Consider the following 72,089-nt stretch of genomic DNA (forward strand, 5'->3'; position numbering starts at 1 on the left):
ATGGTTGAAGGAAACAGACGACCACCTCTGGGGTTCGCCCACGACACGAGTAAACGGTCAAAGGCCCGTCAGTGCCCGTCTTCACGCGGACACACAACAGCAGGGGGCGGTCTTCAGCAGAGCAGAGCGGCTTGCCTTTGTTTCTACCCCTCCCGGCCGCGGCGGGCTGGTGCCGGGGGCCGCAGCGAGGGCCCGCCGCGCTCCCCGCGCAGGCGAGGGCAGCGAACAAAGGGAAACCCCGCCGCCGTCCCGCCGCGGGTGCAGAGGGCGCCCGGCAGCCCTGCCTGCCCAGAGCAGGCTCCCCTGACGGGGACACTAAGCGATCGCTCCGAATCGGTTGCCGGCATGCATTGGGAGGGGAAACCGGGCGCATCCCTCGCAAGCAGCCCGCTCCTTCCCCCCTGGGCGCTGTCATCCTATTCCACCATGTGCGGATAGGTACGGGGACGCAACTCAGCCTTCAGGCCTGGGCGGGGTTCTCGCCGTTTAATCTTTTCTTTTCTCTTCCCCTCGCCGCCTTCCTCCCCCCCCCCCCCTTTCCGTCTCCCAGGCCCAGTGAGGTCAGCTCATGAATATTGCTTCATTTTCCTGAGAGGCTCTGGCAGCGCCGGGTACCTCGTGTGCGGGTGCCCGTCTCTCCGTGCATGCATTTCGCCAGCCCGGCGGCAGACAAAGTGGTGGTGAGTAATGCGGCTGCTTTAGAGCCAAGCCTGTTTTTTTCTCCAAAAAGGGGATGCTGCTCGGGATGCAGATGCAACAAACCCGCCAGGTGTGAAGGGGGACCGGCGAAAACCCTCCCGCGCCTTTAAAAGCCGGACAAAAGGCAGAAGCGGTCCCAAACCTTAAGCCGCGGCGGCGAATGGGGATCTCGGGGAGGGAGAGGCGGGCGCCCGGCGAGGGGAAGGGGGGCCGGTGCCGGGGGGAAGCCCTGCCTGGAGCCCCGGGCCGGGGAGATCCCCACGCCGGCGGGTGGAGCAGCCGGACTTCTCCCTTTTGTTGCTGCCGTTTATTCACGCATTTCTCCTCCTGGGCAGCTGTTCCCGGCAGGAAAACCCGCGGAGGCGCCGCGTCCTGGCGCCACGTGGGTTTGCCTCTGGGGAGGAGGCTGTGTCGCGGAGTTTTGTGAGGACAGAGATTTCGGACTTGGCTCAAACGGGGCTCTCGTTGTGCCGGTTAAAAGAAAAAAAAATAATAAAATCGGCCAGCTGAACGGTAGGCGGTAGCCGGTCCTGGAATCGGGGACACGCACGGTGCGGGTTGTGTTCCCGGCAGATCGCGGCTGAGCCTGATGACTTTGCTGCAGTGAAACTTCCCGAAAAGATCCAGGCGTAGTGTAGGGTTCCCGATTATTATTTTTAATTTAATTTTTAAACCGTAGGTAAAAGGCAGAGTAATGAGTAAGATACAGGATCTAAGCTTAGTCCTGGCTTTTTGCAATTTCTTTACGTTTGGATTTCAAGAGTGACATTTTGTACCTGTGTAGCTCTGAGCAACGGTGGTGTGGGAATTCTGTTTGTGATGGTTAATAGAGATGTAAAGCAAATCTTTTATAAAGTGTTGTGACACAAGTGTAAGTTTTGATAGGGTTACGCTCCCATGTTCCCTTTTTACTAATTAGCGCCTGGGAAGTTTCTGCCAAATTGCGTTCTTTTGAGCATTAATTTCCAGTATATTGATTAAAATCAGGATGATAATGACAGCACATTTGAGAGGAAACCCTGTGCCCCTGCCAGTGAGAGCAGAGCAAACACAGTCTCATTGTCTAGTATGTTCCAGGGAGTAAACCAATTGTCAGGGTACAGTATAATGTCTACATTGACTTTGCCCAGTCGTGTTTATCTATTCCCTGGTCTAGTAGGGAATGGTTAAGCGGTGCCCTAGGAGGGAATTGTTAGGCCATGTTAGGAATGCTGTTGTTTCTACTTTTGCCCACGTTTTCCCTTTAAGGACAGTTGAAAAAAGGCTATGTGAAAACAGCTTGTGTATCATAGCCATTATTTTCAGAATATACTAAGAAACGTTAGCAGCGTGATATGGCTTTTAACAGCCCTTTCTAGTCATCTGTTGTGGCCATGAAAACTCTAGTTTTGTCGCTATGGGGGAAAATTGCCTTCTGAGCACCCTTCGGCAAATACCACATAACATCTCGTACTGGGTGAGGGTGTATTCCTCGCTTCCTCTCTTTTGAAAATCTGCTGGAGTGCTTATGCCTCAGTCCTATGTCAGCATAACCAGTAACAAACCCGAACCAGTCCTAGGTCCTGACAATGCCTCTGGAAAACAAACGGTAATAAATCTGGGTTTAGAAGCTAATTGAAGGGCCCCTTTCCTTTATGGCCCTCGATTCCCGAGTTTCGAAGGCCTAATCTTGTCCTGGAAGAGTCCCTGTCAAAGCTGGAGGGAAATCTGTTGTTGCTTCCACGTGTGCAGCCCTTTGTACAGCAGCCTTTCCCCACCCGGCTGTGACAGACACCTGGAAGAGGCCTTTGAGGAGGCAGGCAGGTGCGGTAGCAGCCCAGAGCGGTACTCGGCTTGGTAGCGAGGACGATCGAGAGGGAAGGTTGTGTGTGGACGAAAATTTAACCGTCATGTGGCAGACGTAGGGGGAAGGGCTCGGCACCGGGGGGGAAAACCGCCCCCAGATGCGAGCGGAGTGGGAACTGAGCTCAGCCTCTGCCGGGCAGTGGGGACTCCCTCCCGAAAGCCGCTCACTCCGGACTGACGCCGGGCTTCAGCCTCGGCCGGCCTGTCCCCGGCCGCCGCTCTGCCCGCGGGTGTCCGCGGGCCGCGGGGCAGGGCTCGGCAGCAGGCGGGGCACTGCGGCGGCAGGGAGCGGGCACGCTGGCCGCCGGTGTTGCCAGCGAGCCCGTCTGCCCGCCGCCCCCGGGCTGCCCTCCCCGTCCCCACCCCGACCGTCTTCTCCGCTTCTCCTCCCCCAGCCCTCAGGGCGGCGGCGGCGGAGGAGGCGGAGGACGCCGCCGGTGATGGACGTCTCCCCGAGATAGCCGCCGCCATGAGCCAGCCGCCTGCAGGGGGCGCCGCCGCCGCCGAGCCTCGCCTCCATCCCGAGGGCAGCAGCGGCAGGAAGCAGCAGCGAGCATCCTCTCCGGCCAGGGCCCGCGACACCCCCCCGCGCCCGCCGCCCGCCGCCGCCGCCGCCGCCGCCGCCTCCCGCGCCTCGCCCGCCGCCGCCAAGGCCGCCTCGGCGCGGCCGCCGCCGGGCCAGGCCCCCAGAGCCGCCCGCAGCCGCGCCACCGACAAGCCGCCGCGCGGCGCGGGGCCGCCGGGAGCTGTCCAGCCCGGCGCCGGTGCTGAACCGCCGCCCGCCGCCGGCGGGAAAGCCGCCGCTGAGGAGCCGCCGCCGCGCGCCGCCGAGCCCGCCGCGCCGCGGGCCGCCGAGGAGGCGCCCCCTGCAGGAGGCGGCAGCGGCGGGGGGGAGCGGGAGGGGGCGGTGGCGCCGCTGCCGCCGCCGCCCAAGCACTGGCGGGGGAAAGCGGGGCGGTCTCCGCTGAAAGGCGCGGGGGAGGCGGCCCCGGCGCCTCCATCTTCCTCGGGCGCGGGGAAGGGCCGCGGGGCGGCGGGCGGCGGCGGGTACTGGAGGGAGGGATGCCTGCAAAGTGAGCTCATCCAGTTCCACCTCAGGAAGGGGCTGGCGGCGGCCGCCCAGATGCAAACCAAGGGCAGTAACCACAGCAGCAGCGCCGGCGCTTCCTCCGCCTCCTCCTCCTCCTCCCCCTCCGCGGCCGCAGCCCCGGCCGAGCCTCCCCCGGCCGCCTCCGCCTCCTCGCCCTCTGCTATGGCGGCGGCCGGGGCGGAGGGGCTGCGGCAGGGCGAGGCGGGCGGCGGCGGCGGCAGGAGCGGCGCCCCCGAGGGCGCCCTGAGCCCGCAGCTGCAGGAGGAGATGCAGGAAGAGATGGAGAAGCTGCGGGAGGAGAACGAGAGCCTCAAGGTGAGGGGCCGGGGCGGCGGTGGCAGCGGGAGGGCGGGGCGGGGCCGGGGCGGTGGCGGTGGGGGGGGAGGGGGGGCAACCGGGGCCGGGCGGGGGCCGGACGGCCTCGCCACCCCCGCGCCGGGAGGGGGCTTCCCCGACGCCCTCTCCCCCGGCACTAGCGCTGGAGGCAGTGTTAAGATGGCCTTGTGGTGGGACGAGCGGGCAGTGGCACTTCTCTGCTTCCTTGCTGTACATTTAATGAGCTGGGTTGTATTTAGCTGGTGTCCCTGCGGGCGGGAGCTCCGTCTTGGCCACCTTCCCCTATACGTGCTGACATTTGTGCTTTTGACCCACCTGTTGCGTCCCTGTCCCCTTTTCGCCCCGGTGCCAGAACGAGATAGATGAGCTGAGGACGGAGATGGACGAGATGAGGGACAGTTTCTTCGAGGAGGACGCTTGTCAGCTTCAAGAAATGCGCCATGAACTGGAGCGAGCCAACAAGAACTGCCGGATCCTTCAGTATCGGCTGCGCAAGGCTGAGCGCAAGAGGCTCCGCTACGCCCAGACCGGCGAGATCGACGGTGAGCTCTTGCGCAGCATGGAGCAGGACCTCAAGGTATGGACGTGAGCTGGTGTCAAGGGGAGGGAGCGCCTCAGACGGAGACACGAGCGTGCTCTCACTCCTCATGACTCAGGCATTTCCATCCATTCTGTCGTACGCTGTGCGCCCAGTGCAGCTCGTAGGATAGCTATGGCCAAACTTACCTTGGTAATAGAAGCCCTTCAGGATATTTTCAGCTGCAGTCTAACAATTTTTTGTAAAGTTAATGTGCAAAAAGTGACTCAAATACAAATTAGAATCTAGAGGTTTTGGATCTTTTATGATGAACACAGAACATACCCTACCGATGCAAAATTAAACCAACTTCACCGAATAGTCCCATTGACTTTGAGGGGATTACTGTACTATTTAGTAAAGATTTCAGAGGACTGGGAGATTGAATACTTGCAGAGTCACAACACAAAATCCCGACTCCGTTGGTGTCAATGGAAAAACTGCTGTTACCTTCAGTGAAGCCAGGATTTTCCACATCCACCTGAAATCATAGACACAGCCCATCAAATTTCGACGTGTAATCAACTGTTTTTCATCCGTAACATCTGAATGAACCACAGCACATTGTTGAGGAAAAGTTTCAATCCTTGTTTAAAGATTGCCATTGGTAAAATATCCATCATCTCCATTCTAGATTGGTCCAGTTTCAGCAAACAACCCCTTTCTTGCGCTAGTTGGAAGTTGTTTAATTTCTGCTTCCATCCACTAGGTTTTGTTAAGGCTCTTACTGAATCAGGACTTCTAAACTTTTTTCAGTTGACTGGTCTCCCGCCATTTTGCATGGAAATACAGACCTCTCTATAGCAAATGCGAGCTTATTGACCGCACTTCTGCCTCGGACTAGTTGCCTATGGCTCGCTGGATTCTGTGGGCAGGAGTTGAAAATGCTAATTTAATATGTGATCAGGAACAAGGTCATTCTTAAACTTCTTTCTGATAAGTATAACGGATTGAGAGTCTGTTATTCCCAGGCCTGGTTTACAGACTTGGATCATCTTTTCTGAAAATTTTCCAGCTTGTCATCATACTTATTAAAATGTAGGAACTAGTCCAAGACACATTCCAGTAATTTTCTCACTAATGCCATTTAAAATGCTAATATCCTTCTCTCTATTTCTAAATGATTTTCCTTTTCTGTGCATATTCAAAACCCATGTTTGCTGTTGTGGCCGTGACGGTTCTATAAGTACAGCTATCCATGTGGCTCTTGACAAAATAGTGTTTTCCTGGTCAGAAGCAAAATGACCCCTTTGTCAGGGGAATTTCTGATCGAAACAAGGGACATTTTGCACACTCAGAATGATGCTTAGGTGAATAGTTGAGACATGCACATTTGCAGGCAGAATTTGAAAATGAGCCTTCATGTCCCAAGTGAATATTGTGATTCCAGCTTGTAGAGTTGATTTCTTTGTTGGTTCGATGTTACTTTGTATTAGCAAGTAATACATGCGCAGGGCCTGGGAGGGAAATGGTGAGGGCACATCTGGTGAGGGGCTCGCCTGCAATACAGGAGATAGCAGCTAAGGCCTTAGGTTGAGCCGGACACTTGAATTAGAATTTCTCCCATGTCTTTCCCAATAACCATACAACTGACTATTTGGGAAGGAATAGTCCAGCATGTCCAGAGAAGGGCGACGAAGCTGGTGAGGGGTCTGGAGCACAAGTCTTATGAGGAGCAGCTGAGGGAACTGGGGTTGTTCAGTCTGCAGAAGAGGACGCCAAGGGGAGACTTCATCGCTCTCTACAATTACCTGAAAGGAGGTTGCAGAGAGGTGGGTGTTGGCCTCTTCTGCCAAGTGACAAGTGACAGGACAAGAGGAAATGGCGTCAAGTTGTGCCAGGGGAGGTTTAGACTGGATATTTGGAAAAATTTCTTTACTGAGAGAGTGGTCAAACATTGGGAGATGCTGCCCAGGGAGGTAGTGGAGTCACCATCACTGGAGGCATTCAAAAAACTTGTAGACGTGGCACTTCGGGACATGGTTTAGTGGGCGTGGTGGTGTTAGTTGGTGGTTGGACTTGACGATCTTACAGGTCTTTTCCAACCGTAGTGATTCTGTGAATAGTGTTTTTGCAAAGTGTTCCCACAGATCACGAATGTGTTCTGCTTTGGAGTAGGGATGAATGTCTAATGCCAAATTTCTGCCTAATTGAATTCTGGGTGCTGGCTAACCAGAATTGTAACTCATGTGCCATTCTCTGTAGTGTTCCCAAGTCCTCTTCTGAAGAATTTCTATCCAAAATAATGTCCATTTTGCATGGGTGATATGTTAGGGGACTTAATCCTTCAGAGAGACAGTCTTGCATATAGCTGTATTAAAATGCATCTTGCATAAGTGAATCCCATTTCCCATGTGATCTAGAATGCTCTGTAGGATTTCCCTGCATGAATTGCTACTCCACCTTATTTTGTGTCAAAAAATCACTACCAGTAATGATTTTATTATTTGGTTGTATTTACTAATACAGACTATATCTATGGACCGAAGACAGGTTCTGATAGGATGCTGTTAAAAATGTCCCCCGTGATTTTCCATTTACTTTGGTTGGACAACCAGATGAGCAGTTTAATACCTAGTGTAAGAAAAGACATCAAGATATAGCCCTGTGGTGTGATTCTCAGCTCATCCTGCAGTCTCTTTGGAGCATGGTTATAACTGAAATTCCTCTCCACTCTCTCTTTCTGTTGGGCATTATGTGCCTTGAGCGTGCATGCAGTGGGGGAGGTTACTGAATGATCTTGTGCTACACTGCAGTGTGGTATCTGTAATTCACACACACTGGGTTTCTTGTTGGGGGAGGCTGAGTCACTAGCTGCTGCTGTTTTCTGATAGATTGGGTTCTTCTAGACTGCTTGCTTGCAATTATTATTTTTTTCTTTAGAGTTTTAGTATGTCAAAGAGAGTTCTTTGACATACAAGCATAAAGATCATTCTAGTGAAAGCCATAAAGGACAGCTCTCTGAGCTCCCCTAGCTAATGCTAAGAAGGATTAATTACTTCCAAACTATGTTTCTAAATCACCATCATAACAGTGATTAGTGTATATTTAAATATTTTTGGTGCATGATTATAGTTTCTAGTGGTTTCACAAAACACAATGCAAGTGGCTTGAATGGCAAAATTCTCGTTACCTTACATGAGGAAGAGGAATTAGATCTTGACATGTGCCTTTTAACTCTATTCCTGCGAAAATGCATTAAAAAAAAAAAGAAAAAAGCAAAAACCTTAGTGTTCATTTTCATTTAAAATATTGGACATAATTTGTTCATATTTTACTCTTTAAATTAACTGATAGTCGTAAATGCCAGATATTTAGATTAACCATTCATGAAGGAGAGAGAAACTAGCAGGGTTGAAATAAAGGTGTGTCCGTTTGTGGTCCTATACCAGGCACAGGTCAGTAGGCCTGGAGAAGGTGGGCCCTGCTTTTAGATGCTTCTGCATGTCAAGTATTTGAAGGGCATATGCCTTAGTGCATTGGAAAACATAAGCTAGCAGTGGTTGAGAGAAAATAGATGCTGCACTGTCTCCAGCAATAATGAAGGTCCTGTTTCACTGTTGACATAACGGAACCTAAGAAGGAGTTGGGGTGTAGTGTCTAATGTGGTTTCCAGTGAAGTCCATAGGAAGACTGCCATTTTTAGAAGAAATCAGCTTGAATTTGGAATCGTTTAGAATTCTATCCGTGGATGTCCTTACCTATGTTTCCTTTCACATCACTTCCATCAAAACATCCAGAATTAACTGTAAATGGTTGCTTAGGTGCTAAGCACTGCAGCAGTAATTCTTTTTTTTAATCTTTCTTTTGAAATATCGTTTCATTTAGGTTGCAAAAGATGTATCGGTGAGACTTCATCATGAGTTAGAAAACGTGGAAGAAAAACGTACTGTAACAGAAGATGAAAATGAAAAATTAAGACAGCAGCTTATAGAAGTTGAAATTGCCAAACAAGCGCTACAGAATGAACTGGAAAAAATGAAAGAGGTTAGTGTTGCTATTTACTTCTACACAAAGTATTTGAAGTTCTCAAATTGTCATTGCTGAACTAGCTGGTTTTCTTCCTATAACTTGTTTTGGGGGCAAAAAATATGGCAGGCAAAAGTTGAAAGTTGCAAAGAGTGCTGAAGCACAGTTTGGTGATTGGGAAGCCGAGAACAAACTAAAATATTTGGTGTTTCCCAGGCGAAAGAGAAACCAAACTGTGGCTTTGTTTTTCCTATACAAGGCGGGAAATGTGGAACCGATGGTAACAGAGTTCAGAGGCTTTGAGACATTGTACTCACGTTAAGATACATGCAGGAAGAGCGTTGAAGGGAGTCAGAGGCATCTAACTTTTCATCTGATGTTCCCCACGTTTTTACAAAGACCAGTTATTTCCCTTGCCAACTGCTACTAGGGAGTAGCAGGGACACTGAGATTGGGGATCTAGCCAACTCCCCATCTGATTCAGTCATGTTCCTTGGAGTATTGGGAAGTGAGAGACTCCACCTGGCCTTTCAGTCTAAGCATAATTTTACATTATATCTAATTCTTCTTCAAAATTACTCCGTTTGCTATTATATAGATGCAAGATACTGTGCCGTTAAGTAAGCAGAAAATTGTATTACAGCAGTAATAGCCTGGCTGACAGAGATAACAACGCACACAGTAAAAAGAGAAACTGTTGACTAAGAACGACTTCTCAGAACAGATTTTAGAAACAGCTCTTCAGTTCAGTGTTTAAAATTCAATGAATGCCACTGATTTTCAGTTTTAGTAATATTGCCTAGCAGGAATGCCAATGCCTACATTGATCTTGTATGAAGCAGAAGAGATGTATTTATTTCAGTTGTTAAGAAAGACAGGAAATTTTTGGTTGTATGATAAGTTATAGTATTTTTAGGAACTGCAAGTGCTTACTTTAAGTGATGTAGTTTTAAAAATATTCATATGTTTTCTTTACAGGAACTGAATTTCCAACATGTTAGTAGAGGATAAACAGGTGTTTTTTTCTGCCTTCTACTGCTTTTCCAGATAATTGCAGATTTGAAAAGAGCTTGAAAGAAGTCTGAGCCTTATTCAGCTTCCCTCTCCTCTGCCTGAGACTTCCTCCTTCTGTTTTCACTCTGGTTTCTGCCATCAGATACAACTCAGTTTCTGGGACCATCTTCTTTATGAGAGCATGATCTTTCTGTAATTATCCTTACAACTTGTTGTTAAGCTTGGCTTTACTCCAAATTTTCCATTATTCTTGTCCATTCAGACTCTACTTTCTCAGATTCCCATTTCTGGAACCTTTCCTCTTGTCCTGTGATAGGTTGTACCACAGTAAGCTTCTTTTGCCTTGCTTCTTCTTATGGATCTTCAGACTACAATGAAGTGTAGTGGCAATTTAATAGCTTATGCTCTTTGGGAGTTATGTACCTGCAGGAAATTAACCCAATAAATAGGCTTCTTTGTCATCAGTACTCACTTTCTCCTTATCCTGATTCTTCCCTCTGTCCCACTATGCTGAACTATGGTTCTGCTGTTCTCATACTGCTCTCCACTTCCTTCTTTAGCTTAGATGTTTGCCCCTTCTGCCTTTGCGGTTGGTATCAATGGAAGGATACTTGAGACTCCAGAAGAAAGGCAAGTGTCATATTTAAGCTAGGGGCCCTTCTACACAACACTATTTTTGTGAAGCTGAAACAGATGGATGATTCCCATTGGCACAGAATGGGGGCACTGAGCCTGAATGGAAAAATGCAGTAAGACTTTACACCAGAGCAGAGGTGGAGTGGACAAAGAGTCAGAAATACATCCTTATACTGAACTGGAGAGGAGAACTGCCATACCCGGTCATTATATGTGTCATCATAATTAGGCAGGTCTTTTCATTTATGTATTTCAAACAGGCTGCTGAGTCCCTTTCTGTAGGAGAAGGCTGCTTTTCAGGCTAGGACTTTCAGCACAGCATGGGGGAAGATGGACGATGGTTGAGGAGGTACAAGTCAGAGAAAAGCAAGTTTGAAGTGAAGCCAAATTATTATCCACTTTGCAAGCATGCCATGACTTGGGGGACCAATGGAAGTATGCTGGTGAAGAAAACTGATTCTTACAGATTTGAAATTTAGAATCTGTGAAGAAACTATGAAAATGTTAAAATGAAACAACTGTAAAAACCACCCAAACCAGTCTGAAGTGCATTAGAAGTTTTCTGTGACAAATACCTTTTCTTCTTTGGCAATCAGAGGTTTCATGCATCTTACATGTCATTGTCAGACAGTCATAATTTTAATTTTCTGTTTGCTTGCGAGGTATTTCCTCCAGTTTCATGGGTTTACAACCCTTTATCATTTTAGTACAGCCATTATAACCAATGCAACCTCCTGCTTAAGGAAGTTCTACTCAGCATAAATAGGAATGCAGAGTCAAGACCTTTCATCTGGATTGTGATCTTCAATTTATTGAGCTTAGAATTAATGGGAGAGTTAATCTCCAAAGACAATGAAGCATTTTTATTTTATGGCGTAATAACAGTGCTCAGAGTATGTAATGACTGATTTCTGTACTTTAATGTCATCAAATGTACTGCAAAAACACAAACCTTCCCATTCTTCTTAAAATCTCTTTATGTATAACTGCCATGGGAAATTTGTTCTCCTTTTATAATGAACAGTGTGAGATAGCAGAGAATGATTAAAAGACTTAACAGAAAATGTTGGAGGCAGAAGCATAGTTTTTGTTAGGTAGTCTCTAGAGCAGGATCAAAGCCAAAGTTCTCTCTGTGTAGACTCTATATTGTTTTAAAAAACATGGTAGACTTGACTGGAGACATGTGTAAAAGATAAATGCTAGCAGATGTGTTTGTGTAGAGGCAAATCTAGAGTTTTCCAGTGAACATTTGGGTGAATATAGACTTGTGAATGTATTCGTCCATTAATATAGAGAGATAGTTTCTGTTTACTTTCTTGGTTTGGAGCTTTTGAAAAAAAGAATTATGATATATTCCATGACAAATGGAAGTTACTGTTGATGGCAGCAGATGCTTACAAGCATCCAGGATTTGGAAGGTGTTCTAGAAAAGGATACATTTTCTATCAGTTACTTTTACTTTCAGTCCCCCAACCTGCAGCTGTTTCACTTAGTGTTATTCCTGCATATGTCCACACGGAAACACAAGATTTTTAATCTGCATTGTCAGTTCTCAGAATTTATTTGTAGCAACTGCTGCTGATTTCCTCTTTATTATTTGTATTATTAATTGTAATGCTTTTTGGGAAGCTGAAAACAAACTATAGAAAACGTTTCCTGGAAGAAAGAGAAACCAGCTGTAGCTGGATGTAATTTTTTCAGCTATAAAAAAATTTGTTCGTTAATTAATTAATGTTCATTAATTTTATGGTAACCATTCGTTAAAGCCTAGCTAACTCTTGTAGAGCTTTTCATGATAATAGTATGAACTAAGAATTCATTCATTTGCTATAGCTATGTAGGAAATGCCCAGTTAGCCATGCTTTAGATGCTTTGTTGTGAGACAAATGAAGTAGGGGGAAAATATGACAGATGTACTGGACCATGGGCTTTACAAATCCTCATTGCAATGCAGATATGTAATTGCAAGAGGCACGGTGTTTTTCAGAGACACATGTCTTCTGGATAGAAATAGATTGCTCTGCTAGTGCTCCAAGCTGGGCAGATGCAAGACAGCTCAGTTCTGACAGCCGCATTAAGGTGATGTTGTCAAGCTACCATTTTCTTCTTCTAAGCATAGGTTACTAGCTCAGATACAGAGCTTGTGATAACCACGGCTACATGGCACATGAACTAGAGATGTCTTTTGTCCCACCAGTTCAGACTGCAGGCAGAGGAGTTTATGCCTCCCTACATGGGTCTGTGTTTTGCTGGAGTGGTGCCTGTCTTGTTAGTCAGTCTGCTTTGTATGCTGCTTGAAAATGGAAGAAGGCAGCAGGGTCTGGGGAACTTGGAACTGGAGCTGGGAGGAGGAATCTGAATTCTGTTCCTTATTTTGATACTAACCTGCTGTGGGACCACAGGAAAGTAATTACACTTTTCTGCTTACTCTTGCAAGCTTTGCCTGCCCTGTTTATGCACAGATTAGCTCTCCATACATCTCTGAGTGCTCAGGCTGCACAGAAATCAGGAGGGTAGCTGGAAATTTCACAACAAAAGCTGCTGTAAAAAAAAGAAAAACACAAAAAACACCCACCCACCCCATTCCCCAAAACCAAAAACTGGACAGCTGTGAAAAGAACCGGTAAGGGATGATGCCATCCCAGTCCCCTTGATCACCAATATCAGCTTGCCCACTATACCTCTTTGATAAAAATCCAGGGTCTCTCCTTTCTCACAGCCCTTTCTTTCTCTAAACCCATTCTTCTGCTGTTTATCCACAACCACTTATTTCCAGTCTGTCTCCTATAACTCACAAAGTCTCAGATTTTCCAGGTTCTCTCTCTCAGTCTTGATCCTGTGTCTGTTTTTTCTTTTTTGTGTGTGTGTCTTGTAGTAGGCGCTGTTTTGCTGTCTTCTGGTTCCTCAGTCCCAGTCTTGTCCTTCTCCCTCCCATTCCCTCCTTCCCTGCATCCTTCCAACTCTTCATGAGTGTCCAGTCTCCTCTCTGGATTTCAAGTCTTTTCCAGTTAATTTTCTTCTTATTCTACTCCAGGTATGTTATCCCCATTTCTTAGTTACAGCTTCTCTCTTCTGTGAAATTTGTCCTTTTCCCCTGATTCTTCCACCCCCCATACAAATTGGTCAGCTTCCTTGGTTTGTTGTGTTCCTTTCCTTGTTTCCAAGCCTTAGCTCTTCACTTCAGCATCTGGACTGAGAGCAGTGGAGGATCACTCACTGTGCTAGGAAACAGCAACTATATCACTGTGAGCACTGGAGAAAAGCTTTCTGGTTCTAATGTCTAGCCTCAACTTTATCTAGACCAGCATGGAGCAACAATTGCAGGACTAGTTAGGCTTTGCCTTCTGGCCTGAAGTTGGAACATAATCTGTCAGCTGGAGAAAATGTGCAGATTGATAGCTGGGTGGCAGAGAATGTGGTAGTTTGTAAATACAGAATTTTCAGCAACTTAAACAGGAAAACTCCAAGAAATAATTACCTGGTAATGTATAGGAATGGAAGATTTCTGAAAGATTACGTTTTGGCCAGTCATGATTTGGATGAATTAGAAAAGTATGAGGTATATATTGTATACAGACACAAAAATGTCCCAGAGCACAGGCATACTGAAACTTCTCAAAAGGACAGTTGCTAGAATAATTTAATATGCGCAAAGCAGGATATTCTTGTCTTGGAAAGAGCTGAATAATTTTGCTGAAATTCTCCAAAATATTAAAAATGTTGATAACTTATCCTGAGACAGATGCTTGGCATGGAAAATCTGCGACATCTAAAATGTGGTGATGTTGTAAGGAACTGGAAATAAGTCTCATAACGGGTGGTGGTTTGCAGAATTTCCAATAGGCAAAGCAACCATACCCAATAGCAGTATTACATTTTTTGGATGCCTTCAGAATCGAAACTTTCTCATCCACTATTTGTCTTGGTCCCTTCTCTCAGGACCTTAAACTTCACTATCTCACAGCTGAGGCTGCCAGTGCTACCATCAAACCCCTGACCAATGCTTCCTTATTTGCAAGAGGTCCATCAAAGTGATTCCCAAAGCTGACTTGTTTATCACCTGTGGCAAAAATTGTCTTCAGTCCATTGCAGAAATCATATGACTTTTTCTAGTTGTCTGAAAAACACTTAATCTATTTCCTCTTTTTCTTCAGACAGCCTGTAGAAGATACCTCAAATGATGCCACCCATGCTTCTCTGTTCTCTCATTCTTACCCATAGCTCGCAGCTGGTCCATCACCCGTTACAAGGCAACGCTAGGTGCAATTGAACTGCTCTTTTGTGTAGAGCACAACCCTTCTTCCTCACCTTTAGAGTTGTATTGACCCATGGCTACACTCCAGGCATGTGAGCTATCCCGTCGTGTCTCTGTGACCCCAGTGAGGTCACAGGTCTGTAACTGCACGGATTTCTAGCTTCTGTTTGTTTCTCATGCTGCATGCATACAAGTCACTGGAGATGGATACTTGGTTGTGCTGCTTTGAAAGTGAAGGTTTGAGCCTCCTGCATCATACTGTCTCACAAGCACTTCCTAATTGCACCTCATGTTTTCATTTCTCTTCAGAGTTTGAGCCTCATTTCAAACAGCTGGTAATGGAGGGAGTAGGGACAAGGTAGAAAGAGATGAGATGCTAGTATGCCTGCTGGTGCAGCTGATCAGCTTCATAGGATCAGTGTAGTAAGCGATACGCTTCAAAGAGTTACAGTAATTTACTTGCTCCTGGCGCCAGATGGCAGCAGGGGAGGATTTAATAAGTCTCTCACAAGCCCGGTTCCTTCCTGGGTCTTTTGGAGGACCCGAATACCAAGTCTGTCAGCAACACTTCTACTAAAAGTACCTTTAAGCAGAGGGTTTCTCTTTTGTGATCTGGAATCTCAGTTTGTTGCCTCATGAAAATTCAATTTGCTTTGGTGAAACAAACAACAGGATAGTGAGGAGGCTTTTTTAAAAAGAGATGAGAAACAAGTCTCTGCCTGAGTTTATACAGGAAAAAGCAAGAAAGTCCTCTGTTTCCAAGCACGGCTCAGTGATTCTCTAAGCGCCACATCCCTACAGATGCAGAACCCCCAGTTACTTCTGTCAGACTTGCTGATGTGAAATTCTGTTACCTTTGGTATCCTGCCCAAATATTTTGTACCTTTAAAAACAGTGCTCAGCAGGGATGCTATTCATCATCTGTGAGGGTGTGACTCTGACATCTTTGCTCAGTGTACACTGTGATTTCACAGTGAGTAGGATAAGCAGAGTTTGCTTCAGTGTAGTTCTTTGAATATGAGAAAAGAATCATAATGGAGAAAGAAATTAATTTCTGTTACAAAATCTGTTGTAGTAATTCTCTGAAAATGGCATGCCATAGACAGGAAAAAAATTATGTGCATTTGAGAAGTAGTGTACACTTAAACCTCATAAAATTACATTTTAATTATGTATCAGCCATCAGCAATTCACATGAGCCATTTGCTTCAAGACAGTTTATCAAACTGAAAATAAACAGCCTAATGGTCAATAATAATATAGCTCCAAAACATATGTGATAAATAGTGAATGATTTCAAATGAATAAAACTTCATAAATATCTTATTGTGAAGAGATTTTGTGAGTAAAGATGCCCTGAGGGGATTTTTTTTGAGAGTCGTTGAAGCTGGTGTGCTGCTTTGTGGATTCCTATTGAATTGTCTTAAAATTTACAAGGATCTGTAAAAGAAGTGGCAGGATTGCTTGCCAACGGGGAAGTAATAATGAAAAAATGGCAACTGTAGTGGAAAAGAGTGTGTCTAGAATATGTTTAAAACAGAAAAGAATTTAGCCATCACAAATTTAAGTTAAGTTTGATCGATACTTTTGAATTTGTAAACATAATGCTGCTACTCTGGTTTGATAGGGGCATGGGAGTTCCGTCCTTGTGGCAGAATGTTACCTTGTTTTCTTTCTTTTCTGTGATGGGTATCAGCAGCCTTAGATTTGCACATTCTCTTGTCAAAGTTGTTATTGATACTACATACAGTTTTCAGGTAAAATCAGAGTCTCTTTGCAGTAAGCTCTGTTAAAAAAAAAGAAAAAAAGTAGTAACCATCTTAAACGAACCTAACCAGAACACAGACACAGAATAAGAGCTGAGCTTCCAAACACATAGAAACTATGTTTTAGAGAAAGAATATGAGTCCCTACATCTTGGTCTCAAGTCAGCACCTGAGAACCTTTATTTTTGCTTGGATCATTCTTCTCAAAGTTCGTCTTTGCTACAGAATTGCTTCCATTAGTCAAAAACTGTATTTGTAAAGTAAATCAGGCTAAGGAAAGGCCCACACACTGACAAGCGATTGCTAGCGCATCCCTCAGATGGTTTTGGCCTGGATCAGCTACCATTGCTTCAGTGCTTGGGCATGATTTGGGGTCTAGCCTGGGTCAGAGTTCATTCCTGATCGACAGTTTGGATGTGGTCCTGCTTGTTTGGAAGGAAGCTGTAGGGAAGTTTAGCTGCATTGTCATTTTAGCTGAAAGGAGACTGAATTGTAGAGTGCCAGTTGGCATCAGGTCCTGAGAACAGTCCCTGACCATTTCATTTACTAGTGTAAAAACTAGGCAAAGGGTCTGACTGATATGGAGCCAGATGAAATGGCAGATGAGACACAGAACAGCAAGTCCAGTCCATTGCTGCCATGTGAATTCCTACTGCTGAGAATTACTAGCAAGGGGCAATCACCAGCAGTGACAAAGCAAACACAACTGGCATGCCCAGTTGTTTATGGGAGTAACGGACAGTGTAGTAGCTGGGGCTCAGGTGGTGGATGGTAGCTGGTAGAAAATGGTTTGTGAGCATGAACTCATAGTGGGGCAGGTTGGAAAGGATGTATCTCTATTGCAAGAGACTTTAGGGTATGACTTCCTTGAGATCTAAAGGAGAAAAAGGCTTTTTATATCTCATTACCAAAGTAGGTGATCTTGCTATTGACTTCAATAAGGTCCTCAAAGTATGACACCACATTAACATGGGGGAAAGTTTGGGAAATCTGGTATTGCTTGGTTTATATTCAGTCATCTTCTAATCACAGCTCTGTGCTGTTTGTAAGCCTGGGAAGTTTACTTGTTTTCTAGGAAAAGTCAAAGATTTTAGGACTCTGTAATGGTCCTCAATCACAGAAGACAGAAGTTTTTATTTTTGCACTTCCCAGTTTCAGTATTTCTTTATTCAAATGGACATTCAAGTGTCCATATACATAATTCAGACATAGAGGTACCAACTGGATTGCTCAAATGAAAGAAAAAGTTGCCAGATAACTTAAAAGTGTAAAAATGATCTCCCTAGTATAGCTGGCCTTTCAATAGTTCTCATGCTACCTTTCACAGTTGTATCCATAGTTGTATCCATAGACAGTACATAATCCACACTGGTTCTTTTGTTGTTGTTTTCCTTAAGTTTTTTTAATAATACATTATGCTTTTTAAATGCCAAGTTTCATTTTATTTATGCCTATTTTGTCTTTTTTGGCAGGTCTCTGGAATTTTTTTGTAAGACACTGTATGATTTGCTTAGTTTCTTAGAGAAAGAGATTGCATGATAGAAAGAACAAATTTGACCCCTTTGTACTGCTACAAAAGCATGAATGGGAGTATAGAGGTAGGCCAGGATTCTCCAGATTTAGAGGAAATCCAGATGACTCTGCAAAATTGTTTTCTGTCAGCTGGAAGGCTTTATGGAGGCAGAACAGAGACATTTTCTAAGTGCTGAACCAGAGGTCTAGATACATGTTTTCGTATAGAATCAATATACACCAAATGTCGTTATCTTCCTGGAAGTCTCACCAAGGCTTTGATGAATAATAGTAATACATGATTTCTGTCCCTTATATCACTGTGTTCAGTCCACTGCCTAAATGCACCAGTCTTGTCAAAGAAACACCTGGAAAACCAGAGCATTTTCAGTGTGCTGGTACAGGTCAAAGCTGAGCTTGTTTCAGATTGAAAGGAAAATTACCATAGCTTTGTTTCTCTTTAGTACGTGTGCTCACTGCTGGCTTCAGGGCTGTCTTTCTCATAGTCTTGAACTGAGCTCTTCAGCAACCTCACATGAAACAATTTTCTGTGTTTACATTCTCTGGTGCTGCTAGCAAGTCTATGGTTAAAAAAACAGGGTACTCTGTAGCCTGGTAGATTTACTAGTTATTTTGCACACAGAATTTCCCAGTACATCTTTCAGGTGCCTGTGTTCCTGACGGCTCTTTGGCAGAGCCTCACAGCCCTAGGTAGTTTGTCCTGGCTTTAGGAGAGTAAGCAGCAAGTAGCACCATGGAGGTAATCACTGTCCTGTGTTTTGGCTGAACTCAGCTGCCAGTGTGAGGAAGGAGAACTTTGTCATGTCATAGTACGGCTATGAACAGACGGCTGTTCTGGACCATGTCACGGGCCCTCAGGGAGTAACCTCAGTGTAGTTTCCAGTGTAAAAACAGATGAAAGAGACTGGCAAGACCTCAGATGGAAACATAGACAACAGAGCCATATGGAACAAAACTATCACAGAAATTGCTATTTTACTATTCAATATATTACTCATTACTTTTTCAGAATGATGGTTCTGAGAACTTAAGTGGCTAGTGTAAAGTACCCAGTACTTACAGAATCAGAAACGCCAACTGAAGCAAGTACAGCTTCTTTATGTGCTGTTTTACATGATTAATAAGTAGTTTCTGAAGGAGAAATGATACTATTTGATAACTAGTATCCTAATGGCACATAGTAGGATGCAAAAGACGTAGTGTGATACCCTGGGCTTTTGACTGGGCTGTAAATCTTGGTCCTTTTCTTTCAAAGTTGTTGCCGAAGCCATCTTCCCCCCCCCCCCAAAAAAAAAAAAAAAAGAGGCAACCCAACTTAATGTTTTGTTACGTCTCTTGCGTTTGTCTCCAGTGCACTTAAAAATAAAAGATTATGCAGTGTGGTGAGGCTATTGGTTGCAGCATTGTGAATTTTTGAATGGCCCATCCCAGCGTGCAGGAAATCAAGTGAAGGTGATCCTAGAGGAATGTAAAGGCACTATAACAACATACAGGAATGGGGTTAAAAAAGCCAAAACCCACCTGGAGCTGAATCTGGTGAGGGACATTAAAGGGCAACAAGAAGGGCTTCTACAGGTATATCAGCAGCAAAATGAAGATGAGGGAAAATGCGCGCATGCTGGTGAATGGTGCAGGGAACCTCTTTCATAACATTCTCCTAGACAAGCTGATGAAGTATGGGCTAAGTAACTGGACAGTGAGGTTGACTGAAAGCTGGCTGATGAACTACCAGGCTCAAACAGTTGTGATCAGCAGCACAAAGTCCATATAGAGGCTGGTGACTGGTGGTGTACCTGGCAGGGAACAGCAAGGACCAGTTGTTCTGAGGGACTGGGAGCCAGGAGCCAAGCACAGTAACACAGCCCGTGGGGCAGGGTCGCCACCAGCCAGGGCCCAGTTCAACAGTACCTGAGCAAAGTGACCAGAACAAGCCTGAGGACGGCAGCTGGAATCAACCAAGAGTCCAGATCATCCGACAAGTGACAAGGCAGGTCTGAGATTAAGCTGGGAAGTCAATCCACAGGTCTAGTGATCATGAGGCAAGTGCAAGGTCAAGCCAAGAAGTCAGGCCACAGATGAGGGTTTAGATCAAGAAGGTCCATGGCCACGCACAGCTATGACAGAGCTGGATACAGATACGACATAGTTCAAGCAGGGACTCAAGGTCCAGATCTGAGGTTAGGTGGAGCTCCTGGGCCCATGGGCAGGGCTGTGGGTGGAAGCTGCAGGTGAAGCTCATTGGGGTAATGGAGGCCTATTAACACACTCAGGGCTCTGGCAGGACCCCAGGGGTCAACACTTGGCCAATTGTGTTTAACATCTTTGTTACTGACCTGGATGAGGTCAGCAGGTCGAGGGAGGTGATCCTTCCTCTCTACTCAGCACTGGTGATGCTGCGCCTGGAGTGCTGGGTCCAGTGCCGGGCTCCTCAATACAAGAAAGACATGGACATACTGGAGCAAGGCCTGTGAAGATGATTAAGGGGTTGGAGCATGTGTCAAATGAGGGGGGATCTGAGAGAGCTGGGACTGTTCAGCCTGGAGATGTTGGGGAGCAGCAAGGGCTGGCTGCTCCCTGCGGGATGGGGAGTTCTGGGGGATAACACAGCTGACGGGGCAGGGGTGTTGCCAGCCAAGGCCCAGTCCTGCAGTACCTCAGCAGGGTGAGCAGGGCAGACCCAGAGATCATGGCCAGGTTCAAACAAGAGTCCAGGTTACCAGGCAGGCTGGTGATGAGGCAGGTCTGAAGTGAAGCTGGAAAGCAAATCCACAGGTGGATCAAGATGGCTGGGCACAGGAACAACCGCAGTGACCTGGAGACCTGTACTTCGCTCACATAGCTCAAGCAGGACCTGAAGCCTCCTGGACTGAGCTGAAATGGGGCTCCTGGGCCCATGGGCAGGGTGTGCAGGGAGGCCCCAGGTGAGCCTGATCAGAGCCACTAAGTAAGGTCTGTGGGTGCCCTCAGGGCCCTGACAGAAGAAGAGTAGGGGGCTGTGTGGGGGTGAATCTTACCAATGTGTATAAACACCTGATAGGGGCATGTAAGAAGGAGTCAAACTCTTTTCAGGGGTGTCCAGTGACAGGACAAGAACAAACTTTTTTGTGAAGGTGATCAAATACTGAACATGTTGCCTATAGGGGAAGGAGTCTCCATCCTTGGAGATATTCAAGAACCCCTGGGACGTGGCCCTGAGAAACCTGCTTTAGTTGACTCTGCTCTGAGCAGAGGGACTGGACTAGATCTCCAGAGGTCCCTTTCAGCCTCAACTGGTCTGTGATTTTTCTCAGCTCTGTGGTCTGTTCTTGTTAATAACAAGCAGAATCTAATTTCTCATTTTGCAGCAGAGCATGCGGGGGTTAGAAAATGTCAGTTCTGGAAGGGGAGAAAGGAAATGGTTTCCAGGTTATTTCTGTTAAACAGGGAGAGTTCAGGGTCTGCCAAGCTGTCTTTCTTCTCAGGCAAAACACAGCGAGTGAACAGGAGGCTAAAGGCAGGTACATGCTATCAAGCAGGGCATTTTTCCTGCTGCACTGGTATGCATGGTGTTTGGTGCAACTAATTGTGTTCTGTGCATGTGTGTGCGTCTGTGTGTAAAGTACTAAACCTTCCATCAGGCAGATACCTTGCATGCAGTAAGGGGAGTGATATACAAAGAACAAAGTACAACAAAGAAAGTGTTATACATGGTACAGCGGTGGGGAATACTGCTCCACAAATGGCTTCTATGGCCAGGCTTGACAGGAGTAGAGACTGTATGTGGTTGTGCAAGGCAGCCAACTGATTCTTCATTGACTACCAGTGTCCTAGTTGTGCTCTACGCTCCGGAGAGCAGAATGGCATGTTTTGAGCCACCTTCATCTTTTAGACCGTCACATTTATAGCCATATTCTACGGTGCATGTCACTGCATATTAAATAGAGATGAGTCACTTGATAGGGAGAACACATCGGGTGTGCTGGACTCTGGGATCAGCCCAGCTGCTCTTCTGAATCGCATGGAATCAATACTAGTCAGGAACAAGAACACCAGGCTTTTGATATTTGCTCACTGCAGCCTGGGGGTTTATTTTTCACTTACTGCAGTGTTCATAATATCAAGAAATGCAACCCCCTGGCATTTTAGCAGATTCAGGTTTTGATAACACTCCATAGCTAAGGGTTCCAAGCACTGCATTTCTTATTTTGAAGTAAAGGGCAGTGGATTAATCTTTTAGATGTGCAGGTGTGCTTTTCTGAGTGTTTGTTTCTGCTGAGATGTTTTGACGAATTATGTGATATTTTTTTTTTTTTTTCCTTTTCCCATTGCTAGTATTAACAACAGCATGTATGGATATGTGTAGAATGAGACCTGTGGATATCAATTCTATTTTGCTTTGTCTGGTGCTAGTTGTACGATTGTGTTAATTGGCTTTGGCTATCGCAGCAATGAATCCAGTTTAGGATAATAACCAAGCTCTTTGCTTAGGTTACAGATGAGTACTTGCACTTAGAAGGTATTTGCCATGCATTTGTTTCCATCAGTGTTGTGTGTAATGAGAGGCTTCTACATCCCTGTAAAGCATGACTGATGATGACATCCAACTGGCCTAATTACCAAGAGAGTTTTATATTACAGGCTTGGCTGAATTATTTTAATTTTTACAGAAGCTAGCAATTTAGATCTTTGATTAAATGATTAATTAGAAGCACTAGTAACAGTGCCCCAGAAAGAGTTTTGAACTGGAACGTTGCCTTGATGGTACACGTAGATACACTCAAATGTTCACTTTCCTTGTGGTGTGCTTATAGGAGTATTGTTGCTAAGTTCCTAAACTTTGGTCAGGTTTCATGCATTCAGAAGTTATGAGGCCAGAACTGTATAAAATGATGAACCAGTCTGGCCTCCTGAATAACATGGGTCATAAAATCCCCCCAGCTATTTTATTTAAACTGATGCCTACTTTTCAGAAAAGGGTGCTGGTCTGTGTTAAAAATTGACAGCTGAGAACAGTATACCACAACTCTTCCTGAACTGTCCCAGGAACAGTTAAAAATTTGCACCTCCCTTCTCATCTGAATTTGCTGAAAGATAGTTACCAGCCGGGAAACACATGTTCTTCTTACCATGCTAAATTCAAGAGTCCAGCATCAATGCTTTGGTGTTGGTTTTTTCAAATCTGCATGCTTAGGGTTGGTAGCATTTAGCCATCTAAAAATTAAGCTTTTAACCTAAGTTAGGACGTTGGCCTCCCTCAAAGGAAAAAGATGGGCACTATTGGAAGTCATTCGTTCCACTTGTCCGAGGGTGGTTTGACTCTGTGGAGAGGCACATCCCTTTCTAGTTATTGCACAGTGAACCTCAGTTTTAACATCTACATCCTAGGACTATATTAAGCCTTTTGGTCACAAAATTACACTTGGACATTATTTCAGCTGATTATCCTCTATAACCCTGTAGTCTTTTTCAGACATGTGGCTTTTCAAGAGATCTTATCTATTCTCTAGGCTGTTTTCCCATTTTCTTAGCATAGCTTTCACTCCTTGTTCTTACACGTGTATCTTCATATTTAATCATATTAAAACGGATATTATTTTATTGCACCAAGGTGTGTATCAGTGACCATCCTTTTCAGTATTTAACATTTCTCCAACCTTTACTCTATCTGCAGTCTTTATCCAATATTATTTTATGTTTTTTCCAGGAAGCAGCAAAAAATGTTAGTGTAGGACCAAGAACTCATTCTTGCATAAGCCCATTAGGACTGCTGTGGCATTAATTTGCAGGTGATTTGCTGGTTCAGTGACATTTATGATAAATATTGAAGAGTCGGATGTTTGTTCATGACAGCTAGTTAAAAATGCATCACAGTGATCAAATATTTATAATGAGCTGAAGACTGTCAAACCTCATTTCAGAATGAGATTTTCACATTTCTAGGAAAGGGAACCTTTAACAGTCTTAAGTCAACCTCTACATGAAGCTTTTAAGTCAGCCTAAGAGCCACAGCCCCTTCTCTTGCTGGGAATAAGCATTTCCCTTAAGAACCTGAGCAAGTTTCATTTAGGGGGAAGAGTCATCATTTAGGAGGATGAGGCATGGGGATCAGTCACAGGTCTTCTGAGCCTTTTGTAGTCAGTGAAGCTGCTGGACACTCTGCTCCAGGCAGCGCTGCAATATTTTCCTTCCCCTTGTCTCCATCTTTGCATGATCAAAATACCAGGAAAAGCACTGGGTACAGGCTTATGGGAGAGCAGACTGATACCAGAGTGAGAAAGGTAGGTGTGGGGATGTCCATACTGCTAAAATGCCCTCCTTCCATTTTAGCTTCTAGCCTCCCTGGTTTGTTTTTCCAGAGCATCTACTTTACATGAGCTGCTCAACAAAACTTAGATTAAAATTTAGATTTAATCTGTGGCAGGATCACACTGGCATAACTTCAGAGCACTGCAGAGTCTAATCCTCTGTTTTCAATAACCTAAGTTTCCAAATACCTTTGAAGCCTCCCCATATGTTGTATTACAGAAAATATTTTTCAGCCAATTTACAAACGGCTAGCTTTAAAATAGAACTTTCCCAAGTAAATGCAGACAAAAGAAGAGATGAAGAATAAGAGAAGACCCCTCCCTGTAGTCAGAGGTCATGGTGGTGATTGCTGACATGTGAGAGATGGATTTCTTTCCCCTGTTAACAGAAAATCTTCTGCTCACTGCTCAGTCTTCTAGAGCAAGTGCAGATTTCAGAATTTTTCCTACCTAAATTAATCTTAAATTTTTGCATCCTCTCAAATGAACTCTAAAATCTGATGTTTTGGTGAGATGTTCCTGTAACTGGAGGTGTTGTCTGAGGTGCATGGTCTCGTAGGGCAAGCTGCAAAGCTCCTTTCTCTGTTGTGTGTCTACAAACTACACAGACGTGCATGTTCTTGATGCCATCCTACCCTGTGAATCCAGGTGAGGGACTGTAAGAGCTGTCGGTGCATTTAATACAACTCTTCAGTATGAAATGAGTTTGAACGCAAATGTACATGTGTGATCAGTCTACAACTTCGCAGAACTGGCTTCTGTATACATTTCCAGTGAGCAGTGTAGAGGTGCACATTGTGTGCAGAATCATTCTTATATTTCTTCTCATTACTTTTCATGTTCAGACTAACCTTCTTTGTTGGGATATGGTAACTACGCTTTGGTTTATATACATGCATTTTTGTAACCAAGGCAATGAACCTAATCTGGTTGCTTGCACTTTCCTGTTCTCATGAAAATTTCTTTGGAATCTCTTCTGAGATATTCTTCTAAGAAGACTGAAAAACTCTACTTGTGATAATAGGTGTGAGAAAGAAAACGCTTTTTAGTTTTGGCAAAATCTCATCTGTATTTAATTCATAATTGCCATATCCATGTCTGTGACCGTGATTGTTGCTATTGTTATGTGGTGGTGTTTTGAACTATGTTGACATACTGTCTATCATACTGACAGTCCCAGATAAAGACTGGGACAGTGCATTGTACTAGGCATTGTGCAAACCCTGACAAAAAGACTGACTCTCTTCTCCCAAAAAAGACAAATAGCTGAGCTGACAAATAAACAGCAACTTAGGAAGCTCTAGGAAATATATTTAACTAGCATCACTACACAACAAAATACCTTATTGCTGCACTTTCACTCCAAAATATTCATGGTGTTCTGAGATTTGCTTTTGGATTTCAAGATTAGGGAGCTGAGTGTAAGCTGGCTGATTTCTGCATCCATAATGAAGCCTGCTTGGATAATGCTGGGGAACTAAGCATGTCTAGCTCTTCCATCTTTTGAAAAGTTCAAATGGCAGGAGACCTCCTCCTCTTCAGAGAAGTTGCTTCCACTATTTTATGATATCCTGGATGAAGGAGTGTGTAATCACAGAAAGCAAAGTATCAAGAGTTTGGCCAGCTATTTGACCAGGCCGTATGGAGAGCTTTGAAAAGGTGGCTTTCATCTTCTACTGCTCAGGATTTTTTTTCAAATAAGAAAAAGAAGTAAGCAAATGTAATGCAAGCACAAATGTACTGCTTCATTTTATGCATTGCCAAAGAATGCTTTTACCTAGTTATGCCACAGAGTTATCATTATTTGCTCCAGTGATGTGGTTTTGGTTCAAAATGCAAAAGGTTCCTCTAGGTAAAGTGCAAATGTTGTGTATCTTTTTCTCTCCTTTTATTTTTTTTCTTATTTAATTGGCAAGGGAATAATTATAAAGGATCTGAAAATGATAACTGAAATAACTCCTAAATTAATGCAAATTAAATAATACAGATATCGGAGGGCAGCTCCCCTTTTCTCTTCTGCAATATGAAGACATTCAAAAGACTACATAAGAACTATTTTTCTCTCTATGGTGAAGTAGTAAAGATTGCTTTCATTTTGTACCGTTCCTCAGCAGTGTTTTTATATATGCCAGTTTTAATCTGAAGAGAGCATTGCTAGAGCTAGTAGGGATATGCTTAGTGTTTGCCTCATGGACAGGGGTGCTGTGCTTCTTTGCATTTCACTTATCCCTGGCTTTTTCTTTCCTGCCTTAATTTTGCAAGCAAGCAGAATACTGAAATACTCAGGACTCCTCCTGCCCTTTGAAGGGGGGTGGAAGGAGCAAAGCATTGTATCATTCTATGTACTTGTGCCAATGACAGACAAAAACAGTGTCTTGAGTTTGTTGCTGGCAAATTGCACTGATAAAGTTGCAGAGTAAGGGAGACATTTTAAAAACAAAGATTTTTTTTTTTTTTTGAGGATGGAGAGTGTCAATTTAGTTTTTACTGCATATTCTAATACATTGAATTAGAGTCAGTGGCAGTAAACTAAAAAATCTGTCTTGAGTCTGTTCTGGTCCAGCTCCATGAGCTACCTGACTGTAACAATCGAGGGGAAAACCCAGAGGGAGTCTTAGGGCGAATTTCCATTTTCCCTGGTCATAGTCACTCTGTGCCAGACAGAGACAAGTTTCTGCAACCCAAAAGTTGTTCAATATTCAGTGACTTTTCAAGACTGTAAAGATGGTGTTAGGTTTGCTCTGATTTTTGAAAGCTCTGCAGACCTGTCACAGCAGTTGGAAGGCAGCTAACCGTAATCGTGTAGTTGTGTGCAGATGAGAAGGTTTGGTTGCAGCTGTGGAGATTCAAGAAGCTGCACACTGTTTGCCTTAGCCTGCTCTGTGAGGAGGGATAAGGGCTGTTATGGGGGCTCTGTGCACCCACAAATCCCTTTATGTGTCAGGAATTCCTCCTGTGGTTGCCTACATTGATTTTTAGATCATATACCCCCAGATCAGGCTTGAAATAATCAAACCTAAGTGTCTTGAAAAATCTTGTTATGTTTTGCTTAGGGCTTCTTTATTAATTGCTAAGCAATTTACTGTAGCTTAGCATCAGGTAGTGAGAATTTGAGTTCATTCTACAGCTTTCTTACTCGGTGGAGTGTGATGCCATTATTTCTGCATTGTGTTACTCTCAGAGTAGATTTCAGGTCTTTTTACACCTGAGAAGCACTGAGCATCACAGATGATGTTAGGGCTCCACATTTGGCTTGCAGTTTAGGGCTGGCAAGAGAAGGATTATACCATCTGGTCTTGAGAAGTGCTTAGCATCTCCAGCAAGACATTGGATAAACTCCAGTGAGGGTCAGTGGAGAATTGATGCTGCTGAACATCACAACAGAATTGCCCGTTGCATGTGATCTGGTGTGCCTATAATACAGACATTATCTGTGGCTTTATCTAGCCTGTGGAAACTTCTCAGTGTTGCCAGAACACACATGCAGCCCCATGTGAGCTGGCTACAGTGAATGCTAGAAGAGTCAGGTCAAACCCAGTTTTACCACTTAGTCTTTCAGAGGTAAGCAGAGATTATACAATGTAAAGATACATGCCCCAGTTGCTGGCCTTATTATCCGCAGTGCTGTTGAAATATTTCATTAGTACTTGAGCAGTTTAGCAAACTCCCCATTGTATAAACAGTATTATATGCATTTTTGGCTTATTCTTTTCGCCTGCGGATGGGTAACTTGGTTCAAGGTTATTAAAACTGTAACGCTGTCTGGTAAGCATTACTGATCAGATAGAGCAAAAGCAGTCTTATGTTTCTTACTTTACCTTTGTCTTTTTTTAATGCATAAGCATTAAATAGAGTGAACTGAATATGATTTTTAAAATTATACGGAAGAGAAATTATTTGAGCCCCCAAATTGTCCTTCACAACAAACTCTTGAAACCAATCCTAGAATATGAGGGGCAGATTTTTTGCTACAGTTGAGAAGACAGCAGAAGTGGCTTTTAGTGGCACTACAGTATGCTTTGTGGTACACTGTGACATGGGAAAATGATAAACAAGTGGTGAATTATATTAAAAGGTGATCTAACACAAAAATTTTTGAACAGATTTTGTACATGAAGGTGGCTGAATCCCTCACTCGCCCTGTCTAACATTTGTTAGTATATCAAAACAAGCAACATGCAGATGGTTTTAATAGTGTCCAGGCACAGGGATGATATGAAGATTCACTTGCAGGAATCTAGGTTGCTATTTTGGTTTTTGCCATATGTTTATTTGAACTTTTTTTTCCTTTTTCCACTTTGGTTTGATGAATTGTTTTTCATTAGCAGCAACAAATTGTTTAATGCTGAAAACTGGATTGGAAGAGTAGACTAGTACAAGGCTTGAGAGAAATGATAGAAAGAGTAGCCACTGTAAATTGTGAAATGTACCTCTGAAAAAACTCTCAAAAATTTATTATTTATAGCAGGATATACCGCTTGGTATGTGGCATTCTTTGTTCAGTATGAGTATTGCCTCAGTGCCCTAACATGATGTTACGGGGTACTGTAATTTTGCAGATGTCACCTGTCAGCTGAGATGTGCAAGTGAGATCTTAACCTCTAGTGATCAGAGATTGTCTCATGGTGTTTTTCACAAGAAAAGAGATCACACCAATTCCAGCTGGGCCTAATCCACTTACCCAAATCATCCTGCTAATTGAAGTGCGCATGTTCTTCATTGCTTTCTGCTATAAAATTTTGTTGCTAAACACCATCATTTCATTGGTGAATAATATAAGCTCTGTGGATGGTTTGCTGTAATTCAAGTAGAGCAGAATAGAAACTAGTGCCTAGTTATTACATAGCCACAACTATTGTTTTAATTAACATGCTGCTATCCTGACTACGAAAAGGAACACAAAAGAGAGAGAGAGAAAGGAGAAAACCAGACATTTAATTTTATGATGTCAAACCTAGAAAAAAACTTTTTGCTGTATGGAGTTTCTCTTTTTTTTTTAATGGAATCTTTTTAATGTATCTTCTGAAAAGTTGTATGGTACCCAAGAAGTTGCAGCTCAGCATTTCAGAACCTCATTATATCTGGAGAGATGCTGAGCTCAGCAGGGTGAATAGAAGGCATTTAGGTAATCAAGCAGAAATATAGTTTAACTATCCCTTAGTTAATTTATCAGTGGGTGGTACTGGCAAGAATCTGGAGCAAGGAGAAGTTTGCAATGCTAACTGATTTGAAAAGGGTTTTTTCAAAGTGATAATACATAGTGGTTTACTTAATGGTAATACAGAGAAAGCTGCTCCTCTGAAAGTTTAACGCTTTCTAAATTTGCCAATTCAAAAAGAAAAACAAAAAAACCCCCTCTACATGCATATACCATTTCTGCAATAGGATAACTGATGGGTGACCCCAGAGAAGAATCATTTTATTTGTAGACTGGATCCCAAAGTTGTTGGCTTTATATTTAAAGGGAAAAAGTGAGGTAGATTAACTATTTTTTATGTCTTTTCTGGATACCTTTAGAAGCCTGTGATTCACAGCTATCCAGCTATCTAGCTATCACAACTAATGATCTTTGATTGGTTTTATTGTTTTGTCTACTGAGAGTGTTCAATGTTTCTGCAAGAGACTTAAAAATTTTAATTCTGTTTCTTGGTGGACCCATCTATGAATTTTAGTTCTGATTCTGAATCTGAGGTGTTTTTTTTAATTCTTGCAGAACTCTATAGTAAATTTGAGCAAAAAGCCTCATAAGAAATTATCTGTTGTGGTTGTTCAGATTTATTTGTGAGTCATTTCTAGGGCATTAACTTTTCCTTTGGAGTGAGCCGTCCATGAGCTCATTATTTGTTATGGGGATGATCTGCAGAAGAAAGAGAACAATTGGTACCAGCAGGTGAATAGTGCACAGGATTGTTATGTACAGCATACTCACCCACTGTACTCTGTTCCCTGAGGATTATAAACGTATTTTAATTCCCACTGTATGAAACTCGATGGCTTTTAGATACAGCTGGATTCTGCCCTGGCTGGTGCAGGGAAATGTATGTTTCTCAGCAGCACAAAGGATCCTTCTACCAGAGAATAATCTCAGAGGGAGATGGTGTTGGTTGTATCATTGCCCTGCCTCAGGGCCTACATTTTACCTGGGGAACATAAAAACTGGGAACAGCTGCAAGTGGGATGTTATGTATTAACATACTTTCTCACTTGCTTTCCTCTCTCCTGCTGTTTTCCTGATGATCTGTATTGAGCGTTGACAGTGGGATGGTTGCAGTTGCTTTCCACTGGTACTGCTTGGCCACTAACAAACTTTCTACTGTGAGCAGTTATGAGATTTTTGCTAGATACACTAGCAGGCTTCAATCCCAGTGCATCCTGCTCTAAAAGCAGCAGGTTCTTTTCTACTCGCTTTGGCTACATAGCAGATGAGAAGACACCAAAGAAACTTGCTCCTGTGGTGGTGCATACATGTGTTTGTGTGGTGCTGTTCTTAAGCTAATATGCTTTGTTTCTCACTAGGACTTTGTAGTCCAAGCAGTTTTAGATTGTATTTACTTGAATATGTTCTGAAAACAGAACAAACCTAGCAACCAGATCTACGTGTGAGTTTGTCTGCACAGAGTTTGTCTACAGTGTACACCTACAGAGGTGTGACCGCAATACACTGCAAGTTTGAAGCCTGTGGGTGGGACACAGAGAAAGGTGTGCTTGTAGATGTACGCTCAAGTCAGCTGATGGGATCTCAGTGACAGTTTTACATAGCTTGCCTACCACAAAGGCTAAAGCTACATGTCTGGCTAGATGCATCTTTAAGTGCCTTGGCCCCATTAGGGTTAATATCAAATGGGCAAGTTGGGTTTCACTGCTTGCTTCAGCTTTCCTATCTGTAAGTTACCACTTGGGATACCTGCTTTCTTACCTCTCTTGTCATGTGTTAAACATTCATTATGCACTAGTCTTAAAATGTGTCGAATAAAAAAGGTAACAGACTGATTAAACCAATACTTTACTTGTATAGCATTGTTGTGTCATTTCTGGGCAGCTGCATCTCCCCTCCGTATTTGGTATCTCAAGGATTACAAGAAATTAATTCCTTTGTAGTTGCATTTGACTTGCTATGTTTTAGAAGAGTGAATTCTATACCTCTTTAGGGAAATATTTAGTGTATGTAATTTTGTTGTTGTTTTTACAGCAATCACTGAAAAGAAGAGGGAGCAAAGACCTACCAAAATCAGAAAAAAAGTCACAGCAGACACCAACAGAGGTATGTTTTAACAACAGTAACCTGGATTCTCACATGGAGGCTTCAGGGACACTACGGAAATGATGTACATGATTTGTAGATTTGCACTTTGCTTGCTTGTTTGCTTTGTGCTTTGTTTTCCTGTATGCTGTGAAACAGAGAGCTCTTACCCCAGATCTGCAGTCAAACAACGCTATGTCAAGGACCACCTAAACAAACTGCTGGTGCTGCAACAGAACCCACCAGCTTTCATGTACTCTGTATTTTAGGCAAAATAAGTAAATGGGAGCACCAGTGAAACAAGATTATAGGCCCTTTGTGTGCTGATTTCAGGATTTTTGAACACTGTAAAGTCTATTACATAGTTGCCAGCCTAGAAAATATAAGGATTTTTACAAGCTGCCCACAATGTATTTTCTGGGGCGCAAGCAAACTTTAGTCATAAGTAAAATAGTCTTTTCCCCTCTTTTAAATTTAAGTATTGATTTTCCTCTCTCTAATTCATTGATCAGTGAAAAAATGATTGCAGGAGAATCTCTTAGTATCTAAAGCTGTGTACCTATGATTGTTAATCTTGTAATTTAAGACCACCCACTGGAGGTTTCCTGTTTTACATCAAGTTTCTTCAAATACTAATTTTCCTTTTTTCTAAGGAGGACAATGAAGACCTGAAATGCCAGTTACAGTTTGTCAAAGAAGAAGCAGCCCTGATGAGGAAGAAAATGGCTAAGATCGATAAAGAGAAAGACAGATTTGAACATGAGCTGCAAAAATATAGATCGTTTTATGGGGATTTGGATAGTCCCTTGCCAAAAGGTGAAGCAGGTGGGCCACCTACCACAAGAGAAGCTGAACTCAAGCTTCGATTGAGACTTGTGGAGGAGGAAGCTAACATTCTTGGGAGGAAAATAGTGGAACTAGAAGTAGAAAATAGAGGACTGAAAGCAGAGCTTGATGATTTAAGAGGAGATGATTTCTCAGGGACTGCTAACCCACTCCTGGGAGAGCAGAGTGAATCCCTGTCAGAATTACGGCAGCATTTGCAGCTAGTGGAAGATGAAACGGAATTGCTGAGGAGAAATTTAGCTGATTTGGAAGAACAAAACAAGCGCATAACAGCTGAGCTGAACAAATACAAGTACAAGTCTGGGGCCCATGAGAGCTCTAGGCACCATGATAATGCCAAGACAGAAGCATTACAGGAGGAGCTAAAAGCTGCACGAATGCAGATCAATGAGCTGAGTGGCAAAGTCATGCAACTCCAGTATGAAAACAGAGTCTTAATGTCCAACATGCAACGCTATGACTTGGCCTCTCATCTTGGGATCCGTGGGAGTCCCAGAGACAGTGATGCTGAAAGTGATGCAGGAAAAAAAGAGAGCGATGATGATTCCCGCCCCCCTCACCGCAAAAGGGAAGGCCCCATCGGTGGGGAAAGCGACTCCGAAGAGGTACGCAACATTCGGTGCCTGACACCCACGAGGTCTTTTTATCCGACATCATCTGGGTGGCAGAAAAGCTTCACTGACAGGCAGCAGATGAAGGACATTCGCTCTGAAGCTGAGCGGCTGGGCAAGACAATAGATCGCTTAATTTCTGACACGAGCACCATCATAACAGAGGCAAGAATTTATGTAGCTAATGGGGACCTCTTTGGACTCATGGATGAGGAAGACGATGGCAGCAGAATACGCGAGCATGAGCTTCTCTACCGGATCAATGCACAGATGAAGGCCTTCAGGAAAGAGCTCCAGGCTTTCATCGACAGACTTGAAGTTCCAAAGTCTTCAGATGATCGAAGTGCAGATGAACCTTTGTCAGTGAGTCAGGTAGACTTTTACTTATTACGGCCTACAGGTAAAAAGGCTCTGCCAAGTGAATTAAGGCTCAAATTCAATGTATGGCACATGAAAAATCTTTATTCTAGACAGTGGACAAAAATCGCTATTTCTTGAATTATTTTAAATCCTCATTTGGCCATATGAAACCTGGTTCTACCAATGGGGTTGTTTGTGAACAGTGACTAAGTCTGGTTTCATGGAAATTAAAAGAATTATGCTCTAGGAGGTGGAAGATTTTACTTCTTTCTGGCTTTGCAACTGCATTTGCCAGAGTTGTGCCTTCATCACCAGTAAAGGCAGTGCAGATAGCAGTTTTGGCACATAAATGAACATGATTGTTTTCTTAGTGGTTGGGTTCCTGTTAAATGAATAAAAAGAAAATGTTATTAATTTTAAACAGGAGGAAACATTGAATTTCCAAAATTATAAAGAATATGACAAGCCACAGAGAAAAATAAACCATGCAAATCTACTTCACAGAGTCACAGAGCCACATGGTAGTGTGAATACTGGAATTGCTGTAACTGATTGTATCTTGTTGAAGGCCTATGGTTCACTACTTACATGCAGCAGTGACTGGCATCTTTTCTGTAGTTCATTTTTATGTAGAATTGTTCCAGAGAGGTTTTGGGGAGCAAATTCCTTGCTGACTCAAGATCTTTTGCCATGAAAAATGAAAATTACCTATCCTTATCTTATGCAATCCTATGGTTGGCAAATCTTGTTATTGCTCATGGTATTACCTAATGTTTTAGTAAGTGTCTTGCTGTATTAATTTACTTGGTGTTGTCCTGCTAGTTTACAGTCAAAGTAGTTGCCAGGTGAAGCTGAAAGCTATTATTTCCTATTCCTATGCTGACTAATTAGTCTTTTGTTTCCTTGTATCAGAAAGTCACAGACGCAGTGAGTTTAAAGCTAATCAATTACTATACATGTATTGCATGAAATCAAACAGAAACGGCATTTAGCATGCTCACTTTCTGATCTAGCAATAGCTCTGAGCTTGTAGAGCTCCCATTAGCTTAAAGGCAGAGCACTGCATGGGCTTCTATACAAATTTAAAGCAAACTAATCAGTATTTTCTTTAAACAAATAACAACAATAGTTAAATTGGACATTTCAGGGCTTGACCATGCAGGACTCCTACTGAAGTCAATGGGAGATGGGCACTTGGTCCCTCCACAAGCATAGTCTGATTCACTATGTTTTGTTGAAACTTTGGACTTGCTATTCCATTAATTGACTGTTCTCTTTGTCTTTGTATTTACTTTCCCAGATGTTCCAGCCTATCATTTTACTTATTCTCATCCTTGTATTATTTTCATCCCTTTCATACACAACAATATTTAAACTTGTCTTCCTTTTTACACTGTTTTTTGTACTGTAAGCCATTCATCATTTACTGTTCATTGTAGTATTATTTTCAGTTTGTTTCTTTTGTCCACCCTCCAAGATAAGAAGTGCAAGAGACATAGTTTCTGTAATAGCCACTGCTGTAAAAACACTGAAGACTACTTGTTTGCCAAAACCAAAACAAAACCAAAAAACCTGCAAAAAAACATACCAAAAAGTCACCCAGTTGAATAGGAAACCCGCTCGCCACTGTGTTCCAGGTAAGCAAACAGAAAACTATATTTTTCACTTCATCTGGTTTTATCATTTTTTAATAAAAATTTCCTAAACGACTGGAACCAATTGAATATTCATTAATTTCCACCAAATCAGAAGCAAAACAGAAATATGCAGAGTGGGTGTGAGGAGTCTGTTCCTTCCCTCTTCCCACTCCCAGAAAAAGAAATTGTATTCTAGCCACATATGAATAGTAAAACCACATTAGATGTGTATTCTAAAATTGTATGTTACAGCTTGTATATATTTTGTATGATTATGATGATAATGTTTTTCAGCACTGTATTATCTGGATTAGACACCACGGAGGGGAGAAAATCAGAATGATTGGTATATAGAGCACTATATCTGGAAATGTGGCAAGGAGCTGGAGCTCCTGAGAATGAGATGCACGAGGAGGAGGTATCAGAGTTATGAGGAGTCTCTGAGAGATATAGGCTGGCTGCATTTTCTTTGTGCTCTAGAAAAATGGCCATGCTACAGTCTGACTTGAACTGAAGAGAGTGATGCTAGTCACCTTGTCTGATGTCAAATATCTTTTCCTAACAACCTAGTTTATCAGATAACATTTTCCGCTCTGTAGCCGCCAGGGCTCTGGATTCTCTCTCCAGGTTTTAAAATGAGTTTTGAGTGAACATGGTAACTTTTGGCTTGCTGAGTGACCTCCGTCTAACCATGCCATTGGTAGCAAGCAACCATAGGGAAGCTTGTGTATATAGGTGTGCATCAATAGTCACTGAATATTCCTGTTTTGCCTATGAGAGGCTGCACTGAGAGTGCAGGCAACTCGTGATCTTTCTATCACGCTGAGCATACATAAGCAGTTCCTACAAACAGTAGATCTCTACTATGAAAACCTCATCTGAACTGCCCAACGGAGCTCAGTTTTCTGTTTTATTCAACCTATGTTGAAATCACTGAGTCCCACAAATGTGAATTCTCCGAAGGTGATCATTTACAAGTTAAGTGTATTAATGAAATTCTTTTGTGCAGATGCCATGATAAAAAAGTCTAGTAATAAATAGTGGTAATAAATAAACCAGCTGTTTTTCTAGCTGGCAATAAGGATTCACTTTGATTTATCATGCTAGTTCATTTAACCCATTTCCCAGTGAGAACAGTTCATCTCCATGCCTGGGTTGTGCTCTGCTACCTGAAATAGTAGAGAGACACTGTTTTGAGGGAAACTCCTCAGAGGGAAGCAGAGGTTGGGCAATAAAATTTATTTTATGAGAACAAAAAAAATAGTCAACTCACAATATTCAGTATTAAACAAAGCTTTTGTTTTTCTCCTTGTTGTCTAGCTTTCCCTCAGTGTACTCTGCAGGTTTAGTAACCTTGATCAGTTAAATCACTTAACCTTGATTCAATCCAAATACTTATTCCTACCAGGGGATGTTGTCACTATTTATTTTGTAGTTAGCAAGACATGTCTAAAGGAAATTATAATCCATGTATGTGAGATTAATAGATGGCCTTGCCTGGTGTCCCAACTAAAGAGAAAGTCAGGCCCAAAGTAATTTTGAGGCGTTTCTAAGCTACTTTAATTTATGCTCAGTTGCCTAAAAGGTAAGTTCCACATATTAGAAACCATTATGGCAAGATATGGTCAAGCATATCATCCCTTCACAGTGAATTTCTGTAACTGTGAAGATAGTTCTCAAATCACTGGGAAAAGGTCCTTTTGCTGCTTTTCTCTCAGCAACAGCTGGAAGAAATTTTTCAGCAACTGCTTGAGAAATTCTTTTTTTTTTTTCCCCCATGGATTTGCAATTTGGACATTAAAAGTATAATAATTTGAGGTTTAAACTTGTCATATCAAATCTTAGCATAAGACTGACTTTTTGAGTTTCTTTCTGTTTTAATGTCTCCCTTGGGGGGAGAAAAGATCACTTGGGTTTTGTTGAATGTTACTGGCTCAATCTCATAAAAGAGAAAAAATCATACTTAAATCTGATCTGAAGTTCTGGGCTTTCAGATTTTAACCCACACTTGTTTATACCTTTCTCAGCTTTGTATATAATAAAGATGAGTAGAGAGGGTTTGATTTACACTGAGTGTATCAGTAACAGTACTACTGTAAAGTAGTAGGAAAGTTTAATACACTGAATTCATACATTGAATACATCTTGGAAGTAATTGGGAAAGATTTGCTTCTTTCTCAGAAATCAGAAAAGGTGAGGATGAACCTCTTGAAAAAAGGTGGAGATAACCTCTGCACAGGACTGGCAATTATAACCCCATTGATTTCTCATGGTGTTTTTTCTTGCATATAGCTGGAGCTTTCCTCATCCTAATTCTGTCAGGCATCAACAAAGTGAATTAAAGCTGAGACCTTTTGGGACATTTAGGGAGCTATTGCATAGGCTACAATCTGAAATTAAAGCATACCGAAGCATAAAAAATCATTTTAGAAGCTCCCCGCAGTCTCTGATTCTGTGATAGGCAAGGAGAACAGTGAGGACCCCTGCAAACCTCAGTACAGAGAGATCTTATTTCTCATTGAGATGTGTTTTTCATGTCCTGCATTCAGCTTGAAGGGAGTGATTGGAGCTTCTTATCTGTTTCACACCAGATATTGCAGAGAAGTTCCTAGCCCTCCATTTTTTCACTATTTTAAAAGCTGCTGAGAAAGCTAATAACATCAGTATGGACACCTATCCATAGCCAGAAGATAATATCTAGCCAAAGAAATAAGTGTTCCATGTCTTGCTAAATTGAAATAACTTGGTCTCACAAAGAAATGCAATAATTTTACTTGCCAAGAAAGGAAGCAGATTCTCCCCGCTCAGTTACTGGCCTGGTGGGCCAAGTCCACCTCACAGGTGAGTGAGTAAATGCAGCTGAACACGTCCACATCCTCTAGCAGCAGCGTGTGGGAGTCAGGCAGGGCAGAGCCAGACAGAAGAACACTGCTGATTTCATTCACTAGGTTCTGTCTGCTGCATAGCATCTAATTCTGAAGAGCAATAATAAGAAGAATATAAGATTTTGCTTTTATGTGTGCAACATGCTGGATATGCCAGGTTACCTATCAGTTCAAATATCACTTAAACCAATAGCAGATTCACAGTTCCCATTTTGGAACATTCTGGTGCAATATTAATATTCTGGCAAAAATGCAAGTGAATTTGAACCCTGAGATTGCCTTAATTTTACGTTTCTCTGAAAGATTATATTTCTGTTTCCTGTATTCCCAGGGAATTTGTTCCATCTTCTTTCAGAAAGAAGAGATCTTGCATGTATAGATCTAATTCTGACATTTTTACAGTTGTGTAAATCGGCAATAACTCCATTGATTTTTTTATGTCATTTAGAAAATAGATGCATTTTTTCCTTTAATGCAACCAGATAAATTCAGTTAAATTTGTTTTCTATTTAGAGTTGGCTCTGAATGCCCTAACAAAATACTTTTGAAAGAAAATACAAATATTTTCTTTACTGTTACTGAAAAATTTCCATGATACTAGAATGATCATCTTCTCCAGGATCAGAGATATTTCTTTCAACCAGAAATATCCATGCCTGAAGCTCCAGTTAGAGCTAGAATAAGTGTCTGCTGACACATGTCACCAGTGCTTCAGAATCAAAACTAGAAGAGAGCAGGTGCTATAGTGCAGAAATATGCCTGGCAGTCAGAAAATAGAAAATTGCCAAAAACATGGCTGTCTAAATATGTGTTATAAAAAGAGATGAACTGCACATGAACTTTGGGAGTTGTTTACGAAAACAAGGAGAGCTTTAGGATATTAGATGCCCTTCCCCTTAATCACCCCAGAATTTGATAGGTGAGTAGGAGACTTCTAAAGGCATCAGTATCAGGGACGTAATTCCCATTGGCTTACATTTCTGTTTCTGATTTAATGCCAGGGGATGTGATATTCAAACCCAACTTTTGCCATTACACATGCAGTTGCCTATGGGGAAAATTACAGTGGCTCTATTTAAAGTAAACATCTAAAGTATCTGCCACCGATTTCCAATGTAACCTTGGAGAAGTGACATGGCGTAATGCTTTGTTGGCTCTATTCCTCCACTGTAGTTGTGCACTATTGCAGAAGTGCACAATAGTAAGAGGAGACAGAATTTGTGTTCCCTTCTGCCCGTTTCCTAATTTTTATATCCGCTCCTGAGATCTATTTGCCAGGATTATCAAGGTGTACATCATTCAGGAATCTGATGTTGTGGTTGGGCTGATTACAGTAACAGCAGTGCTGTCCTTTCTTCTTGTTACCGAATTAATGTGGACATATAGCAAAATGGGTGTGCCATAACCAAGCTAGTACAGCAGAACTGAAGATGCTCTAAAATGGTCTTGAGCACAGACTGTTAACCGGAATACACACTACCCTGACTATATAATCAGATTATAGCCCATGCTGAAACTTGGGCTCCTTTGTCTTCAGTCTTGCGTGGTGAAGAGAAATTTAGCAGAGGGCTTGTTTAAAATGCCCTTGCACCTTTTATGCTGAGGTGCTGACTTGTAACACAAGCAGAGCTGATACCAGGTATGGACAAAGAACACTTTGCCTGTGGAAGCAGTGTGTCGGATGTAATAAACCTGCAATAGCCTTCCTGCTTATTTTGCCTGTGCCAGAGGCCAGAAAGCCACATTTGCTGCCCTGTCTGCTGCTGTTGTAGCAGGGACAGTCTCTCGGATAACCTTTTTCCTCAAAAGCAAAAGTCACTACTGCTACACTTAAGGGTGTCCGGAGCAACGAGCCGAGGTTTTTAGAGCTCGCTTCATGTTTTCTTTGTCCCAACTTTTCTCTGCCTTTCCCATATTAGGATGAGTTTAACATGGCCCTTTGACCTATGAGTGGGTTCCAGCTCTTGTCTCCTAATGAGCCCCTCAGTCTCACACATTTCTAATTCCTCACACTGACAGAAATGTAGGATTTTGCCTGAGTGAAAACTCAAGCCTGGGATTTAGTCCATTGTTTTCTTTAATTTTACTGTGTTTTACTTCAAAGAGTTTGCATAACAAGATGAGGGGCATTGAGTTAGCAATATTAAAGACAGTAGAATAATAGCCTATGTTGATGGATAAGAGTAAAAGAACATGTCTTCAGAGTCTGTCTTCATTTGCAGTGATGCACCTGTGCTGGCTTCAGGGAGGAGGCAACGCTGTGGCACCCAGCCTCCAGCTGTGGGCTCAGTTCTGCTCCCAGGCACTCGGGCTTCACTCCCAGCCATGTCAGCTGGCATGTTGGGATGTAACCTCCCAAAAGAAAGTCACACTGTTGCTTTATGAACAGGGAATTTTTAAATTGTCAGAGTTTAGAGTCTGGGGATTTTCTTCAGGAACATTCAGTTGTGTACTTGGGCATCTTTGTTCAATTTTTAGATCACCTTTGAAATTTTCACAAATAGCCCAAGTGTCAGTATTTGTTATGTGGGAGCAGAATAAGCACCCCAGTGATGTATTCACTGAGACCTACAGCTAGACTGTATAAGGAGAAAAAATGTGTTTTCCCTGAAACCTGCTTTGCTGTTTACTATAAAATGCACCCAGAGCTAAAAATCTTTATGCTGTGCATGGATTTTATCACAGATAAAACCTTATTGTTCTAAAGAGAAGAGTGCTGATGAAGCAAAGGATGTGTGAATCCTCATATCGTGTCCTTCATCTCACTGATCCTGTTGTCATCAGCTGCTCTGCCCACAAAAATATACATCACTCCTGCTTAGTGCATTTGAAGACAGCCATTTGATAGCAGAATTTGTCCAGAGTTTTATGCTGCATGAGTCAAGTACTTTGTGGCCCTTCTCCAGGTACATGTGGGGACAAATGTTCAACGAAATGTGAATTTTCTGACTATGGGTGGTCTCAGTCACTGTCCACAGACAGATCCAAGCACAAGTACCTGGCAGGGCATTGGTATTTGTGTGAAGCTTCTGCCCAGGGGTGTGTCTCAATGTGCCAGATGAAAGCAATTTAACACATAGTGCAACAGGAGAGTTACTGTGGTGGGCAGAGATGCAAGGAGCAAGCGGAGCTCCTTGTGCAAGCAGCTCAGCAGGGGGAGCAGCTAAATTTCGCTATGCGGGCTTCAGGATCTCCCATGGACTTTCACTTGCTGGATCGTTTTTGTCACATACGCTCCCTTCCCTTACCCCATGCCGACACTTGCTATGGGTCCTCCCAGTGCTTTAAATCCAGGCTGAGGTGGTTTTGGACCGTCCTTGCTAGCCTTATGCCAGGGATGAGTTTCCCTGCGCAAGGGAGATTCTCCATCCAATTTCAAGCACTTTGCTGAGACGCAAAGTATCTTAACAGACTGGAGAACCTGATCCAGAAACCTTACGAAGTAGCGGGAATATTTGGGTATAACCCAGAGAAACCATTATGACCATTCCCAGCATGCAAGACAGTAAGATTACACAGTGCCCAGTAATTCTGCACTTGATAAGTGATAGCATATTTAGAATACAGAAAAAGATTTTAGGGAGGAGTGGTTTGCTTTTAGCTCTTTAAGATAGCTGTTACCCAAGAAAAATGCTGCTTTAAACAAACTCCTTTTACAAAGCAGTTTATGAGGATCAAGTTGCAAAGCTCAAAATGACCACGCTAAAAAATATAACCCTGAAAACTGGGTCTGGAAGGCAGCAAAGAATCTTCCTTTACAACATGTACGCTAATAAAAGAAACCTAAAATTGCCTATTGTCATAGCTTTAATATTAACACTGGCTGCTTTGGCAAGCTTTAAAGACTGGACTGCACTATAAAACCTAAAAAAGTCCTGGACTTGGAGTTGTTTACACAAAATATGAGGAGATATAAAGTTACAGAGCTGGGGGTTGGAAGAGATGGCTTTAAAACCATCCTCCGTGCACTGACGTCACGTGGAAGCCAGCTGCTGGGATGATGCTGAACGGAACTGTTTTTCAGTTTACAAAAGTTGCAGAGTTATTTAAAGAGAGTTGCAAATGCTGCCCTAGTTGAAAGGTTGTGTCTTGCTTAGCTTTCTTATTTCTTTTAAAGATCAAGATTCGCAGAACTGGATCCCAGCTAGCTATGCATTTCATTGCTTTCACTGCTGTTTAGAAATGGACTGAAAAACTTCTACAGGATTTCTTATTCCATGAAAGGTATGGTTACGGTTTATTTTAAATCAGTGGTTTTGAACAGTTAAGATTAAAAAAGAAAACAAATTACTAATGTGGCAAACAGTTACTTAAACATCTCTCTAATGTTATTTATATGTAATGTGATGTTCATGTGTATTACACATGGTCTTTATTCTTAGAGAAAGACTCTTCATTAGTTCAGTCAGTTTCTTCAGAGCAGGCACCAATGTATCGACAGAACAGGGATGACAGGTAGCATTGTGAGCACTCGAGTCTCTTTCCTTCTTTCTCTCTCTCTTTCTTTCTCTCTCTTCCTTCCTTCTTTCTTTCTTTCTTTCTTCCTTCCCTCCCTTCTTTCTTCCTTCCTTCCTTTTTTCCTCTTTCTTTCTTTCACTCTTTCTCTCTCTCATTTCTCTCTTTTTTCTTTCCCCTCTCTCTTTCACTCTCTCACTCAATTGTAGTTTCTTTTTATGTATAAAGTGCACAGTAATGTGACACATGGCACACTTTTATAATTGAACAAATACATACATTTACAATTGCCTTCGTTATCCAAAATACAGCACTTTGTTGGAAATTTTATTTAATTGTGATTTTTTTCTGTAAAATCAAGGGAAGATTTGTGTATCTGAATGGTTGTGCACATCCAATCTAATTAATAGCTGTTGAAAAATAACAACTCAGCTGATGTCACTGCAGATTATTTTCAGATGTTGATAGAGGTTGGTTGCAAGCTATTTTGCATTTTTAATATGTGGATAGAAAGGGCACAGGTAAGACAAGGGGAAATAATAACATTAACATTAAATAGTTGTTTAAAACATTTTTCTGCTTGAGAGGAGGAAGGGCTAAAGGAAAAGTTAAGGGAAAATGCAGCTGATGTAAACAAAATTGATTATTTGCTTGAATTTGATTGCTGTAATGAGCTTCTGACCTTGTCTAGGACATGCAGAAAGTGCCAATACTGCAAGAGCACAGATACTGTTCTGATCCACACAGCAAATTATAATGTGGCATTTTACATCCCTTTGGTTTGCTTAAGCCATGTGAAATACCTATGGGAACATCTTGGTGCACTATACAGATAGAGGGTATACTACCAGGACTACAAATTGGATTTTAATGCTAGTAGGGAAAAAACAAGCAAAAAACCAGCCCCCCCCCCCCCCCCCCCAAAAAAAAAAAAAAAACAACAAACCACCACCAAGGAAAAAAAAGGGGAAAGTCACAGAAATAGGAGTTAAAACACTGTGAGGAATTTATCCACTGTACAATAGCAGCAAAACTGTATGGTCATCCAGCTACTAACATCAATAAACATGAGTTTTCTTTTCAGAATTTATGTCAAGAGGAAACTGGAGAAGCATAAGAAGCAATACAAGCTTTTTGTGGCTCTTAGAGCTACAAGTGACTATCTGTAACTTCTGTAACTAACCTCTTCCATGACTTGATTTCATTTTGATGGTCTCCAAACTCTTTATAATCAGAGTCCTATATGAAACAACTTGGAAATTGTTATGATGAATGCAAACATGGCAATAGTAGTTCCCATCAGGGGCCTTTTCAATGCTATATGCATGCTTGAAAGGAGTACATTTTATATATCTATTCTTGTATGTGCAAAAAAAATATGCTATATAGTATTGACCTTCTTTCTAGTAATATGCTGCTGATTGAAGCATGGTCATTATTACTAATAGTGCGCTAGAAAATCACCATTTATACAAGATCATTTAGGCAGATTATGCCTGCCTGTCTTATTCATGACTTTACAGCATTCATACGGTTTTTCTATTTCTTTCTGACATGTATTTGAAGAATTCTAGTGGAGCAGAGAGTCGACTTTTCTTTATTTCTCAGAGATGTCTTGAAAGGTTATAAAGACATAAATGTTGTCCAAAAAAAAGAAAAAAGCAAATGACTAAAAGTTGCAACCTTTGAATTAGCAAAGTGAGAAAGTATTGAAATGGTTTTAAAGTTCATTAGCAATAGATATTTAGATTGCAACAGGTCTTAAGTGCAGTGGAATTTTTTTATAAGTTGTTTTTGGTCAACACTTACTGAAGTCTGGCACAAAGCTGAAACGTTTGCCTGGAGAAGTGCAGTTTCTTTAGCCTGGCTGCCTTCCCTAAGCAGCTCTTAGTTTCAGGTAGTTTTATGTTTTTGTAAAGCTGCCCTGTATGTTTTTAGGCAGGTGGAAGAATAAGGGTCTTAAATCTGTTTGTAGATAGTTGAGGGCCATTTCAGAGCTCCAAGGCAGGTGTGAGTCAGAGTTTGAAAGAGTAAACTCCAATACCACATTACATGGTGACATGGTTACACCGTTGTGAAATGGGCTGACAGAGATGATGGAAGAACAGTCAGCTTGTTCTCCAAGTCCACTGTCCAGAATTGCTTGGGGTAAACAGTTTTCCAACCCCTGAGTTAGGATTGGGCCCATGATGGCTGTCACTTGAGAGATCCTGTAGCAGGACTTCTTATGACCCAAAGACCTGAGTAACCCACTGGGCTTCAGCTGAGCTCTTCTGCTTACTTGTTCATGAAAGAAGCTGACTCCAAGTTTGGCATCAGCTTCCCAGTCAGCTGAAACAGCTGAAATAATGCGGACACTCGTAAGCAGTGATTACACAGTAGCCACAGCTGGATCAACAAGACTTGTCCAATAAAATACAGGATGGGGAAGAACTTTGCGTGAAGCTCAAGAATGAATTTTCACTATATCAAAGAAGATGTGGGCGATAAAATGGGCAGTTCCTGTGAGTTGACAAATCACTGACCATCAGTCAGGGAAATGAACAAATTCCAGGAAGGTAAACTGGGCTTACCCCTAGCTAACTCTCTGATAATTCATTTACCTGCCCATACACTGGTTTCTGGCAGGACACCAAAGCAATGCAGAGGCATTTTGTGACTAGAACTAGATTCCATGTCCACCTAAGTAACGCAACAGCTGGTTTTGAGACCCGAAGTTAACAAACTCAAGTATGAATGTGTGTGTACCAGCCATTATACCACAGGAGCCATTGTAACTGGATGAATGGGTGTTATTTCGGCCTTTCTGGCATATTAGATGTGCTGATGGTAGTGGAGTTTCTATTGTAAAGCCTAAGAAAGCAAGAGGAACACCGGGCCCATAAAATCTGTAACTGTTTTGCTCCAAAGTCAGATGAGCAGATCCCAAATATTTCCCTTAAAATATACATATTTAGTGGTTCAATTAATAATTTTTCATTCACAGATACTAAGATACTAAAGACTTCTGAAGGGGAAGGAAAAAATGAAGCACAAATCAGTTAAATATTCTGAGCAAGAATTAGTTAAATATTCTGAGCAAGGTTTTGAACTACATATGAGTTAGTGTGATTTAAGAATAGTTTCTAGTTTTCCCTATGCTGGTCCTGGAACTAACATTTATAGATTTAGATTTGTAAATTCAAAATAAACTCTTTATAGTGACCTATAGTCCTTTATATAGTAGAATGATGCTTCCTACTGTATATTTATGTTCGTTACCTGTTATTAACTTTCATGTCCTGTTCTCCTTCATGTATTCTAAAGCATTCATACAGCCATGAGAATTTTCTGCATGTATCAAGTTTATAGTCTTCAATTGCCAAAAGAATGTCACAGTCTTTGTTGTGCTACATGCACGTGTGGAAGGAGTGCATGAGCAAACATGATGCCTTTACACTTGCAGTTGTCTTTTGAACAAACGTAAAAATAGCTTTCACCCTCAAGGGCAGACATTGCAGGATCCCAAGGTTCTGAAGTGCCATTCAGTATCATGCAGACTCGAATTCATTGAAAGCAGGTTTATAGTGAAGAGTAATGGCAAAGATGCAAAGTGGCCACGGTACAGAGCCTGCTGTGGCAGACATTCCTGAATTCTACGATGCTGGATGTGTGTCCCTCCTCCCCTTTCCAGATTGCGCTTCTCTGCCCTTGGGTTTGTGTCCTATACTGCTTAGTTCGTCCATAGTCCAGTCACACTCCAGATATATATCATGCAATCGTGTGATGCTGTTTCCTGCAAGCACATTTCAGTTAATTATTTTGGGGGTTTGCTTGGTTGTTTTTTTCCCTGAAAGCTAGAATCAAACACAAGTAAGACTTATTCTGATAAACTTCCAGGAAACATTCAGGGAAGAAAGAAAAAAAGCAGAGCTATCTTCTTGCTGTTACACAGACTGTAACCATGGACCTGCGTAAACAACTGGAGAATACTGAGAGGAACTGGAATAAAGAGAAGATGGAATTGTTGGAGAGATTTGACAATGAAAGGAAAGAATGGGAATGTCAATGGAAGGTCATGCAGAAGAAAATAGAAGAGGTACTTTTAAACAAAACTCTGAACACTAATGTTTTCACTTGCAGTGAAGTGACTAAGGGTCACTTCAGTGTATTTTTTTTCTGAATTATATCCTGTTTCTTATCTGTCACTGGAAGTTTCTAATAGCTGATGGTAGGATGCAAAGCCTGGGGTTAAGCAGTATTTGCAATTGCTCATTTAATAGTCATGAATGCAAAGCAGGAGGTTAAATGTCACTTTGCGTGAAGTTTGCTGTGATATTGTTGCCCGTATATACCGCTGCCAGTTCTGCTGGGCATGAGCCACACTGCTTATATTATACGTGCTTTTTTCAAGTACATGCTGAACAACTGTATATATGGGGTTTAGGAAAAAGCATATTTAGTAACAAAAAATCTAGGTATCATAATTCTCCAGCAAAAAGGAATTTGATGGCACAGGTGTGCTGGGTAATATTAAAAAGAACGTCATACATCAAATGCTGCATGATGTAGAATCATTCTGGCTAGAACCTGCTCCATTTATGGACAGCTTTTAGTAGAGAAAACAGCTACAGTAAATAGCATGAAAGTCCTGACACCGCTTGTGTTTACACATACTAAGAAACACTCACTCCCTGTCATTTCTAATGCATCTCCTTCCAGAAATAGTGAAGGTAATTATTTATTGTTCTTTTATCCTCAAATTGTCCCTGCAGCAGAACCCTCTGGCACTCTGTAATGCATAAATTGAATCTGCCTTGGCAACATATAGAAGCAAGTTTGTTCACCACTGAGGTTTCCACTTTTTTCATTCTAATATACACATGGAGTAGCTTTGCTTGCTCTCTGCCAATGCCGTCCTGTGGCTGAGCAACACAGGAATGTATGGCAGAGATTGCTCACATGAAAGTATGAGAAGGAAAATGATCAGAGCCAAATGAATTGCAGCCATACACTGCCTGTTAAACCAGCTTGCAGCATAACTCCATAATGTCAGCTCTTTTATATTTCACCTGCAGTTCTTGCAGACTTTGGTATGATAGTCTTTTCCACATTTTGTCTTTTGTGTTAGGACATTTCTGTGCAGTCTTACCTAATTTCACTGCCAAGGTGAGAGTGCTTCAAAAGTTAGTAATGTGATCTGTGTGTGTAGTTGGATTTCAGGTTTTTTAGGTATATGAGCTGTTTTGGAATGACAGTAATGTATTGTGAAAAGGACTGTCGTGGTTTAACCCCAGCCGGCAACTAAGCACCACACAGCCGCTCACTCACTCCCCCCAGGTGGGGTGGGGGAGAGAACCAGAAGAGTAAAAGTGAGAAAACTCGTGGGCTGAGATAAAAACAGTTTAATAGGTAGAGCAAAAGAACACTGCGCGGAGAAGCAAAGCGAAAGAAGGAATTAATTCACCACTTCCCATCGGCAGGCAGGTGTTCAGCTATCTGCAGGGAAGCAGGGCTCTATCACGCGTAGCGGTTGCTCGGGAAGACAAACGCCATTACTCCGAATATCCCCACCTTCCTTCTTCCTCCCCCGGCTTTATATACTGAGCATGATGTCATATGGTATGGAATATCCCTTTGGTCAGTTGGGGTCAGCTGTCCCGGCTGTGTTCCCTCCCAACTTCCCGTGCACCCCCAGCCCACTCGCTGGTGGGGTGGGGTGAGGAGCAGAAAAGGCCTTGGTGCTGTGTGAGCCCTGCTCAGCAGTAACTAAAACATTCCTGCTTTATCAACATTGTTTCCAGCCCAAATCCAAAACACAGCCCCATACAATCCAAAACACAGCCCCATACTAGCTGCTATGAAGAAAGTTAACCCCATCCCAGCCAAAACCAGCACAAAAGGTATTCTGGCTATTAGTAGTCCTGACAATGGCAGCGAAGACCATGTTTTTTCCATGTTCTTTATTAGCATATCGGTTAGGAAAGCATGACAGAGACAGAAAAAGAGGTAAAGAATGGAATGAGGCTGAGGAGAAGATAACGAGGCAAATCGCTGGGTACTGCAGGACCAGACAAAACTGCAGATGATACCACAAGGTTATCAGTATCCTAAGGTCCCCTCTTAGGCTGTGTCTATAGCTGCCCTTGATTTCAGTTACCTGGCATTTCTTCGCCAAAAGCCACATGGCTGGAGAAAAGGGGAGATACCTTTTAAATTACATCATCTCTAGAGGGATTTCCTCAATAAAACTTGCGCTACCTTATCAGCTTGTATTTTTATTTGGTAGTTTTCTCTAACTCACCAAAACCTAACTTAATTCCTGGATTCCTCCAGGAAGACTTATGTGGTTTAGGAGATGATATCATTGAGTTATGAGGTGGTATCCTTCCTTCTTACTGCTATGCTGAGTCCATATGAGGCCCTCATTTCTTGGACATTACGAAGTTCAGCCCTCAGGTTCCATCAATAGCTGGGCTTTGGGAGTGAAATCTGAAAGTCCAGGATGAGATCAAGTGTCAAGTCTGAATGTGAGAATACTTCTAATCCACAGCACTACCCATGAAATGGCCACATGTTCTTCATGTTGTTATTCTTTTTCACTGTCCTTCCAAAAGCTGTTGTGATGGCCTTGTGTACTGCAAGAGAGCAGGCAGATGGCTGTTCAGAGGTGCCTGCTCTGTGCTTTCTTCATAAAAGCAAGTTAAGAATGAATGTTTATAAAGAGCCGTGGGATTCTTGGCACTGGAAATGATACTGTAAGCAGAAGAGGTTTTTATGATGTTGCTATTTTTTCTAATATATAATTTATCACAGTTCCCTAACTTGAATGTGCTGGATGACAGGAATTAACACCTTTTCATTTACTAATGAAGCCACTGGATCTCAGCAGATAGCATGAGAGAAGATAAGAGAGTGACAGCACATTGCCAAATAATACCATTCTGCAGTACTGATTTGTCACTCCAGTCATAGGGAAGAATTCCACTTGCCTGAGAACCAGAGGAGTCTGGTGCAGTCTCTAGTGCAGATGGTGCGCTATGTGATGAGAATTCACTTCCCCTCCTTAAACTAATATACTTTAACAGGCTGTAACATAGCCAGAGTAGTCTTCCTCCCTCACATTCCCTCACATTCCCTCACATTCCCCATCCATCAGATCAGGGTTGTCCACTACATAGTATGCTGATATTACTTGAAAGACAACGATACAGCTTCTGGCTTAAGGCAGGGCCATTGACCTCGTGAGATCTCTTCCAATCCCATCCTACGGGTGCAAGCCATACATTAAAACCATGGCAAAGAGTTTGTGATTGTAACAGCCCTTTCCTCAACCTGTGACAATAACCGTCTGTGAACTATCACACTTTTCTACTAACACATGTATAAAATCTTTCTACTTGGTGCTACTGAGTGAAGCATCGTTCAAAACAGAAGATGAATATGTTCTTTTACCATAAAGTTCATCACAGTACCATGATTTAATAGAAGGTTCTATTGTTTTTTCAGCTTTACCAGGAGGTAAAACTTAGAAGGGAGAGCAATATGAACGTCCATGATAATAAGGCTATTCAGAGCAAGATGCTGCAGCTGTCCATGCATTCCCCTACTTTGGAAGAGACTGACACAGCGGAGCTGAACTATCAACACAATGTGGCAAATGACAGGATGGAAAAAGGGAGTTTGCCCAGTAAAACAGGACACGAATGTAAAGAAACCAGATCCAAGAGCAGAAACAATACTCTGTTAATGGACAATCTGGCCTTTGAGAACCGTGAGGAACCTGAAGACAGCCTCAGCATCAAAACTTCCAAGAAAAATGCCAAGAATTATATTGGTGATCTCAATGTAGTAAGTAAAGTATGAGCAAGTTTCAGTTACAAGGGTGAGGAAAATACTGAGGGCTTTGGCCTGCCAGGTTAACCTGAAGAACTGATCTCCCTGATTTTAGCATTCCAGCCAGGCACTGTCTCTATTTCCTCCTTGGTTTGCTACTGATGAGTGTCTTCTCACTGTTTAAATGTGTTAACAGCATGCTCTTTACCTCCATTCATAACCTGGGGGCATTTTTATATCTTTCCTTGTGCTACTTTCCTCTGCTGTGAGTCTTAAATGCAAATCACCACAAGCTTCAAAATAATTCTGGGGATACCATTTAAAAGGCTTATATTAAAGGACTGTTTTTATATTTATAAAGGCTCTTAAAGAACTTGCCAGAGTCAGTGAAGAATTATGCAGCTATCAAGAGGAAATTCGAAAGAAGTCCAACCACAGAAGGTAAAAACATATTTGGACTCTTTATATTAGAGGAAGAAAATGAATAATGAGGCTGTGCTCCTGTTCACTTTGAAGGGGTGTTTGCTATTGAATTTGTTAGGAGTTGGGCAGTTCCTATCCTCCCAGTGTTTCAGTGCTCAGCATAAAACATTCAAATGAAATATACTGAAATATGATACAAGGGCATGTTTTACTAGCAAAATGGAGTTTATCTATAGAACCTACAAAATAAAATTAGTATTTATATGAGATGAAATTGTACCTGTTTCTAATGGCTATATAGAGGATTGGAAAAGTGAACAGATATTTCTGTCTGCCCTGGTCCCATTTCCATTTGGTTCTACACAACACTGTATGGGTTTGTTGGGCTGGGAGGTTTCTTACATTAAGTGCAGATCTAGTCTTAAGTGTGGGGGATGTTTCAGTGACTGACAATCCAAGAGTGCAAAGAAGGCAAGAGGAGGAAGAATAACCATACGTCTCTACTAATGGAAAGATGGTAAACCAGACCCTGAAATGTATGGCAAATTCTGCCACCTGTTAAAAATTCCATGTTCATGGTCTCCTTTAGCAAGCTAAACACCAGCCTTCCTCTCAAGTTGTGCAGAAATTCTCAGAAGGTAAGACTGAACCCGTGGTGTGACAGGGTGCACACCATGAAAGAGACTGAGAAAGGCTATGTTTCAGCTATGCTGAGACCCCATAGAAGTCTGCATCATGGCAAGCTCTTCTCAGATGCTCCCAAAGAGCAGAGGGACTTTTTACACTCCCCCATGCAATCAGTTAGCTGTCTGTCAGTAATTTATTATTGTAGCTGGGTTAGTATCTTTAAAGGTTTGTATCTTTAAAGCAAATATATTCATAGCTGATGCGTAGTTTCTAAATCCTGGCTGAGAAAGGTGATTTTTGAACAGGTCTCAAAAGACACATTTGTACGATCATGTGTAATGTTAGAAAACCTACACAAGGGATGCATTATGATGTCCTAAAGCTTTCTTCATTCAGTTCATAGTCAGGTAGACTCTCACCAGAGTCATGAGAACTCACAAGATCCCACTGTCCTTGCTGTAGGATAGGTAAGAAAACAAGCAATCATCTACAAAAATTCAGAAAAATAATTTTAGTGTCAAAGGAAAGGAGTACAAGATTGCCTTTGTTGAGCTTTCTTCAAATTCTTCATGTGTGTTCCAAATATGCTGGGTGTATCAGCTGCAGCAAAACTGCTCCCAAATCTTTTTAAGCAGCCAGTGTTAAAACATCTGCTCACGGGGAGAATGAATCCATGCTGAGGTCCCCTGGGGGAATACCCTTATTGCTCATCCCTAAAACACCTCTCCTTTTATTTCCAGAATGAAGTCACTTCCTTTCCTGGGGGAATTTGAGGAAACCCAAAACACAGTTATTCTGCCTGAGATGAACCACGTGTCCAGCAATGAATCACAGACTTCAGAAACAGAGGAACATAATAATAGGAAGAATCTGATGAGCTACACTAGGGCTTTAAAGGACATGTCTTATGGTGGTCTTGCTGATGATAGAGGAACAGACTTCAGACCTTGGCAAAAGAAGGAAGCTCCACCAGTTCCTCCACGGAGCACTTCTCGGCACCTGACAAACTCACTTTCTGCAGTTGTACAGCTTTCTGAAGCACCAGTAAGAGATCCAGGCATCAAAAGCAATTGCAAGGCTCAGGACTGTAGGAGTGGAAGGAAACTGATGAATCCTTCACCTATAAACCAGAATGAAACTGCAGCAGCCTGTGCAAATGAAGGGCAGACTGTGAAAGGTCCTGTGATGGTAACTGCTGCAATACCAGTAACCAAAAATGAGTGCAATGTACCAACAAGTTTCTGCCACAACACATGGGCATATGATGTGGGCAAACTTGGAAAAGACAATAAAAGTGAACCTTCCCCACTGTCAGCCCAAAAGAGTTGTTCAGATGGAAATATGGTCCAAACCAACAAGGTGCACCTGAAACAAAATCCCAAGTCTCACAGCAGCCTTTATTACAGTAATGACTTTTATGCCCCTGCTACCCTGCACAATGATCTTTTGGAAGATGCTAGGTATACTTTGGGGAGGACCCAAAGAAATGAAACTTTAGCAGCAAAAATCGATGAGTTTAACCGGACTGTATTTCACACAGATAAACATAACAATGCTTTGCAAGGAAACCAGGTGCCTCAAACAGCATCAGAAGATCACAAACCCTGCAGTCCACTGTGTGACTCTGCTATTAGCCAGACAGAAACTGTAAATACATCTTGTGTTTCAAATCCCAAATTCTCTGCAGCAAAGGAGCAAGAAACTAGCAACCCCAGCAAAGCTATCAGAATGGCAGGGCAACAAAAGCAAATAAATGGGCTTCCAAATACTAGTGGTTATAGGCACATGCTTCATGAGCATGACTGGAGACCAAGTAATTTATCCGGTCGCCCGCGTTCAGCTGACTCAAGGTCGAACTATGGTGTTGTTGAAAAGCTTTTGAAAAACTATGAAAAATCAACAGTGACTTCTCCATGTAATGCGAAATGCTGCAAAGATAAGTGGACATGGGCAAATTCTGAATTCAGCGATGGGGGTTGTGAGACATTGAGTCAGTATTTAGAAATGCTCCAGATTGAGCAAGGAAAGCAAGAATTTCCGAGGAATTCAGCCAGGCATATTGGGCAGCAACTCAAGCAAGGAAAAGAGAGACAGAAGTTACCAGAGGTAAGGTTCATAAGAATGGCAAGAACAAAATAACTCAGTTTCATACCAAGCTTCAGATTCTAAAATGAGGCAGGCTAACACAGTATTGTAAATACTTATGTAAAAATAGACACCTCAGGCAAAGATCTGGATCAATCAGGCATATTTCCTCTGAAGATAAAGGAGTTGTGGAAAGGCAGAAGCATGTAAGTAAGAATGACCAGTGAAGATGTGTGCCAGATTCTGATCTCAGCTGCTGTTGTGTAAAGCTAGATTTTAACTGCAGTGCAGTTATTCAAGGACTGAACTAGTGAGAACTGCAATCAGGTTTTAACTCCCTCCCTTCTTCCTTCAGCTGACAAGTTATTTCATAAGCCTTCCCAAAAGGCTTAAGCACACTTGGCCATGTCAAAATCCTAGAGGGCTGAGACAGCATTCTTCAGCATCCAGGGTGCTGCTTAGTTCAGGATTTCCTTGGAACTGCCTATGAAAAGGGGTATTGTAGCTCCATAAAGTTTCCAGTAATAAAGTGGCCTCCTCTTAGTCACATCTCAGTTCCAGGCTTCTTCTATATATTCAAGCATAGGCTCACAGAAACAGAAGAGTATGGCATGACTAATTAGTTTATGTTTGGCTGAATTTTATTTGCAGAAGTTTAGAAATATTGTCTTTGCCAACATTCTTTTTTAATGAAAAGAGAAACAGATGATTTTGAAAATACACTGTAAGTTGCAGGTTCTGTACAAGACCACAAAGAAAGAAAAATCATTTTTCCTGAAGAGCTCCTTGGACAATGAAGACAAAGAGATATACTCCTTAGTGTCTCAGAAAAGAGCAGGCAAATGTGTTCAGAGCTGAGAAACTTAAATGGGTTCAGACTGTCAGCTGGTATGCTTTAAACTGTCACAAATTCACAGACTTCAGTGGAGCTATGTGGACTTAAACAGCTGAGAATCTGACCGTGCAGATTTTCTTCTGCATGTCTTTCTGGCAGCCTTGCAGTGATGCAACATCTTGCTTAGCAGACACATCTTTACTACAGCACAGAAAGAAAAACCATGAAGCTTCTGATTTCTTGTTCATTCAGTGAACTTTTGATAGGAAAACAAATTTTCATCAATGAATATGTAGGGAAGAAATAATGACTAGATAATGACTGAGTTTACTGACTTGATGTAAGCCCAGAATAACTTTACTAAGCCAATTGGATTTTTTTTTCTCCATAGACTCACACTTCATGTTGTCATTTCTATCTGTACAAACTAAGTGTAGAATATTGCCTGATTAGGGGGTACCATTTTAGGTCCAGCAGCATTCATGTCACAAAGATGTAGATAACCACATAGGGCATAAGGCATTTGGTTTATTTTCATATTTCCAATTTACATCACTGTAGCTACGATCAAAATCTGTTGGTTTTCCTGTGTATATAAGGCTCTGCATGTAGACATGACACTGCATTAATACATAACCATTCTGAATTAGTTGCCAAGTGTAAACAGGTTCACATTGCACTGATGGAAACAGAGTTCGTTCTTCTTAGCAAGATGTGAATGTTGAAATAGGATCTATCAAAAAATACCTGAAAAGTATGTAGATCGTAGTTCAGTAATGTAAGATGGTATTCTGAGTTCTACGTTTAGAACAGTATACAGTGTTCATTGACAAAAAAACTTCCAAAAATGAAAGAAATGAGAAGTGAACATCAGTTTTGGCTTGCATTAACATTTTATACCTTTCCTTGTGTCTGACACTTGTCTCAACATATTTTAAACCGCAACCGATGTGAGAATCCCTATACATAGAAATAGCTGTTCTTTTGCATTCTGCGCATTACTGTGCTCCTTTTAATAGCTTCAGACCACCTGTTCTGAGGTCACCCCAAATGTCTTTCTGCATTCCCCCTGCATTCCACAAAAGCTGTAACTTGTTAAAGCAAGGAATTGTCTTTGTGTTCTAGATATCAGTGCCAGCTAAATGTTCAAGTGGGAAGGGTTTCTCCCGGCCTGCTCGGCCAGCAAATCGACGCTTACCTTCCAGATGGGCATCCAGATCACCATCAGCACCGCCTGCTGTGAGAACGGCGTATAACTGCTCTGTCTCCTTTCGGTCAGAGACCTCAGTAGTCTGAACCCAGAGCTGAGTTGGATGGTGTTGTGAAAGCTCTACGCCTCATTATAACTGTGTTCGGTATGTGTTATAGCAACCAGTTCTACACTGTTGTATCTTGTCCAAGAGTGACCCCCACCACATGCTGGACAAAGCATTTTGAATCTTAGGTCATCATCACCATGGTCTTCAGTGTTTTTATTGAGATGAAATAACTATACCCCTGGTTTTCTCTGTTCTTTTTGGTAGTAGCTTACAAGGAATTTCTTTTGAATGGCATCTTCCTTAATTTGCCAATCAATTTTGATTTGAAACAATGTATAGTGCTGTATATTCTGACTCTTCTGCAAACAGCAGAACGTAAAGCTGTATGCATGATCATGTGTTCGTAGGTGCATGTGTTGGACTAGGAAGTATACAGGTCTGTATTTAGAAGAGACAAACTGTGCTAGTGTTGACATTGAAATTACAACCTATATGTCTACATATATATATACTTTGTGTTTATTTTAAAAAGTTCGAAATATACAGTCCTGATGACATTTATATTTTGTATATCTTTTACATAGGTTCACAGGTGTAGTATTTAATGTACAAAAACTAAATATGCATTTTTGTGACTGATTGCAGCGATAATGCCTTGCACAATATGTATCTGAAGCAGACTAGCTTGACTGATTCATCAGCCATGCTTCATGGCATCCTCGTTGGGTTTCCTAACCCTTATGATGCTAGGTCAATATACCCAAACATATTTTTTTGAATTAAAATATTAAATTATTTGTAATGCATTAGCCTTTTTCAGCACCAGAGACATTCCTGAAATGTTCCAATCCCTTTAAAAAGCTTAAATGTGCCATTATATATATAGCATACTGTAAACACTTTGGTAGTTTCAACTAGTGTAAGTAACATACAATTTATGAAGGGAAGAGAAGGGTTGTATATAGTCAATTCCATAAAACTTATTTTTCCTTCTAGCATTATACTTTGAGGTTTGGCAAAGTTAGGTAACAATGGACTTGTTTACTTTCACTCAAGACAGGAGAACAAGGGCTGTTGTTCCCAGTGCTGCAGCCACACTCCTTTTTTACTCTTCTCCTAGACTAGAGTGCTTGAGGCACTTGCTAATTTACTGCTCCCAGACTGACTCGTGGCAGTCAGTTATGACGTTTACTTGCACTCAGGCAACAAGCTGCATCTAGTACAGAAATATTGCATCGAGGTATGACCACAATGGTGCCCGAAATCCTAGACACATGGCATTGGAAGCATGTTTTTGCCATCACTTGACTTGGTATTATGGGCCATCTGAATGATGTGCAGAGCCTGGCTTGTTCCTTCCCACAGCGTGAAAGAAACATGGATGCTACCCGGACTCTTGCTGAACTTTCAGAAAGACAGTATCCTTCATCCTGGAATTTTTGCACCCTTCTCTAGGCTGTTGCTGGATGCATAGTGCAGTAATGATGATAAATGTTACCTTTAAACAGCACATGTAGGTTAAAAGGAGTAAAGAAGCACTTCTTCAACATAAGCCTGATCTTGTCTTGCAACTTTTCTTCTTCTCTTGGAGAAACATAGTGTGTTCAAAGGAATTTCAAAAATCATGCCAGGATCCATTAATGTGCACTTCTTATGTGAATGTAAAAAGGATTTCAGAGAGAGTGTAGGCTTTTTTCCTAGTGATTTGTATATGTGGCAATATAGGGAAAATTAATTGTTCTTAATTTGATAGTGATTTATTATCCTACTCCAGTCATGTTGAGAATCCATGCCTTTTTCCTTACTTTTAGGGCCTTATTCTTCTTTCCTCTGCACAGCTTTGGTTTTGCAGAGAGAGAAAGCAGGAGGCCCTGTGTTCTGAGCAATATAGCTTGTATGGTAATATCAGTTCAGCCATGCCAGTGTTGGAGCGAGCAGGCATTAGAGCCATAAATCTCACCTTATCATGCCATTGTGGCTGCCTGCATGGCAAAAACACGCTCAGAGTGATTTGCCCAACCTAGACTTCTGGTCCTTTCTAGTTGTGAGTGGTGGGAAAATCCCACAACAATATATGAAGGCTTCAAACAGATCAACAATTCATCAAAATTTACTCAGAGATCATTGCAAAGTTATTACTGGAAAAGATACAAGGACAGAAAATCTGGAAGAAAATTTATACAGTTTGGATAGAGACAAAAATCTGTGTGCTTGAGTGAAAAATTAAGAGTACTATAAATTTGCTTGTTTGCCCTAATTTAAAGATTGCACTCCATTAAACTCCTTAGAACTAGAAAAATTAGAGATGATTCATAGTGAATTTGGAACATGGCTTAAGATTCTAGCTAACTGTGGAAATTAGCAAACCAAAATTCCTTGCAAGTTGACCTTTTAAATACATAAGTAGCTGAGCAGCTTTAAATGCCTAAGGCTGAGGAAAGGGTAATATGAGAGAAAGGTAAAAAAATATGGTTCTTAATTTCAGTCAGTGTTGATTGCAATAAAACTTCTTTAAAATACCTTCATGGTAAAGCTAAGCAGTTTTGTTCTGAAAAATGGTGGTGCACTTTTTGTTTGAAGTATGTAACTATGAAAGCATTTCCCTTGATTAGTCCGTGAAGGTGTTTCTTTAGTTCCCTTCAGTTTCTTTGATCACCTTTGACATATATCACATTGTTGAATAACAGAGAAAGGAACAAATATCTACAACATTCCCTGATGTATGTAAGTTTAATGAACAGAAGGTTTTTGAAATAAACGAATAGGTCAAGGACAAGCCCATTTTGTCAAGATTTTCTGTGTACGTCTAATTACAGACATTGGTTCTGATGCCCAAAAGTATCAAAACTGGTGGTTTTGGTCTGCAGGTGGCTAGTTGGACATACCAATTTTAGAAAATTGCCTCTAACACCGTTTAAATATTCTTTTCAAGTGCACCCATTACAGGGCCAGTGCACTGTGGTGAATTTTTTAGTTCCCAGAACTGTGGTTACTGAACCATAGTAATGGCTTTATTGCCCTTATTTGCTATAGGGGGAAGAGCTCTGCTGGACTTTCAGGTTCCCCCATGTTATCTCTGACAAGGAAATATAGTTACCTTGGAAGCTCTGAAGCAAGAGACTCTCAACACACACACACACACATATACATGCACACATTCATGCAAGAACCACTAATGATCTAAGTATAACTCGACCTCTCTATTAATCCTAGTGTCACCTATAGAAGCAGTGAGTTTTGTAAGCCTGTTTTTAAAATAGGTTTTTAATATTATTCCTCCATATGCTGTCTAAAGTCTTAATGCAGATATATGTTCTTCTTACTTGTGCTCTGAACAAGTCTAAGACTCTTTTTATTGCATGTTTATGGGCTTTAGTACTGAAATAAATGCAAAACTCCCTGCACACACAGAGTCAGCTGCCCACTGAAATGGGGATGTCACTAGGAATCAGCTGGCTGGTACTTAGTTGACAGAAAACATCATTCTCCCTCACATTAGGAGATGGAGCCATAATCTTTCCCTGAGACCCTTTTAAGGAGGAGCGTGGCAGGGTAGAAACACATAGAGAAGAGTCAGTTAGACCTTATTTACAAATGCAGCATAGCAGGCTACCTGAAGGCTAGAAAACTGGCCTGACTCAGAGCCTCTGCTAGAGGCAGAAGGAGTAGAGGGAAAAAATTTCCTTTAAAACCTCTGGATATCATTCCTCAAACTCAGAGTACATTTCCACTAAATGTTTTGTCTTTCCAGTGTTAGTGATAGACTTCTTATGTATCTTTAAAATATTGCTGAAGGGGTGAACTTTGCTTGTTCTCCAGCAATAACACAATTATCTTTCACTATTACACATACTGTAAGGGAGTTAGCTGTTATATATAGCAAAGAATTGGCAATCAGTGTAATATAATTTTCCAGAGCATTCAGAGCACCCATTTATTTCTCCAGTTGTCTATTTAAAAAACTGTTTCTGTAAACAGGGATTTTGTATCCAAATGGTTTCAACAGCATTTTAGCGAAGATCTACAGCAACCCAGCAGGCAGGCCATTTCCCTTAGTTTTGTTATTTCTGGACCAAGCCTAAATTTCCTAGCATGCAAGAACTTATGCAATTCTCACAGTGCTGCTATGCAAAGAATTTCTTCATCTTTGAGATCTGTAATACACAAGTCTAGCCATTATACTGCTGATATTCTCTACTGGACTAATATGTAGTGGTGTCTTTGATTGTGTACATGCTCTTTAAACTGAAAGGCAGAATGCATTTGCTCTAAATGCACTAAATCAAAGCACCTCGTTGCCTCTGGCCTTTCCACCCCTCCTCGATTCCCAGTGGATGTATATTTTTATGTGGTTTATTGCCATTGGTCTATATGTATATGCCATACCATAGGACTTTCTATCTGTACCAGTCAAAATATTCTTTGGACAGCCTATTCTAAAAGGTGCTGATATTACTATTGCCATTCACAAATATATTAGATCTTGATCTATTGTTTTGCGTCACTGAAAATGCACTTTCTTCATCAGCTCTTAGTGGCATACATTATACAAAACTTGTGCTCTTGTTTTTTGAAATGGCAATTAATCTGCTTTTGAGGTTTGCTTCTACCCCTCTCCCTTGCACCTTTTCTGTTTTGCATACTATTTGCATCAGCAGAGACATGTTTCTGATGTGTACAGTTGATCCAGTTGCTGTGTGGCTATAGGAGCTCATACCTAAGGGTGCCTTGCTAACTATATTACTCTAAAAAGAATTGTATCAGAATTTCCATGGGGTAAGAGAGATCGAACCCTCAATATGATCAAACTGAAAGTGTGCAAATAAAGATCAGAAAGAAAACAGAAGAATCAAAGAGGTGGCTGCAACACTTGTAGTAAATGTTGTGGCTAGTTCTTTGCTTCTAATGGAAGATTCCTCTCTGCTGCCTACTTCATACCACTTGAAACTTCCCGTAATGTACTGTCTTTTTTCAATCAGCTTCTTTGTATGTATGCTTTTCCTGCTCTGTGAGCCCATAATAGCAAGAGGTACTGAAAGGCTGATGCTAGTAGTGTCAGATTAACACCAGTCCTTCCTCTTCCCGTATTCAATGGTATGGTGGTTATTGAAGAATTCTTGTTTCAGTTGTTTATCCTTTCTGTGGCAGCAGTCAGTTTTACCAGGAGGTGCACGATGGTGCTCACAGCATGAACAGTATGGAATGCACAACATATTGTGTCTTCACCCACGCTAGATTCCCAGCACTCCACAAGGGCACACTCTGTCACGCTGCTGAAATGGGGAGATTTCTGGAAGATAAATGTGAACCAACCTTGTACTTGAGTACAACAAGAGGCAGACTGTACCTCAACTCCACTGGTCGTGCCAGGCAGCGTGACTAGAGTACAAGCAACTTCAGTCCTCAGTACAGGATGTTTTTTATCACACTGGGACAAAAATACAATCTTACAGGCTTTTCTGGAGGGATGGATGGTTTTTACCACACTGTGACAAAATTACAGTCTTATGCTCTTTCGCAGAGGGATGCCCTTCTCTAGGGACAGTTGGGGAACAAAGAAGTAGAACCTGCCCTAGGATGGGGAATCTCCTGAATTTGGATCAGATCCATTTCATGTAGTGTTATGTCCCATACTACTTTTGAGAGAAAAGAAAAAAGAAGAAAAAAAAAAAGTGAGTGCAATATACCAATTACTGTTTATTCTTACAGTTTTCCTAGTACCTATCCAGGGGCTGCTAGCTTATGCCTTTTCTCTAGTAACTGCAGTCTACGATGTATCGTTTAAGGGTCCAGAGTTTGATTCTTCCTAGTTGTGCATGTTTCTGTGTGTATGTCCAAGATTCACTGAAAAATGACACTGTAGGGGAGAGTCCATACATCTTACACTTCTAAATCAGATTATCTAAGGTGTGAGCCCAAAATATACTGCTGTATTGCATGAGATAATGTTTCCCTTTACTACGGAGTAGATGTGATCCCAATACGAATTAGAGGGAAGAGAGCAGGCACTGCACAGATATGTCTAAGGCATGTAATACAGGTAAGCAAGCTGTACTGGCTGATATTAATGGATGAGCTAAAATCCCTTGACTAGTCAACCCAGTAATGCCAGAGGTCATTTAATATTTGGTCTCGGTGCACAGACTTCTACTAACTTGCTAACTTGTCACAGGGATCTTAATGCTAAGGAGTCTGGTTTTGATTGCCCCTCCAACTGGAAGTAAATAACTGCCTGTGGCAGATGTGCCTGCATAGTCTTTTGCCAGTGCTCCTCAAACTTCCCTAAAGTAGTTTACTGCACCTACAACAATTTCTGGCATTACCAAATCATATTCACAGTAGAAAGGGACTTTCATTAAAGAAAATTGCACTCATATGTGAACTCTGCAAACATGACACTGCCATCTGGCATGGTGAAACAGAAAATCATACTGAGTTGTACTTCTACATCACGAGATGTCTACAGCAGGTCAGCTATTCTGGTACCACTCATGATGGATATAGAGCTGCTTAAGATATTTTTGATGGAAGTGCACCACAGACAGGTACATGTGTACATATGGTCTGCTTGTTTCTTTGCAGAATCTTTCTAGTTTCTACAAAGATATTCTGATTGTTTTGGGAGTTTGGGATTTTTCTTTTCCAAATTCACCTGAAGGCAGTTGAGCTACCCAAGCTATTGCTAGTAAGAAGTTACACAGGGAGTTCTTCTGAAACCAAAATGTCTACTCAGAGAAGTAGCTGGCTACCAAAGCAGGTAAGATGTTCATAAGCTGGCTCGTACACTGTCACATCTCCTCTGTGTGTGTGTATATATAAATGAGACACATCTTAGGAACTTTTCCTCCAGGAAGTCCCACAGTGTCCAATGCAGCTGGTTTTGCTGTAAGACACTGTTTACTGCATATGAGTACCACAGTCAGATACATAGTAAATACAGAAAAATGATGTCTAATATTGTATGTGAACAGACTCCTCCCAAGGAATGGTACTGAAATGCTTTACATTAAAAACAGCATGTGACTTAATGGGATCCAGCAGTTTCTGAAAGCCCATTTTCATATAAGTAAATGCAATCAAATCTTTTAATGAAAAAAATGTGCTCATGCATGTCACCTTTTCCTTCAAAATATTGTAAGCCTACCTTACAGCTCTGATCCTGATTTTGCCTCTTGTACTGCGGGAGAAAAAAAAAATAAAGTGGAAATAGAGATAGTCAGAAAAATCCTCTAGCTTAGGCACTGCAAAATGACTGGTACTGGTGTCCCTGTACATGGGCATGAGACTTTGACAGCTTAAGATTAAACAGTATTGTCTATGCAGAGAAGCTGACCTTCCATTTCTCCTCTCTAGTTTTACTCCTTACTTCCCTGTCCTTCCATTGGGAGGTGAAGATTCAACCACCCAAGGAGAATAAAATAGCTGCCTGGAAGCTGCTCTTCGCTTTCCAGCTTTTCTTCTGCAGGCCTCCAGACCTGCAAAACACATGATGTTTCCACAGACCATCTCTGAGAAGCCAGAGAAAGATGCCCTTTGTGGTCTTTCTGCAACAAGCACTAAAGCAACCAGTTTGGGGCTGAATAGTTTTATGGGGGTTTTTTGCTATTGTAGTGTTGGAGTAAGCTTTTGCCTCTTCTGTGTGGGAGTCTATCTCCCTCTCAACCACCTCTTGGGTGGTTTTCGGCAATTTTAATTCATTTTACAGCAAAATTTCACAGCAGTTTGGACAGAAAGTGAAGAATTCCTCATTCTCTATTGGAAGCTAGCCAAAAGCTGAACTAGATGTACAAAGGGCCAAGAAGAATTTAAAACTGTTTAAAAATCTCCAGCCAAAGTGATCTGCAGTCAGCCCACCAAGGTTTTTAGAACTGAACTGTCTCTTTAAGCTTGGCTCTGGGAAATAAACCAACTTGTTTCTGTTGTAGTGAGTGGAAGGTGGATGATGAAAGTAATTTGCAACATTCAGAAATTAAGATAACACTGCTCTGGTGATTTAAGTAGTGCTATGCTGCTTGTACAGCCTCCTATGAGTAGTTATGTGTTAGATATTCTGTTTTTCCTAGGATGCCATTCAGTGCCAGCCCATATGTCTTTTCGTCTAGACTGCTGTGTTTCATAGGAGGTATACATTTAAATATGTGTGGGAGAACTAGGCTGATGTAATGCTGGAGACACCATCTCCGTGATCTGCAACATTGGAGAAAATCAAAGCTCACTAATTCAGAGTGCCTGCTTTTCTTTTATGTCTACACACACACAAATATGTACACATCACATGTATCTATACAGTGACCATTTTTTTTACTGCTTCCTTCTTGCTTTTGCACTGTATGGGAACAGCAACAGCGGGGCCTGTACACAGTTACAATCAGTCTTAGCTAAATTGGAACAAACAGTGGCGTTACACAGGACTTGGGATCCCAACCATAATCCCAGTGAAAGGAAATGTTGAGACATTTTAGGGTAGGGAGTTAAACCAAGTAATTTATCATTCATTTCAGCTAAAGCAGTCCTAATCCTTTCTCATGCTATTCTGTTCAAACATTATAGGTTTGCAGCTGTCTTTACAGGGCCAGTTTGAGTATATTCATATTTTTCTCTACCTACATTTTCCTGTGATTTGGAGAAAGGCAGGCTGTAGAAAAAGGACTTTGAATAAGATTGAAGATTTCCCAAATTCAAGATGATTGGATTCAGTTCATTCACTTGGCACAGAGGGATCAAATGTAAACTGTGTCTGACCAGAATTTATCAAAAGTTGGAGGGAACTGAGTCCTCAGATTCAGACCTTTGGTTTAGTCTAATCGCTGCTTGAACCTTCCTAAAATCCAAAAGCAAATCTCAAATTAATCTGACAGTCCTGGTACCACCCACAGAGTTTGAATTTTGAATGACTGCAGAGAGAAACTTCAAATTTTACATGCGTGTATAAGTATTATCAGCATGCAGAGACTATCATGAATCTCAAAGCACTTCATGCAGCTCAAAATTTCCTGCTAATATTTCACACTGGTGATCTCCACTCTAGCCTGTAGGACCAACTGCGTAAAAGCCATGAACCCAAACACCCACAGGAGAACAAACAACAACAGTAAAAACACCAAAAAAAACCCACAGAAAAAAGTCCAAGCTCCAGCCACACCTGGGACATGTCTACTAAAACAAGGAAGCAGATACCAGTTTTGCTGCACAGGCTTCAGCATTGATGACTTATTGCCGTAGATGGATGTGCAAAAGGAGTGGTCTCTTCCTCTTGTACAGAGGAGCCCTGGAGGGACTTCATGTTCATAGCTGGATTCCCAGGTTTGCACCGACTTGCCTGAAAGAGCAACAACTGGCAGAGCTGAATTGAAATCAGGTCTTGTACAATGAGTGGATACTGATGTCATTAGTCATCGTCTTTGTTCCAGAATTCCTTGCTGTTACTACTAACCAAGAAAGGCAGGAGGAAAGAAGGGTCTTCTTGCCACCCGTAGTAAGTTTAGGATTGCCAAAGGGTGAATCTTAAAGACGTTTCTTTTCCTAAACGCAGTAAAAAACCCAACAGCCTCACTTCTACTCTTTCTGAAGTGCCATGTGTACACACCTAGTCACTGTTGAGTAAAACTGGTTTTCATGACAATGATATTACCCACTGTTGACTAATCGGGTATTACAGAAAAGGCCAGCTGCAGGAGGTCAGGAATAAGGAAATGCCGTTCTTGAATTTCTTATTTCTTTGGCAGAGACACAGAGAATTTAGTTTTCATTACACACACAGCTTTTAGCTTTCAGTTGGATCAGGAGAGGAGAGCATTCGTCCATCTCCATCATTTCAGACAGGTCTTGATCTGCAAAATTTTTTAATGTTATCACACAAGAAACACTTCTGATCACTAGACTTATTTGGAAGCAGAATAAATTACTGTGATCCATCTAAGTCATAAATTTGGGGTTGGGAAGACCACTGTTCTCCCCACAGGCAGCTTACAGTGTGAGAACATGCTAGATATGAGATATTAAATCTTAAAGCACTGCACCAGTACATGTTTATCTTCCAGCTGTGTTTTCCGCAGCCCTGTTGAGCAAGCATTAACATTCCTATATTTGAAGTGAAGGAAAATGAAGCAGAAAAAGAAATAGCAGGAAACTCCTGACTTTCTGAGGTGAGTGGGAGGAGGGAAGTGAAGCAGAAGATCTGAGCAGAAACTGCTGTAGCAATGTAAGACGTGCCATGCCCTTATTTACTGCCCTTTCAAGAGGGAAAGAGTGAAACCTCCACCACCTTATAAGCCAAACGGTCAGATTGATGTCAGCTGACCTCATGCTGGGGAAGGAAAAACCTAGCTGATTTTGCATTGAAATGGGCGAGGGACTTGTATGATTCATTCCAGCAGCTCCTCCCAGGAAGGTGGGTGCCTCCCGCGGAGGGAGGGGAGGCAACTGGTGAGAGTGGGCACCTGCTACTGAGCCAGCACCGTTGTGCTTGCTGTGACGGCGCACTGCAGCCTAAGCAGACTTCCCCTGCCCACAATGATGCTCCAGTCCAGAGATGTTACTGTGCCATTAACATGCCCTTGTTGTGGTACAGAAGACTTTCTGTCACCACTGCCCTAGTCAAATCTGATAATGCATTAGGCTGGCCTGAAACAGTGTATAAGGTGGTCCTGTACACACCCTGCAATACGTCTGGCAGCATGTTGATTTGTTATAGCTAAAGGCAGAACAGCTAAGGGGGACGTAGAAATCAGTCCCTAGTGATCTGTAACAGGCTACCCAAGGGTAAGTGGCAGGTCTCTGGCTAGAGTGCTGAAAAAATGAGAAGGCAGACCTGTTCTCTGAGCTTTGCATCCTGCTTCTCCATATGGGACCTCAGACTCTTAAACCTCTCTCTCCTCACCCCACCCCCACCCCCCCAAAAAAAATAACTTATTAAGTAGTTCAGAGCTATATTATATTAACATTAGATCTCACTGAGGACTGAGGAGGTACCATTTGATCTGCTTAGACTCAGTTCACAGTGAGTAACTTACTGGTTGGGTACAGTCTTCAGTTACTTTCATAGATTAGCAAGGAAAGAATTTTTCAGAGATTTGGTCACTATCTCAAGTAATTTGATAACTCTGTCAAGCTCATTCTAGCCAGCAAACTGTGTAGCAATTGGGTAAGTAATTCTGTAAATCTATATTCACAATCTTAAGAGTCTTTTTTCAAAATGGATGTACGTTCTACAGAGGTTCATCCTTGTACATACATTTCTGGTCTAACAACTGCCTGTTTTCTATCAGTTTTCTGTGCTTGTTCATCTGTAAGGGCTTAATCCAAAGAACAGAGCAGCAAGATGGATCATGGGACTGGGACTTTGGAGATCTGTGCTCAGTTTTTTTGATCTATCAGGACACGCCTTAGCTGATCTTGCTCAAACCACTGGGTGAGATTCTCAAATAGGGACCTGGCGCTTGCTTATTTCTGCAGGAGTGAGTGAGGTACTTCTGTAGTTCTGCGGGCCTTGGCTATTATTCCCCTTGTGCAAAATAATGGTTATAATAATACTTTATTTGGCTGACTGCTCTGTTTAGATTATGTTAGTTACTCTGCAGACATAGCAGAGAGACAACAGGAACTCCCTTTTGGTGCAGAAGGAATAGTAACAAATCCAAAATCCACTGAAATCATTAGAAGTCTTTTCTATCTCGGATCATGCCCCGTCTGTTTAAGATCAGTTTTCAGCTAGCATTTCCTATCATTGAATTTGTGAGAATGCTAAGGAAAGGAGCCATGAAAGAAGGACCTGAACAGATGAAAAGAGAATTATTTTCTTCGATTAACAAATATGTCCCCATTACACTTTGGCAAAACCTGCTGTTAGTCATAGTTCTGGGAAAATGTGGGTATCCCAAAGGTCAGCTGACAGTCTTGCAGACTGTCATCAAAAGAACTTCTTATTATCAAGGTAGTGAATAAAACATTGCTGAACTTACCATGTAAGGCATATTGGATTCAAAACCAAACTGGTCTGTGACTGTCAGTATGATTTAACAGATTCCATGCAGCAGGTTCCAAATCTGCCATACTTTATTCTCCTGCCCCTGATTAAGGTCTTCAATCCATGCAACTCTCACATTTAATTGCACTCTTCTCAGTTAAAACCACATCTTTAATCAAGTGCTAGGCAGCCACATTTAGCACAATCAGACGTTCTACTGAATGAAAGAAGTTGTAGGTATTGCCAGCAGAGCTCACACAAAGCACACTGAAAAGGCAGACAAGCTGATGGCTGGAAAAGTTCCTGTCTCTTCTCTTCTCTTTAATCACCCCTCCCCTCTCCTGCTGACATTTTCTAACTCAGTGGAAGCTGCCAAATTGCAGATGGTTGTGGGGCCTGCGTGAATCAGAATAAAACAAGGAAGCTAGTATTTGCAGGAGAGATTGGAACAGCAACAAATAAGACTGACCTGATTATTCAAGCATGGTCAGACATAATGCCAGACTGCGTCTTCTGATATTTGTTGTGTGATTTATATACCAGTATATACTGCAGAATGCAGTCAAAAAGTGCTGCATCCCCTCTTTTCTCCTCTGGTGTGAATCTAGTAGCTTTTTTGTGCTCTGAACCTGCGGAATTCTGAATTTTGCTATATCAAATGCCTCAAACACAATTTACAGGGGGCAGCAATACCAAATCAGATAATGTTTGCTTGCATAGTCATAAGTACAGATGTTTTGTTTCCAGGATTTTTAATTGCTAGGCAACCAATATTCCCTTTTGATGAAGATGTGATATTGCATGCTGGGACCTGTTGTTTCAGCACTATATCAGTGTATGGAAGTAAAGGATCAACACACTGTTGACAACAGTTGGTTCCTAGATTCACTCCGAGGTCACTTTTGCTACCCTTTCTGATGCTTTGTTATTGAAGGTCCATGCTGGAGAAAAAGTATGGATATAGGTTCAGTCGCTGAAGTTTAAAGAACACAGGAAGAGGAGAGGAATGCTGAGTTGCAAGCAAGACTCACCAAGCACTGCTTCTGCCCTCCTGACTCTCTGGCGTTAGAATAACCTCCTCCAGGAGTAGGACTGCTGGTAGCAGTCAGCAGTATCGTGTACTTTGGGGGAAGGAGAGGAAAAAAACCAACCACCAAACAACAAAAAAACCCAGAAGTAGGAACGTGAGTTAATTTGTTCTGAAGATAATGTTTCTCCTATTCTGGGTGACAGGAATATGTATCTGTGCACAATGATGGATTGGCCCTTTCATATTTTTTGGATGGAGTGCAATGCCATTGTTCCCACTTTGTAGCTGGAGAGCAGAGGCACAGAGAGACCCATGTTTTAAAGGCACTGAACCGTGTAATTCCAGAACCTTCTCATGGGAGTCAGGTTTCCAAACCAAGTTTCAGCATCTGGCCAGCTATTGTCTCTCCTCCCTCCCTGGCCAAACTGAGATTACAGGGTAGAGAAGGAAATTGAACCCACACCTCTCACATCCACCATTATAGCTACATCCCCACCAACTAAGATTGGGATCTGGGCCCTGCTTACTTGTACTGTTACAACTCTGGAAACTGCTTTAAGCTGTAAGCATACATAACTTGCATTTCTGCCTTAAGAGGTGCCTACTTTAATGGCAACATAGGTTAGCTGTGCATATGGTGAAAATGTACATTTTTTTAACCTGCTTTTCTTTCATTCCTCCCCCTGCTCTTATGAGAGAGAAAAAGAATGCAACTTCCTGATTCATTTTCTCTGTCTGGGTCATTTTATGTGCTTTTAGTCTTGTTTCTTTTTATGCAAACTTTTTTATTCAGTCTAAGAAAATGGTCCCAAACTTTTCAAGCATCCTTTAAGGGGAATTTTGCCTTGCCTCTAACTATGCTTTGGAATTGCCTCCAATACCATCCTGTCCTCCCAAAATAGGCAGGAGTAAACAATGTTTTTTGGATAAGAAACTCTCCCATCCCCTTCTTTTTGTATTCTGACATACATCAGCTCTTTTCACCACTGCTGCAAATTGGGCAGGGGTTTTTTTGTGGTTCTCTATGCTGACACCAAGTTAATTCCTAACATGGATTACAGATGCCCTGGGGCATGTCCACACAACAAAGTGGAGCTGGGGCACACACTGACCTGAGAGATGCCAAGCTACCAAATGTCACTTTGTGGTTGTCTCTGAGTCACTTCAACACAGCTTAGTCATGGAATTAGCACCTGGGTCCCAGTTAGTGAGCCCTGCAGGTTCACGTGGTGCCTCTGAAAGATGATTTTCAAGAAGCCCCATATGTTCACCTGCAAGCAGTGACATTACCATGTTTATTTGTTACTCATGTGATTAGAAAACACACATACAAAAGAATAATCTTTCCTTTTAGAAACCTCTCATTTTGTTTTGTATAGCAGTGGGCAGCAAATGCTAATGAGAGACCAAAAACCATCACACAGACTAAATGACATGTCTCTGTCTACAGCCAAATTTAACTTGCATTGAAGTCCATGGGAGTTTTGCCAATGACTAGTAGAAATACTAGAAGTTCCTCAGGGTAAGACAAACAGCAAAACTACATAGGGAAAAATCAAGCTGAAAGCTGCACTTGAAATATATATGTAAAAGTTAGTCCTGCTCATAAGTTCACTAGCTGGGTTTGCACAGGAGCAGCCTCCGGACTAACCATGGGGCTGAGTTCACCCTGCCGACACCACTTGCCAGTGGGAGCTCCTCAGGATGTGGCTCCAGGGACAGCCAGATGATGCTCCCCGATGTGAGCCCTGCTCTATGGCAGCTTCCCTGGCACACCTCACTGCTGTGCAAAGCATCCCATGGCCCCATTGCCTCTGGTTGTGGCAGACCACAGAAAGGAGTCAATCCTGGATCCTGCCTAGGAATAATCTCCTTAGCTCTTCCTAGAAGAGCCATCTGACATGAGGCAAGTGATGGTCGAAAGGAACCTAAGTTCAAGCCAAAAGCAGGGATACAAGTTCAGCCTGCACAGGTACAAAGTAGGATAGCCCCTGCTCTGAAACATGCTGTTACAAAATTTTTGTGGTACAGTCTCATTGAAGTTGCTAGTTTTCTTGTTTGGTAAAATATAACCCTCTCTCCCTTTAAAGAAGATGATAATTAAAGCATGCAGATGCATTACACAGAATCCTGTTGCTTAGACCTTGATCCTGCTTAGTGCTCCTGATCCCTGGCTTCATTAAAGAAGTGTTTAAGTGGACAATTTTGTTTCAGTAAGTGAATCGTTCTCTTAGATTACCAGAGAGTATTTAGTGTTTTGCCAAGCTAGGGTTCAGCAAAAGATGCCCTTTAAAATAGGGTAGACAAAATAAAGTAGGAGGGTAATCACACACTGGGTAATTGTTTAAAAACATCAGAATACTAAGAGACATGCATTTTAATGTGAGAAACACAAATCTAGTTGAGTAGTTTTTGGAGGCACCAGGGGAGATTTGGACTGTATCGTGCCAGACACATACAAACACACATTGATCAGAACTTGTGGGCATGAACTGTATACAGCATTAAATGGATGAGATGGAGAGACAAAAAATTTTTTTATCCTTGTGCTGAAAGTTCCTACTGTAGGCAGAATCAGATAGAAACTATCGCTGGAAATGTTATAACCAAAATAAGTGTAACTACTGCATCTCCAAATACTCGAGTGTCATTTACCACACCAAGAGGCATCCTACACCCTGCATTTCTTATAACTGTGCAGACAGATATTAAAAGACATTTTACTGCAAAATGAGATGAATCTTCTTCCACATGAACTCATAGGCTCACCAAGTTCAAGAGATCAGCAATGACTCATTTGTGAAGGACTAGCTCATAGCAGAGGTACTAACTATTGTCTGGTACTGAAAGTATCAGGTGTGACCACCTCCTACCATTGTGTGTTTACATATTTACCTTGGTGATGCTATTTACACAGCTGTGGTCATTCTGTCCCTATGGGCCTCAGTACTGCCTGTGAAACTGGATAGCATTGCCAGCAATGGAGGAGGAGGAGGAGGATGTCACCAATTGACCATGGTAGTTTAGCACACCCGATGCTTATGTGGCCTGTTAGATCCCCAAAGCACTGGGCAAGCAGCAATTTGGTAATGTGAATTCACATTTTATGTCTGAATAACCATTGGACATCCCTAGTAAAAGTGTAACTTGGTACCTGTGCTTGCTTGGGGTACTTGAGCAGTATGAAGACTTTACAAAGGAGGGAAAAACAACTTTTGGCAAAATGTACATCCCAATAATGCACAGTTTCTCTGGAAATCAGGCTCCAGATATTAACAACTTCCCAGGACACTGTCACAGTCCATAATCTCAACAGTCAAGAGGTGCAGACTAAGAGCAAACCAACCTCATCTTTCTCAAAGGCAAAGCTATTTTGGGATCCAGCCTGCCAATAATGTACTAATGGATATTTTCAGGTCCTGGCTTCTGACATCTGTAACTCACTGACAGCAGTGAGTTCCCTCTCACCAAAGGGTAACTGTGTTCAAGAGACAAATGAATCTGTTTGGTTTATCTCTGAGACTACCTTATATTTTGGTCTCGACTGCTACCTGTTTCTCTCACTGCCTGTCAATCTCTCTCTCCATGTTTCTCTCCTTGCCTGGCAGTTGAAAAAAGCAAGAAAGCACAAGCAGTGTCCTGAAATTTGCCACTTTAGGGAGACAAAAGGAACTTTACACGATTAGTTGCTGTAGGCAACCTCCACATAGATGTGAATGCTCTCCTGGAACATCAAATACTTTCTGCCTCCCTGCTTTCCACCTCCCAACAAGTCATTCTTTCTCACCGGCTGTCAGAAAGCATTAAGTGCTCTGGAGAAACCAGGGATGTAAATGCTGCTATGGAAAATAGATATATGAAATTATAGTAATTACCATTGTACTTACCATATTGCAGTATATAATTGAAGGGGTTTTTTTTAAAGCATTAGCCAAGCTTTTAAATCTGTTAGGAAAGAAAGGTAAAACATGCACTTTTCTCAGTGTTTCTCATCACTTCATTTCTGAGGAGG

At 42.0% G+C, this 72,089-nt stretch overlaps 2 protein-coding genes across 2 annotated transcripts; both read left to right on the forward strand.

Annotated features, from left to right (window-relative positions):
• The first annotated feature begins 3,013 nt into the window (after positions 1-3,013).
• Positions 3,014-33,832, forward strand: MTCL3 (MTCL family member 3). The gene is made up of 6 exons (XM_059831503.1): positions 3,014-3,949; positions 4,323-4,547; positions 8,376-8,534; positions 31,194-31,265; positions 31,898-33,073; positions 33,695-33,832. Exons 1-6 carry the CDS (start codon positions 3,014-3,016, stop codon positions 33,830-33,832), a joined length of 2,706 nt encoding a protein of 901 aa, XP_059687486.1.
• A 12,134-nt stretch (positions 33,833-45,966) lies between these two features.
• On the forward strand, positions 45,967-55,119 carry KIAA0408 (KIAA0408 ortholog). Its single transcript, XM_009816864.2, has 5 exons — positions 45,967-46,116; positions 49,527-49,868; positions 50,215-50,294; positions 51,644-53,009; positions 54,949-55,119. The coding sequence occupies exons 1-5, from the start codon at positions 45,982-45,984 to the stop codon at positions 55,117-55,119; spliced, it is 2,094 nt and encodes a 697-aa protein (XP_009815166.1). The 5' UTR covers positions 45,967-45,981.
• Positions 55,120-72,089: the final 16,970 nt, after the last annotated feature.

This window comes from Gavia stellata, chromosome 2, assembly GCF_030936135.1.
Source record: "Gavia stellata isolate bGavSte3 chromosome 2, bGavSte3.hap2, whole genome shotgun sequence".
Taxonomy (NCBI): domain Eukaryota; kingdom Metazoa; phylum Chordata; class Aves; order Gaviiformes; family Gaviidae; genus Gavia; species Gavia stellata.

Excerpts from the sequence above, each read along its gene's own strand:
- MTCL3 (XM_059831503.1), top strand. The coding sequence starts at position 3,014 with ATGAGCCAGCCGCCTGCAGGGGGCGCCGCCGCCGCCGAGCCTCGCCTC. Across the intron at positions 3,950-4,322 it reads AGGAGAACGAGAGCCTCAAG|AACGAGATAGATGAGCTGAG; the intron begins GTGAGGGGCCGG and ends CCCCGGTGCCAG. Across the intron at positions 33,074-33,694 it reads AACCTTTGTCAGTGAGTCAG|AATTGTTCCAGAGAGGTTTT; the intron begins GTAGACTTTTAC and ends ATTTTTATGTAG.
- KIAA0408 (XM_009816864.2), top strand. The coding sequence starts at position 45,982 with ATGGACCTGCGTAAACAACTGGAGAATACTGAGAGGAACTGGAATAAA. Across the intron at positions 50,295-51,643 it reads AAGAAGTCCAACCACAGAAG|AATGAAGTCACTTCCTTTCC; the intron begins GTAAAAACATAT and ends TTTTATTTCCAG. Across the intron at positions 53,010-54,948 it reads AGAGACAGAAGTTACCAGAG|ATATCAGTGCCAGCTAAATG; the intron begins GTAAGGTTCATA and ends TTTGTGTTCTAG.